We start from the raw sequence: 72,089 nt of genomic DNA on the forward strand, positions 1-72,089 counted from the left end.
TTTCAGGTGAATGAGAACACAGATATGACATAGTGAATTCTCAGGGACACTAAGAAAGCAGTTCTAAGAGAGAAGTTAATTGCATGGAGTTCATTCTTTTAAGATAAGAAAATGCCAACAAATAAATGACTTAACATTACATCTCAAAGGCCTAGAAAAAAAGTACAAATCAACACCAAAAAACAGTAGAAGACAGTAAATAATAATTAAAATCAGAGCTGAAATTAATAAAATTGAAACAAAAGAAACAATTTTAAAAAATTGACAAAACAAAAAGTTGGTTCTTCGAAAAAATAAATAAAATTGAAAGGCCCTTAGCCATGCTAACATAGAGAAGGAGAGAGAAAACTCAAATTATTAACATAAGTGATGAAAAAGGAAATACAGAATATAATTAGAAATTATTTTGAAAACTTGTAGTCCAATAAAATAGAAAATATTGAAGGCACTGACAAATTTCTAGAGTCATATAATTTGCCCAAATTGAATCAGGATGATTTGCATAATTTAAACAGAACAATTTCAAGAGACAAAATAGAAGATGCCATCAGAAGTCTTCCAACGAAGAAAAGCCCAGGACCAGATGGATACACAAATGAGTTCTATAATACCTTTAAAGAAGAACTAATACCAATACTCTTCAATTTATTTCAGGAAATATAAAAAGAGGCAGCACTTTCAAACTCATTCTATGAGGCCAATATCACCCTGATTCCAAAAACCAGAAAAAGGCATTAAAAAAAAATCTTCAGACCAATATCTCTAATGAACATAGATGCAAAAATTCTTAATAAAACTCTGACAAATTGAATACAAAAACATATCAAAAGGATTGTGTACCACAATCAAGTGGAATTCATCCCAGGGATTCAAGGTTGGTTTAACATATGGAAATCCATACATATAATTCATCACATTAATAGACATAAATATAAGAATCATATGATCCTCTCAATAGATGCAGAAAAAGCATTTGACAAAATATAGCACCCCTTTATGTTCAAAACAGTAGAAAAATAAGGAAAAATAGAAACATATCTTAACATCATGAAGGATATTTATCCTAAGTCTGAGGCTAACATCCTGGACCACTGCGTCTGGCAGCCTTTCAGTTTGGACTAGTCCCCTAGCAGCAACTATGTCCCGTAGCATTAGTGGGGCACAAAGGGTTATTAGCAGATGATGATTCAGGGAGGTGGTGGGGCCTCCTGAGGTTCTTTTCTCAGACATGGGCAAGCCTGGTGGCCAGTTTGGGAGCTCTGTGGTGGCCCAGGGCTGACTGCCTGCACTCCCCCAGGTACAGCCCCATGGTGTCAGCCTCTGGGAACTTGTGCCTTGGGGCCTCTCGATCCTGGCTGTCTTCCAAGGTGCTATCTCCTTGGGGACGGGGATCCTGTTGGCGATCACCAACATCTCCCAGTCCTTCGAGATCTTTGTCAAGGAGCTGAGCAAGGCGGGCAGCATGGGCACCCTGCTCTTCTGAGAGCCATGCCTACCTGAGGACCAGGAAAAACACCGGGCAGTGCCTCAGAAGGTAGTGGTGGTCGGGGGCAGCAGTGCTGTGGTGCATGGGGATGTCGTCGTCTGGTTGATGTCTGCTTCTCCTCTCCACCATGGGGTGGCCTCACTTGGTGGGGCTTCTCTCTTCCTTCTGGCTTTGGTAGCTGTAGCCATGACAGGGATGGGAAGCGCTGTCCACATTTTCTATCTGATTTTGTTTTGGCCTCCTCTGCCCCCCCTCAGTGATGTGTGAAGCCACCGTAGTGTCCCTGATTCTCACAAAGGTGGCTTTTTGACTCTTGGTGGGAGCACAAAATCTTTGTGTGTGGCCTTAGGGTGGTCGGGCATCAGGTCGCACCTCCTCTGGGGACATAGGCAGTGTTACCAGCATTTGCCCATATATCACCAACGGTAGCACTCTCAGGGTGCAGACTGTTTCTGTGGGGGGTATTGGGTCCTCTGGGCTCAAGATGACACAGCTCCCTGCCCAGCCATGGGCAGCTTCTCTCCCACCAAGTGTCCAGATGGGACTCATTCTGGATAAGAGCCAGGACTGCCATCCCTGCCACCTCGTGGCCACCTTGTGGCCAGGCAGCTTTGTCCTCATCTGGGGGAGGCCTGGGGTTGCCACCTCCACCTTCGCCTGGCAAAGCTCGGTGCCCTCAGGGGACCACCCTGCCATGTCCACTTGTCCAGATTCCAGTCAGCCGTGGTGTGTCCTCACTGTGCAGCTGCCCCCGCACGACTGGGAAGCGACAACTTCTGTCTCTCCCAGTTATTCTAGAATATTCTGACTGCACTTAGGGACCAAATGCAAGTAAGGAGAGAGCAAGACACCACCATCTCTCTCAGCCTCTACCACATTCAGCCTCCACCACATTTGGAAGCAGTGAGGGGAGGTTCAGGCTAAGGGCCTGAGTTCAGTGTCAGGGGCTTGGGGTACCTGGGAAGATGCTCTGGTGTCTGAGACAAAAAGACAATGATGTCTGTGGTGACAAGTGATGTAGACCATGAAGATGGGGACCTTTCCAGAATTCTCAGAGGTCCCTCTGAGGGTGCCCCTTTTCTGCATGGACCCTGTCATGGCTCAGTAGAGGTAGCACACTGTCCCCAGAGGCCTAGGACAAGAACCAGAGAGGACCTGGTCCAGCCTAGGGCCCAGGCCCAGCCTGGGGCCCAGCACCTTCTCCCATGTGGCCTTATCTAGACCTAGTCCCCAGCAGGGCAGCCCCACCACCAGCAGCCTCCCAGCCAACAGAGGCCTCCGCCACACCTCTTGCTCCTGTTAGAGGGCAGGGCCTCTCAGGCCACCACTGGGGACTCCATGGCTTCTGGCAGGCAGGCCCAGTCTCTGGCTTCCAGGCTGTGGCTGGAGAGTACCAGACTTCAGATGAGCTTGTGGTCCTGCTGGCCCCATGTGCCCTGGGATTCTAGCCCATGGGCAATGATCACAGTGGGTGGGTGAGCAGGGGCTGACTCAGCTTCCAGGGGAAGCCAAATAGGCATAACTCATATATGATGAATAAATGATAAATAAAGGCAACTTTTTACAAACAGCTTGTTCATGGTCTTGTTTCCACTCAGGCTCATCCCCAGATACTCACTGGCCTGCAGCCTGGCCTTCCTCCTGCTGGGAGCGATCCCTTGTCCACAAGCCTTCATACCAATGACTCAGAGGCTAAGGCAGTAGGATCATGAGTTTCAAGCAAAGCCTCAACAATTTAGTGAGGCCCTCAGCAACTCACGAGACCCTGAGTCTATATATAAAAACGGCCAGGGGTGGGCCTCTGTGGTCCAGCAGCCCTGAGGTTTAGTCCCTGATACAGGGAAAAACCGAAACCTCAAATTAGGAACCTCCTGCCCCGAAAAGCACTGTTTCTTTTTTCTCTGGCCTGGGGACTTGTGGATGTGCCTGGGGCCACTGAAAATCTGCCTCAGAGCAGAGAAGTTGGAACCCAGGGTCAGGTAGCATGTGTGTGGGTGGGGGTGGAGGGGTGGACTGGGTCTCAGGCCCTGCCTTCAGACCCCACCAGTGTTTGTCACTGACTTTGGTGGCCAGGTGGCTCCTGAAGCTTCGCTGTCAAATAAGGCCAAGCTTCAGCATGCACCACACCCACCAATGCGTCTCCTGGGGCAGACTCTGCTTACCACTTCCTCCATGAGGTCCCTGTTCAACCATGGAGCCCCTGAGGAAGGAGCTGGTCCACATTTTACAGGTGAAGAACATAAGGCCCAGGGCAGTAGGAGGCCAGGAGGCAGCTGGGAGGCCAAGTTCCAGGCTCTGCCTAAACCAGGCCCCTGCCTGCAGGGACCTGCTTGAGGTTGGAAATGAGGGGTCTTGGTGGCTTCAGCTGCCTCCCCTGGCTCCAATCCCCCTGGATTTCCTTCCCACCACTCCCTCCACAACTAACCCCCACATACACTCTGTCTTGGCCTGGTCCTCAGGAGCGTAACACCCATGAGCCTCCAGTCCCAGCCTCTGGGTTGGTGGCCCAGGGAAGTGCAGAGCTTCCTGACGAGGGCTAGTGTCTGAGCATGTAGCACTGAATTAGGGTCATCATCTGGGGGCCGTCAAATAAGGCCAAGCTTCAGCACGCACCACACCCACCAATGCGACTCCTTGAAAGCTCCCACGGGTGCCCTAACTATGGCAGCACCCACCTCACTCCTTGCCCCAAAACTTCTGGGGACACATCACCCATCTATCCATTCTAGATGCATTAAAGCCTGGATGAGAAGTAAATAGACCAGAATGAGGGAAGGTCTAGCAGTTTCTATGAGGCCAGAACATGTGCATGCCTGTAGGGCATGACTTGCTGCCCGCTTTGTGTCTTGGGGCCACACATGTGGCTGGGATGGGGCCTGGTGTCAGAAAGACACCTTGATCTGCTTTGGGGGTCTCCAGAGAGGAGGCCTGGGGAGCTTGTGGTCAGGGACCAGAGGCTGAGGGCAGGCACTGGGGGGCAACTTCACTGAGAACCCCTTCTGTTCCTTCCTGGGTTGTGGTCCCAGGAACTAAACCCAGGGGTGCCTTCCCGGCCGTCTGTCCCAGGCCTTTAGATACAGGGCTTCCCTGAGTTGCTGAGGCTGGCCTCCACCTGGCGAGCCACCTGCCTCAGCCTCCTTAGGCACTGGGATGACAGCCACACCCCACCGCACAAGGGTCCTCTGGACGTTTCAAGCTGTCTCCCTACCCTATGCCAGCGAACACCTACGGCTGGGTGTCGCCTTCCCAGACGGCACCCTCATGGGCACCTCCCAAAGCTCTGCTCCTCTTCTGATGGGGAGCAGGCGGCAAAGGAGCTGGGTGAGCATGGCCACCCTCCAGGGGCGGGGAGTGGGAGGTGCAGGAGTTGCAGGGGAAGTGGCCACAACCCAGGGGCGGGGAGTGGGCGGTGCAGGAACGAGGGCGTGGCTACACTCCAGGGGCGGAGCGTGGGAGGGGCGTGGGAGGAGGCAGGACCTCCCTGTGCAAGTGCATCTGCCCGGGGACCTGCCGCCTACCGGTTCCCGGCTATGTTTTGCTTTTAGGCGATGACGGAGCCCCCTGGGAACCAGGAGGAGGTGACAGCGGGTCTCCTGATGCCCAGACCACTGGCCAAGGTCCACACCTCATCCACACTGGCAGCTGGGCTCCTATAGGTAGGGCGCGGCTGTTTCCCACCTGGTGGCTGGCCCTAGAGGCTGAGTATTTTGCATGCATGGGTGGGGTCAGGAAGCCTGCATGGTTGCCATGGTGCTACCACCCCCATCCCTGCTTAAGTCTCTCTGGTCCTTGGGTGAGCCTGGTGTGAGAGCCAGCCCTAGGGGTCCTCCTTCACCTTCATATCCTCAGGCCCACATCCGCCCTGTGTCCCCTGTGTTCTGCACGGAGTTCTAGGACGTCCCTCACCACGGCTGCTGGTGTCCCCATTAATCACAGGAGGTTGACAGCGGAGACCTGCTGGCATGCACCCATCTACTCTGCCAACGGCCCACCATCCTCCAAGTGGGAGGTTGCAGTGTGGTGAATAGCCCTGGGGAGAGGACAAGGCACGGTGCTGACCTGCTGACCTATGGCTTCGCAGGGAGAGGAGTGGCCGATGCCCTCCATCCCTGGCTCTGCTTCTGCTAGGCCTCAGACAGAGGGAGGCCACTGCTCCCTCCTCTCAGTGCAGCCCTGGGGCAGCAGCCCACGGTCTTTTTCCCAGTGGGGACACTGGGTGGAGCCGGTGACTTCACCTGGTCTGATCATTTTGGCTCTGAGGCCCTCCAGAGGCCTTGGGTTCTTATCCATCCCCCAATTGGAGATATTTCTTCTAAGCCCAGCCTCTGGGAGGGGAGGGTGGAACCGGCCAGGGTGTCTCCTTGTTGACAGACTGCCAAGTCCTCTTCCTGGAGGGACCTGGATTTGGGGCTCCCCTCAATTCAGGCTTCTAGGGTGGCTGATCACACTTCACTTCCCAGATCCATGGAATATGATTACATACCTCCAGTGATAGGAGATGGAGGCCTATCTTATAGATGAGAAAACTGAGGCTCAAGAACTGAAAGGAGCCCCACTGGGTGGCAAATACCTGTCATCCCAGCATTTTGGGAGGCTGAGAGGGGAGGATTGAAAGTTGGAGGCCCAGCCTCAGCAACTTAGAGAGGTCCTGAGCAAATGAGTGAGACCCTGGCTCTAAATAAAATATATAAATCATTGGGGATGGAGGTCAGTGGGTAAGGGACCCTGGGTTCAGTCCGTGGTGCCAAAAAATAAAAAGCTCTTCCTGTCCTGGGTTCTCACTTCTATAGGGGCCCCTGAGAGCTGGCAGAAAACTGGGATTGATGGGCCACACAATCCTGCACTGGGAGGAACCCCAGAGCCTGGGCCCAGCTGTGACGAATTCAAACACTTCAGGGGACCAGCCTCCCCCACCCACCTTCACCTGAACATCACAACCATTTTTCAGGCTCCAGCTGAAATAGCCCCAAAAATGGAGGTGCTGTCATGGCCGCTAGGTGGCATCAGCGCAATGAGATGCGACAAATCGGGAGAGGGAAGATGGCAGCGAAGGGAATGCATCACCCCAGTGCGCCGCGTCACTGAGCTGGAGAAAGACGATATGAAACGGCTGAAGGCTATCTTGTTGGGAATTTCCAGTGAAATTGAGGTGCTCCAGAAACTAGTGGACAGATTTCCATTGTGCGAGGTTTGGCTGTGGGAGCTCAATTTCTCCGCACGGAGGGTCGCATAGCCTGATAGGCGATCGCCCTGCAGCTGGAGTCTGTGGCACACGCTGGGGAGCGGCAAGGTGCCAAAGCAGGGGAGCAGTGATACGGATTCGGGGGGCTCCCGCCAGTGGTACATTGGCAGCACTTAGTGCTGAGTTCCGGCTTTGAGACAGAGGAGAGAAGCGGTCCAGCTTGGTTCCAGTCACTGGTCGGACCACAGAGGAGGGTGACTGCTTCTCAGCCAGTGTCCTGCTGGGTGCTGTGGAGGCAGAGTGGAGCTTCCACCTGCGCCCAGAGCAGGCCAAGTGACCCGCCGGTGTGGTATCATGACACCCCAAATGCAGCTGGGGCTGAAGACAGAAGCCGCCCATGCTTAAAATAGGACCAGCGACCCCGCGGCGCTGTAGCCAAGTAACCTTGTTTGGAGTAGGGGCTGTGCAGAGCTGCCATCTGAGCAAGCAGGGCAGGCAGAACTGGGGCCCCCTGGCAAGAAAGGCTAGGTAGCTTGCCAACGTGGTGGACACGTAACACCGAGGCAGTCGCATCACACTTGTTGAAGTGGGGGTGGAGCGGGGTCGCTGCCCGGGTTCAGAGGGGGCTCAGCGACCCTTTGGAGAGGTAATCAGGTACTCCCATTGGGAGTGGGGGCTGTGCAGAACTGCGACCCACTGGCCTAGAGGCCTGCCAGCATGGTAGACACGTCACACCAATTGGAGTGGGGACCCAGCAGAGCCGCCACCCACATCCAGATCAGGACCAACGACCCCAGGGAGTGGTAGTTACGTTATCACAATTGGAGTGGGGTCAGAGCAGAACCGCCACCCATGCCCGCAGGGGGTGCAGACCTGCGACCGATTAGCATGGTAGACAGACCACCTTAATTAGAGGAGGAGCACAGCCACTACCCACCCTGCAAGGGAGATTTCCCAACTATACAAGAGCAATATAAATAAATAGGGGGTAAATTTCAAAAACACAACAGTTGCACCAAGCAGAAAGAAAGGCAAGCAGTATAAAAAGACAAGGAAAGAAAGAACCAAAAGCAATGCAGGTCAACTCAACTTTAGAAGAGGTAATAGCTGCAACAGATGGAATGTCAGATAAAGAGTATAGGATATATATGCTTCAGATGATCTGGAGTCTCAAGGAAGACATGAGACAGCAAAATCAGACAATGGAAGATCACATCGACAAACAAATCCAGGAAGTAAAAGATCAATTGCACAGGGAGATAGAGGTAGTAAAAAACAAACAAAAAGAAATCCTAGAAATGCAGGAAACAATAAACCAACTTAAAAACTCAATTGAGAATACTACCAGCAGAGTACATCACTTAGAAGAGAGAACACCAGACAATGAAGACAAAGTATTTTAACTGGAAAAGAACATAGACAGCTCAGCAAGTCTGCTAAGAAACCATGAGCAGAACATCCAAGAATTATGGGACAATATCAAAAGACCCAAATTTAAGAGTCATTGGGATACAGGAAGGCACAGAGCTCCATACCAAAGAAATAAATAGTCTATTCAGTGAAATTATATGAGAAAACTTCCCAGACTTGAAGAATGAGACAGCATCCCAAATCCTAGAAGCCTACAGGATGCCGAATGTGCAAAATCATAAGAGATCCACACCTAGACACATTATAATAAAGATGTCCAACATACAGAATAAGGAGAGAATTTTAAAAGCTGCAAGAGAAATAAAGCAGATTACATTTAGGGGCAAACCAATCAGGATAACAGCTGATCTCTCAACACCGACTCTGAAAGCTAGAAGATCCTGGAATAACATATTTCAAACACTGAAAGAAAATGGGTTCCAACCAAGAATTGTATTTGGCAAAATTAAGCTTCAGGATAGAAGATGAAATTAAAACCTTCCATGATAAACAAAAGTTAAAAGAATTCGCAGCTAGAAAACCATCTCTTCAAAAAATCCTTGGCAAAAAATTACAGGAAGAGGAAATGGAAAATAACATTGAAAACCAACAATGGGAGGTAGGACAGTAAAGGGGGGAAAGTAGTCAAAGAGGATAACAAATCAGGTTTAGTAACATCAATAAACAAATATGGCTAGAAGAACAAACCATATCTCAATAATAACCCTAAATGTTAATGGCTTAAACTCACCAATTAAGAGTCACAGGCTAGTAGAATGGATCACAAAACAAGACCCAACAATATGCTGCCTACAGGAGACGCATCTGATTGGAAAAGATATTCATAGACTGAAGGTGAAAGGTTGGGAAAAATCATACCACTCATATGGACTGCGGAAACAAGCAGGACTGTCCATACTCATATCTAATAAAATAGATTTCAAGCCAAAGTTAATCAAAAGGGATAAAGAAGAACACTTCATACTGCTCAAGGGAACCATACACCACCAAGACATGACAATCATAAATATATATGCCCCAAATAATGGTGCAGCTGTGTTCATCAAGCAAACTCTTCTCAAGTTCAAGAGTCTAATAGACCACCATACAATAATCCTGGGAGACTTCAACACACCTCTCTCACCACTGGACAGATCTTCCAAACAAAAGTTAAATAAGGAAACTATAGAACTCAATAACACAATTAACAACCTAGACATAATTGACATATATAGACTATACCACCCAACATCAAGTAGTTACACTTTTTTCTCAGCAGCACATGGAACCTTCTCAAAAATAGACCATATATTATGTCACAGGGCAACTCTTAGACAATATAAAGGGGTAGAGATAATACCATGCATCTTATCTGATCATAATGGAATAAAACTGAAAATCAATGATAAAAGAAGGAAGGAAAAATCAAGCATCACTTGGAGAATGAACAATAGGTTGCTGAACGATCAATGGGTTTTAGAAGACATCAAGGAGGAAATTAAAAACTTCCTAGAGTTAAATGAAAACACAGACACAACATATCGGAATCTATGGGACACAATGAAAGCAGTTCTAAGAGGAAAATTCATTGCTTGGAGTTCATTCCTAAAAAAAAAAAAAAAAAATCCAAATAAATGATCTCATACTTCATCTCAAAGTTTTTGAAAAAAAAGAGCAAAACAACAGCAAAAGAAGTAGAAGGCAAGAAATAATTGAAATTAGAGCTGAAATTAATGAAATTGAAACAGAAGAAACAATTGAAAAAATTGACAAAACTAAAAGTTGGTTCTTTGAAAAAATAAATAAAATTGACAGACCCTTAGCTATGCTAACGAAGAGAAGAAGAGAGAGAACTCAAATTACTAACATACAGGATGAAAAAGGTAATATTGCAACAGGCACTTAAGATATACAGAAGATAATCAGAAATTATTTTGAATCTTTATACTCCAATAAAATAGAAGATAGTAAAGGCATAGATAAATTCCTTAAGTCTTATGATCTGCCAAGATTGAGTAAGGAGGATATAGACAACCTAAACAGACCAATAACAACAGAGAAAATAGAAGAAACCATCAAAAGATTACCAAGTAAGAAAAGCCCAGGACCGGATGGGTATACAGCAGAGTTTTACAAAACCTTTAACGAGGAACTAACACCAATACTTTTCAAGCTATTTCAGGAAATAGAAAAAGAGGGAGAACTTCCAAATTCATTCTACGAGGCCAACATCACCCTGATTCTGAAACCAGACAAAGACACTTCAAAGAAATAAAACTATAGTCCAATATCTCTAATGAACCTTGACGCAAAAATCCTCAATAAAATTCTGGCGAATCAAATTCAAATACATATCAAAAAAATTATACACCATGATCAAGTAGGATTCATCCCTGGGATGCAAGGCTGGTTCAATATACGGAAATCAATAAATGTTATTCACCACATCAATAGACTTAAAAATAAGAACCATATCATCATCTCGATAGATGCAGAAAAAGCATTCAACAAAGCACAGCATTCCTTTATGTTCAAAACTCTGGAAAAATTAGGGATAACTGGAACATACCTCAACATTGTAAAAGAAATCTATGATAAGCCACAGGCCAGCATCATTCTAAATGGAGAAAAATTGAAGGCATTCCCTTTAAGATCTGGCACAAGACAGGGATGCCCTCTCTCACCACTTCTGTTCAACATAGTCCTCGAAACACTGGCCAGAGCAATTAGACAGACGAAAGAAATTAAAGGCATAAAAATAGGAAAAAAAAACTTAAATTATTACTATTTGCAGATGATATGATTCTATACCTAGCAGACCCAAAAGGGTCTACAAAGAAGATATTAGAGCTAATAAATGAATTCAGCAAGGTGGCAGGATATGAGATCAACACGCATAAATCAAAGGCATTCTTGTATATCAGCAACAAAGCCTATGAAACGGAAATGAGGACAACTACTCCATTCACAATATCCCCCCCAAAAATAAAATACTTGGGAATCAACCTAACAAAAGAGGTGAAAGATTTATACAATGAAAATTACAGAACCCTAAAGAAAGATATAGAAGAAGACCTTAGAAGATGGAAAAATATACCCTGCTCATGGATAGGCAGAATCATGTAATTCATATGGAATAATAAAAGACCCAGAATAGCAAAAACAATGCTAACCAGGAAGTGTGAATCAGACGGTATAGCGATACCAGACTTCAAACTATACTACAGAGCAATAGTAACAAAAACAGCATGGTACTGGTACCAAAACAGGCGGGTGGACCAATGGTACAGAATAAAGGACACAGTAACCAATCCACAAAACTACAATTATCTTATATTTGATAAAGGGGCTAATAGCATGCAATGGAGGAAGGATAGCATCTTCAACAAATGGTGCTGAAAAAACTGGAAATCTATTTGCATCAAAATGAATCTGAATCTCTATCTCTCGCCATGCACAAAAGTTAACTCAAAATGGATCAAGGAGCTTGATATTAAATCAGAGATACGGCATCTGATAGAAGAAAAAGTTGGTTATGATCTACATACTGTGGGATCGGGCCCCAAATTCCTCAATAGGACACCCATAGCGCAAGAATTAACAACTAGAATCAACAAATGGGACTTACTCAAACTAAAAAGTTTTTTCTCAGCAAAAAAAACAATAAGAGAGATAAACAGGGAGCCTACATCCTGGGAACAAATCTTTAATCCACACACTTCAGATAGAGCCCTAATAACCAGAATATACAAAGAACTCAAAACATTAGACAATAAGGTAACAAATAACACAATCAATAAATGGGCCAAGGACCTGAACAGACATTTCTCAGAGGAGGACATACAATCAATCAATAAGTACATGAAAAAATGCTCACCATTGCTAGCAGTCAGAGAAATGCAAATCAAAACTACCCTAAGATACCATCTCACTCCAGTAAGATTGGAAGCCATTAGGAAGTCAAACAACAATAAGTGCTGGAGAGGATGCGGGGAAAAGGACACTCTTGTTCATTGCTGGTGGGACTGCAAATTGGTGCAGCCAATTTGGAAAGCAGTATGGATATTTCTTGGAAAGCTGGAAATGGAACCACCATTTAACCCAGCCATCCCCCTTCTCGGTTTATTCCCTAAAGACCTAATAAGAGCATGCTACAGGGACACTGCTACATCGATGTTCATAGCAGCACAATTCACAATAGCAAGATTATGGAATCAGCCTAGATGCCCTACAATAGATGAATGGATAAAAAATGTGGCATTTATACACAATGGAGTATTACTCTGCATTAAAAAATGACAAAAATCATAGAATTTGGAGGGAAATGAATGGCATTAGAGCAGATTATGCTAAGTGAAGCTAGTCAATCTTTAAAAAACAAATACCAAATGACCCCTTTGATATAAGGGGAGTAAACAAGGACAGGGTAGGGACGAAGAGCTTGAGAAGAAGATTTACATTAAACAGGGATGAGAGGTGGGAGGGAAAGGAAGTGAGACGGGAAATCACATGGAAATGGAAGGCGATCCTCAGGGTTATACAAAATGATATATAAGAGGAAAGGAGGGGTAAGACAAGATAATACAAAAGGAAGAAATGATTTACAGTAGAAGGGGTAGAGAGAGAAAAGGGGAGGGGAGGAGAGGGAAGGGGGAATAGTAGAGAATAGGACAGACAGCAGAATACATCAGACGCTAGAAAGGCAATATGTCAATCAATGGAAGGGTAACTGATGTGATACAGCAATCTGTATACGGGGTAAAGTTGGGAGTTCATAACCCGCTTGAATAAAACTGTGAAATATGATGTATTAAGAACTATGTAATGTTTTGAACGACCAACAATAAAAAAAAATAACACTATAAGTCAAATAGACTTAATGGACATTCATAGGATATTTCACCCCAAAACAATTAAATTTGTCTTCTTAGCTGTGCATGGAACTTTTTCCAAAATAAACCATATTCTAGGCCACAAAGCAAATCATAGCAGCTAGAAAAAAATCAATATAATCCCATATGATGGTATCAGATCATAATGGAATGAAGTCAGAAATCAAAGAAGAAAAAGAATAGAAACTACATAAACACATGGAGATTGAACAATACTCTCTTAAATGAAGAATGAATCAAAAAAGAAATGAGAATAAATCAGGACTTTATAACACTTTTAATTGTTATTGTGTAATGGGTAATCTTTAAGATAAGAGATATAACATATAGTATCTATATATATATATTTGACCAGTGTGTTTTGTTGTTGTTGTTGTTGTTTTTTTTTTTTTTTTTTTTTTTTAAGCTGCAGCACGACTGTTTTTTTTCACTTTGGAAAATGTGGCCGAAGAACAGCCTTACTGAAGGTGCCCTTGCAACTTCTCACCCAGTTACATACCTTGATTATTATCCACTTAAATTTAATTCTCACCTGATTAAATGCTGTAGAAAACGTATCTACTTTAAATACCTTGCAATTAAAGGTGAGAGTTTGACCTTCGTTACAAAGTTAAGGGAATATTAAATAATTGTACTTGTCACTTAAAAATGTTTAAACATCTAGGTTTGGGTCACTGGACAAGAAAAATTCTGCATATAAGATTGTATTCTGTGAATTGGACATTATTACCCTATGTACATATATGATTATATGACCAGTGTGATTCTATATCATGTACAACCAGAAGAATAAGAAGTTATACTCCAAAAAAAAAAAAAAAGATGCGACAAATCCCCTGCTCTTACCCAGTCTGTGTCCCCCTCATAATGGAAGGAGACACTCTGCCCCCCTCCGTGGGCGAGGGGTCGTTCGAAAAAATTGCCTCTGGGAGATGAATGTGACCATCAGGCCAAGCGGCCAGGGAGTCAGAGGAGATCCAGGAAACCCAACCTGCTCAATCAGGGGCATCTCCACCCAGAGCCAGCTGGCCATCTCCCCGACACCTGAGGAGAAGTAAGGAGAAGACCACATACCCCTCTGGTTACCACGGCACCTCTGTCCCAACCCACAGCTGGGGCCTGCTGTCACTGGGGCCTCTGGTCTGTTCCTGGGAAATGTTGGGGCCTGGGTCAGAGGAGGGGCCAGGGCCAAACCAGCCCTTAGAAATCAGATCTGAAGATGCTCAGTGACCTCCAAATACCCAGGACACAAATGAGGCCAGTTCCACACACCAAGGGAGGGGCTGTGGCCTAGGGCACTCTGGGGTCTCACGGCCAGTTGGATTCCATTTTTTGGGGAGGGATCAGGGATGGAACCCATGGTCACTCAACCCTGAGCCCCATCCCCAACCCTATTTTATATTATATTAGTCACCACCTGCACTCACCACCTTCTGTTTTACTTGATGCCCATTTTTCTGTCATAAAATCCCACCAGGGACCTTGTTGTCCCATCTCTAGAGGCTTCTCTTGGCTGTGACCTTTTCTTCAAAGGCCCTTGTTCTTGTTGACCTCAACAGTTTGGGGGAGAACTGGTCAGGTGCTCTGCTTGTGTCCCTCAGCTGAGCTCATGGCCTGAGCGGGAACCTGGGTGTGGGGAGTCCACCATATCCTTGTGTTTGCTGAGGTGCTTGCTGTAGATGTGTCCAGTAGGCATTGACCACCACCTCCTGGCTGGGTCAAGAGGACGCTTCAGACCCACAAGGCCCCTCCTCTCCTGTCCACTTGTGGAGGGCAGCATCATGGGCTTCGTGTCCTGGGCTGCGCTTTTACCTCTTTGTCTTGGAGCCTGCAGATGGCAGAGCCCAGCCCCCTGTGTTGACCAAGTTCCTCTGATGTCAGTGTGACTCACTTCACTTTGCACTGGGTGACAATCCAGAATGACTCTCTCTGGTTGGTCAGGCTGGTCCAGCTGGGCTGTTGAGAGCCTTCTGTTGGATCCTGGTCCCTTCAGCATATCTCCATCACTGACCATCTCAGGGTTAGAGGGCCACTGAGTAAGTGGGAGGGGGCAGCCCCTGGCAGCTGGCCATTCCAGAAGGTTCCTCCCCAATAAGCTGAGCACCGTGTGCATGGGCTCCCAGTGTCTCTTGTGAAAGAGAGCTTGACTGAGGGCTTGACCTGAGAAAAATTCCAACAGCTCACAGTGAGAGACACGGAGGCACCCTTTTGAGGACAGTGCCCAGAACCCACACATTTGGCCTTGAGCCCAAGCCATGTTGGAAGAAATATATATATTATATATATCAATAGTAGATAATTAAGATATGGCTAGCTGGGTATGGTGGCACAAACCCGCCATCCCAGTGACTTGGGAGGCTGAGGCAGGAGGATCACAGGTTGGAGGCCAGCCTCTGCAACTCAGCAAGGCCCTGAGCAACTCAGTGAGACCCTGTCTCTGAAAAAAAATCTCTTTGGGTATAATCCCAGTTACTCCTTGCCCCTAAAAAAATGTTTAAAAGAGGAAGAGTGGGGGAGGGGGGAGATGGAGGGGGGATAGTTGTGTCATCCAAATATCATTTAAGATTTTATTTAAAAACACCTCAGGGGAGGGAAGATTCCACCAAAGCAATCCCAAAAATTATAATTTAAAACAAAAAAGCTCTTCAGACAGAATTAACCACACCACAGAGCTCACAGGAGAGGGGAGGCCTGGCCCAGGCTGTGCATGCTGCCTTCGTGGGGATGCAGTCTCCATGGAGTGCTGCCTGGGTCCTTTCATGGACTTGTCCTGCTGGTCATCCAGGATCTTGGCCGAGGATTTGGATTCATGAATAGCTCGCTGGTCTCCTCCATTAGCTCTTTCTCAATGCTGTCCTTCCTGGTGATCTTGTCCAGCAGCTTGGCTGGAGTCAGCAACTGCACCAAAAACCTGCAGTGGACAGTTGAGCCAGGAATCCAGCCAGCCCAGAGGGAGTCCCCCCAGGTTCATGGGTGGCAGGACTCTGCCAGCTGGGCCCCTCCAGGTTCTAGCTGGTTGTTGTGGAGCCAGCAAAGGACAGAGCTTCCATGACTGAGAACATCACAGTCACAGCACCATCAGGAAGGCCCACCAGAGTGACATAAGTTCTGGTCTTCACATCTTCATCGTACTCTAGGAAATTCCTCAAGCTAGGAATGGTGGCTTCCCAAGGGCTCTGAAGGCTGAGGTAGGACTATGGCAAGTTGGAGGCCAGCCTCAGCAACTTAGCGAGGTCCTGAGCAACTCAGCAAGATCCTATATCTAGATAAAATGCAAAAGAGGGCTGGGGACAGGGCTCAGTGGTAGGGTGCCTGCCTATCCCTTGCGAGACCATGATTTTGCTCCTCAGCCCCATGTCACAATAAATCAACAAAATCAAGACCCCATGAATCTTCAGCTCAGGAGAGGTTAAAAGTCAGTGAAGCCACCACCCAGCCAAGGTGGCTCCAACTGTAGGCTCAGCTGAACCCCAGGAACATGTGAGAGGTGAGGGAATAGGTCCCAATAAGTGAAGAAATAGAGTCTCTCAGACTGTCGGGAACACCCTTTCTGGTCTGAAGAGCCCATTGTCTTTGTGCATCCTGACAGGATCCAGGGGCCAGTGGAGGGCCTGTGCTGGCAAGGCCCCCATGGAGCCCAGGCACTGGTTCTGTCCATCTTCTATCCCAGAGGAAAGTGGCAGAGTTAGTGACCTCCTGCAGAGGGAGTGTCAGCTGCTGGACAAAAGAGACCTCTCTCATCAATCTAACTTTTACAGCCACCTCAGACACCACCATATCCCAAGACTTGTCACACCTGGAAGCCCAGAGACAGCCTCAGCCCTTGGCATCCTCCACCTGGGCCCAGGAGGCCACCACCTCACCTCAGAGTGGTCATGGTGCCGATCTCCCCCAGGTGGTTGAGTGCCTCCTCACTGATGTGGATCCCCTCCATCTAGGTTTGGATCTCAACGATCTTTCAGAGGAGAAAAAACATGATCCACAGTGATCAGGCTCCAGGCACAGTGGCACAAGCTTGTAATCTCAGCTGAAGAGGCTGAGGCAGAAGGATTGCAAGGTGACGACCAGCGTCTGCAACTTAGTCAGGCCCTGAGAATCTCAGTGAGAAGCTGTCCCTAAATAAAATAGAAAAATGGCTGGGGACAGGGCTCAGGAGTTAAGTGACGCTGGGTTCAATCTCTGGTACCAAAAAAAAAGTGACAGGGCCCAAATGTCCTCTTTTAAAATGACACTGTTCGGCATCTCATGCTTCTGGACTTGGGAGAAGAAGGCTGGCTGCACCCTCCAGAGGACCTGGGCCACCTGCATGGCCAGTGTTCTGCTCACTGACTAAAGAGTACATATTGTCCCCCGTTGTCCGTGCACCCCGGCCCCCGAGGCTCCAGCCTTCCTCCACAGCCTCGGACCAAGAGGAGCCATTTTTATTTGCAAGGTGAACGTGACAGTGCAATAAATCAGAAGGTGTCCCAAGAATCTGGCAGCCTGCATAAATCAGCAGGGCCATGCCATCTGTTACAGTGACACCTGTCACGGGTCCCACAGGCACTGAGTGATAAGGGTGGGAGGATGAAGTGGCGTGTGGTGCGGTCGAGATCACCAGGGCCTGGTTCCTTGTCCACCACAGGAATTGTTCACTCTGGAAGCTTCATTAACAAAGTCTCAAGGATCCCTCTCTGCAATTAAAGCCATCAAAACACTCCAGGGGTGGAGGTGAGGGACCAGGGTCACCTTCCATTCTGCAGCTTTCACTGGAGGTGCTGGGACAGCCATGTCCAAGCCCACCCACCAGCTGTCCAGAGGGACAGAGTCAGGGATCCAAGGAGGCCAGGCATGCTGGGGCCTGCACACAGAAGAGGCCCCATGAGGCCAGCAGGGTGGTGTCCAGGTGACTAGGCCAGCATGCACCCCAGGAATCAATCCCACATGCAGACCATCACTGCTGCAAGATGCCCCAGCAAAGCCCTTCAGCTGGGCTCAGAGAAAAGGCCTGTCACCCCAGCACTTGAGAGGCCAGGTCAGGAGGATCACTAGTTCAAAGCCAGCTCAGCAAAAGCAAGGTGCTAAATAATAAGCTCAGCAAGACTCTGTCTCTAAATGCAGTAGGTGGTGTGTGGGCCTTGAAGTCAGGTGTTGCTGGGGTGGACACTTGCTGGCTCTGACCTGGGCATGTTCCCAAGTCAGGACAGCCCCATGGGCTCTCAGCATGTTGAGACATCCTACTGCCCCTGAGGGCCCACGTGGAAAGCCAGGAGAAGAAGCCCTCAGCCAACACTGTCCCTTCTCCCCCTGTCCCTCATTAGCTCTGGAGTCAGACGTGGGTCTGTGGGGCAGGGAGCTGGAAGTTCTTCTTGGGAGCAGCCTGTGGGCAGCAGGTCAGGAGTCACTCACAGTGTGCCCATGTCCCAGATACTCTTCAGCTCCCACCCCAACCCCATCTTGCCCAGAGCCCCGGCTCCTGGCCCAGTCCAGCCCTGGTCACAGCCCAGCCTGTCTCTGGGTTGCATGCTCCCTAGACACCAGGTCACAGCCCATGCTCCTGGGCTTGGGGGGCAATGGCCACATCCCTCAGTACTGTTCAAACATGACCCCGAGTGTCGGCACCAGAGTTCTGTTCTGGAGACCACGTGGCTCCATCCCCACAGGCAGATTCTCGGGTCAGAGCCACTTTCCCATGGAGCTTTCTCTGCGGCTCAGGGTGCACAGAGCAGCACCCTCTGAAGACACATGCTGGCCATGCCAGGGAACCTGGGGGGGGGACTGTGAGCTGAGCTTCCAAGCAGGGAGTGCCACGTATCCATGTGGAGCCCTCGGCCAGCCAGGAGAAACTCAGATAGGAGACCCAGTAAGGGGACCCAGTGATGGGAACCTAGTGAGGGGATCCAGTAAAGGGATCCATCGAGGGGACTCCTACAGTATTATTTGGTGGCTGCAGGGCCCCCAGCACCCAATGCCACCCAGGGTGCCCTGAGCTCCCCCAGCACCTGGACAAGCTGACACCAGCTGCCCCCAAGGCTTCAGGAGGCACCTTCTCCCTGATCTTTTTAAGTCATGTCAGGGGACTTGAGGGAACCACACAATGCTGCCCATGAGCCTGGATCATTCACTCAGATCCCAAGGGCAAGCGAGCAGCCTATGGCAGGGACCCAAGGATGTCTGGTGCTGTGGTCCTCTAGCTCCTGAGATGGGGCTTCTCCATCAAATGCCACTGAATTTCCCACTGTCTGTCACTAAGCAGGCAGTATGGAAAAATGGGTGGTCACTTCTGGATCTAGCCATCCTGAGACACTTGGACCACAGGGTTCTTTTCTAATTCCTACCCCAGCATGCATTCTCAGGGACTTGTCCCCTCGACCCTCAGCTCCTGAGGTAGAAGAGGCCCTTCTGCCACCTGTTCTGAGCAGGCCCAGGCCCAGGCCCAGCTCCTATTGAACCAAGAAGACAGAAAACCCCAAGAGTGCGACCTGCCCACTGTAGCCACTGGGCCTGAGGGGAGGCAGGGAGGCCTCCAGCTCAGGGGCCCAGGGAGAAATGTCCCCCAGCTGTGGCACAGATAGCAGGGCCACTGTGCTAGGGCCACTGTCCAAGCCATTCTGCACCAGACCCCTGTCCCCATGGCCTGGAGCATCTATACTCAAAGGCATGCTGAGGCCATGCAGGGGCCAGAGGCCCCACTGTATCTTCAGGAAGGTCTTAGTGTACTTACTGGTTTTGTTCCTGGAGAGACCTGCGTTCTTCTCAGTGTTTAGAGCAGCTCAACTCACAGTAGCCAAGCTACAAAACCAGCCTAGGTGCTCCTCAGAAGATGGACAGATAAATAAACTGGTCCCTATACACAGTGGAATATTACTCAGCCATAAAAAAGAATGTCCTCTCTGACATGCCAAAGCTGACTCACAATGGGGAGAAGAGAATAGAATTCCATTGGAAGAGACAAAGAGAAGGGAGGGGAGGGATTGAGAAAGACAAGGGAAAGAGTGGACGTCACTTTCCCATGTTCACATAGGAACACAAGCAGGGACAACCAACAGCAGGGCCCCACAGAAATGTCGAGCCTCAGAGGAGATCCTGCCCATCAGGAACAGGGCAGCTGTGGCCTTCAGTCCCCGTGCTTTCTCCTCCCAGGGGCAAAATGCATTCCCTTCATCCCATCCTGACTTGTGATGTCATGGGTGGGGTCAGACCTGGGGAGCAGGGACAGTTGGCATCACCTACCTGATAACACAGTTGCCTAGGTTGGAGGCAAAAATAATGATGGGGGCAATGAAACATTCCAGAGCTCGGTGTAGGGAGATGAAGCCCTCAATGTCAAGCATGTGCACCTTGTCCATGAATAGCACGCTAGAAACCAGCTCAGACATGCCGTGGTTGATGTACTTGTTCACCACCTTGTTGATCTCTCCTCAGACAGGGTCCCAGCCATACGAGAAATGTCACCTGCTCTCTTCTCCCCACCTCAATTTCCTCCAGACCTAACCCTGCAGCCTGGTTCTCCTACTCTCTCTCTGACCCCAGGCTGGGTACTGGACCCATTCCAGATTTGTTGTCATCATTTGAAAACAAGAATCATGCCAGGTGTGGTGGCACATGCATATAACCCCAGCAGCCTGGAAGTTTAAGGCAGAAGGATCACAAATTGCAGGCCAGCCTCAGCAACTTAGTAAGGCCCTGAGCAACTCAGTTGAGACCCTATCTCTAAATAAAATACAGAATAGGGCTGGGGATGGGGCTCAGGGGTCAAGAGACCCTGAGTTGAATTTCTGTACTCTCATCTAAAAAAGAAAAAGAAAGAAGAAAACAGGCATCCTCATCCTCAAATGCCACAAAAACCTTCTGTGGACCTGAGTGGGGTGCACTGTACAGGAGCTGTCCCATCTAGCCCGAAGGCTGATACCAAGACACCCCACTTGGGAGCCCCAGGAAGATGTGTTTTCTTCTGAGAATTCTCCTCTGCTGCACTCAGTAAAGAAGGCCTTTTTGGAGACCTGCATGACAATGCTCAGGCTAATTTACTTTCCATCAAGTGCAGTTAGAATCCTCACCCCAGGAAACCTAAGCAAGGATGATCAGAGGAGGCCTAGCCTTGGCCCCAGAACCATAATCCCCTGCAGAACTGCAGACGCACCTCAGGTTTCAGCCCTCATCTTCCAAACCAGTGCCCTCTGTCATCAGAATGGAGTTTTCCCAAACAACTGGGATCTGAGGCCTGTCCTTGCCCAGAGCAATGACATGGGACTGTCAAAACTGAGTTCAGAGACAGATCTGCTCTTCGCCAATCATGGAGGAGCTTAGGCTGCTGGAAAGCCTCAAGGCAAAAGTGGATTTATGTTGAAATTACATTTTCAGGGAGTAAAGTGGTAATGGGACGAGTAGGACATAAAATTGAGGAAGAGCTGGGGGCAGTGGTACATGCCTATCATCCCCAGCAACTGGGGAGGCTGAGGCAGGAGGATCAAAAGTTGGAGGCCAGCCTCAGCAAGCTACCAGAGGCCTAAGAAACTCAGCCAGGCCCTGTCTGTAAATAAAAAATAAAAGTGCTGGGACGGGGCTCAGTGTTCAAGGGCCCCCAAGTTCAATCACTGACATAAAAATAAAATAAGTCCACAAAGAAGCAAGGGAGACCCATTTATTGGTGTCAATATCGGCACCTTTCTGGGACCTCAAAGGAAGCAGATGCTGACTACAGCAGGGCCAGAGCACACAGTAAGGCCAAGACTTCTAAAGGGAATGAAGACTCAGAGCCACACAGTGGGGGGCACTCAGAGTAGGGAGCACATCAGAGGCAGCACCTCAACTCAGCTCCAGGCTCAGGCTTTGCCACGCATCCTCCCTGTAATTTCTGTCTTCTTTGGCTTCATCAACTGACCCATCATGGACAGGATGTCTTGTCCCTCCAGTAGGAAAGAGGACATTCTAAAGCAACTACCAAATCCCATCCTACTGCCTCCTGAGGGTCCCCGATGTCACTCAACTTGGAAGCCTGAGGTGGACAGGCTCAGCAAAGCTCCCCTGGGAAGGACGAGGGGCTTCTGAACTCAGAGGGATTTCTCGAGGTTTCCCCTGACCTGCAAAAATCAAGAAGAGTCATGTGTGGTGGCACGTGTCTTTAAAAATCTTGGCAATTTGGGAGGCTAAGACAGGAGGACCTCAAATTGAAAGCCAGCCTCAGAAACTTAGTGAGGTCTTGAGAAACTCAGCAAGATCTTCTCTCTAAATGAAATATAAAAAGGGCTGGGAATGGGGCTCCATGGGTAAGCACCCCCGGGGTTTAAGCTTGAGTACAAAAAAACAAACAAACAAACAAACAAAAAACAAACAAACAAAAAAAAAAACTTTGACCAGGCAGGAAGAAACTCCAATCCCAAGAGTCTCTGACCTCTTCTGGGCAAAGCTCCAAGGGACAAAAATCAAAACCAGATTCCCAGCAGAAAGCCTGTTCCTTTTAGGGAGGAGGAGGCCCCTTCAGGATAAAGAGCAAACCTGACTCTGTCAACGGGGCCCAGAGCAGCCCCAGCTGGGAGCTTGAGGACTTAGGGCTCTGGCTCTTCAGAGGCTGGAGCCTTCGTGAGGCTGTCTTAAGCCCTGTGAAGGCTCCTGCCAGGAACTCCCAGCCCGGGGTGGAGAGCAGCCCCAAGCAGGCTGGCAGGCGGCCAGGGGCAGACAATGCCCAGAGATCAGCTGTGAAAGAATCTGGACATTAAGACAAAGAGACCAAAGCTCATGTCATGCTCATTGCTGAGCCTCCCAGAGGGCCTTCAGGAGGACAGCACAGCCCTGACCACCGGTTACCAGGGTCTTGAGTATGCGCTGGACAAGAATGGACTCTCCCTGGTGCCTGGCGTGGGCCAAATCCAGGTCATGCAATGCTGCGTCCTAGATGAACTCCTTCTCTTGTGCACATAGCCCTTGGGCAGGGCATGTCCTCCTCGGCCTTCAGGTTGAACTTCGTGGCCTCTGCCTCTACCAACAGACCACAGGGCAATGGAACCACAGACAGCTGAGTGACAAAGATCCCGCTGCCCACTTAGGGCCCCCAATGGTGCCCTCCACCTGTGCCCTACAGCCTGGTGCCACACTGGGCTCTCAGACATGCCTGGCCAACACCTGAAAATTCTGGAAAATTCTCTCTCCTTTCCTTTCACTCCTGATAAAGAAGCATCCAGGGGACTCACTGGAGCTGGGGGTCCGGGCTCCTCTAGGTGGTGATTTATGGGTGACATGAGCTCTGAGGCTCATCTATGAACTAGGGAGATGTAGCCATTGTTGAGCGCAGCAGCAGATAGAGGAGGAGCCACCTGGTGCAGTCCCCAGGCTCAGGATTCAGGGAGGGACACCAGGGAGTTAAAGGAAGATGAAAGACGTCACTTTGTGCAGCAAGAAGGGATAAAGGCTGTCTGGTTCCTGTCCCCCACAGGGTTGGGGTCTTGAACACTCTGCCTGCTGAAGTCACCAGGAGGGGAATACAGAGAAAAGCCAGGGTGACTTAGGTAAAGGGACAGCTGATGACCTTCCCCCACCCACCCCATTGAACAGTGATGCCTTGGTCACCAGGGTCTCCCTCTGGCAGACACTCAGGCGTGGTGCTGTCCCTGGGGAGCATACCATCACAGCCCCGCTGTTGGCCTCTATGTAGATGACATCTCTGGCCTCCACTCGCTTCTTCTGCAGACTTTCAAAAATGCTGGGATTCAGCTAAAACTAAACCAAACCTGACAAAAGGGGACTCAGATAACCGTGAGGCACATTCCAGTTTTTTCTAACCCTGAGGGAAGGCACCTTTCCATAAGAGTCCTGAGGGGCCAGGTACAGCGGTGCACACCTCTTTCCCAGGGACTCGGGAGGCTGAGCCTCAGCAACTTAGCAAGGGGAGACTCTCTCTCCAAACAATACAAAGCAAAATAAAAGGGCAGGCTTCTAGCTCCCTGCTTAAGCTCTATGGGTTCAGTTCACAGGACTAAACATGAGAGAGAGACAGAAAGACCAACAGACACCTGAGGTAGCCAGCGACCCTAGAATTGGGTGGGTATGAGGGTATGTGGCAGGGCACAAGAGCCTGGGCTGAGAGCTTAGCACAGCAGAATGTGAACCTGAGGGTGACCGTGTCTGTCTGCAGGGGACAAGAGAAACTCACCATTACTCTTCCTTGCCTTGCCTTCAGGTGTTGTAAAGTCCAGAACATTCTCTGATATGAAAGGTTTTTACGAAGAGGTCAATACTTTAGAGGGATTTGAAAAGATGGACAAGAAAATTCAACACAGGGAGAAGGGCAGGACAATGGCATGAGTTTACCAGCTCCCAGGGCACAGAGTGAAAGGGCACACACCTCGCCTGTGCCAGGATCTGTTCTATGCACTTTCCAGGCATCTCCTCAATCCTGGCAACAATTCTTTGATGCAGGCCCTAATGCTATTTTCATTTCACAGATGTGAAAACTTAAGAACCACTTCTAGGACCACACATCTCTTGATACAGGTCCAGAGAATGCAGAAGATACCCCAAATTCCCAGTGTCCCCAGATACCCCAACCACAACTAAGTGCTCAATAATATTTAATGAATAACCAATAGGTAAATGAGTGCAAACAATTAAACTTGGAATTTTGAAGCAAAACGTTCAAGGAGTCTGAAGAAGGGAGAGGACAAAAAGGGTCCTGCTGAAAATTCAGTGGAGGAGGTCATGGAAGGCTGGGGGTGGGTGGGGGGCAGCTTCACTGCCAGGAACCTATCCTGTGACCCTTCTGGCTAGGAAGACATGATCACTGTATAGAAATTCCCCTTCACAGCAAAGTGAGGAACACTGCCAAGTCAAGAATGAAGACAAGGGGCCAGGGATGTAGTGGCACATGCCTGTAATCCCAGTAGCTCAGGAGACTGAGACAGGAGGATTGCAAATTCTAATCCAGCCTCAGCAATTTAGCAAGGCCCTAAGCAACTCAGTGAAACCCTGTCTCTAAATAGGGCTGTGGATGTGGCTCACTGATTAAGCACCTTTAGATCCAATCCCTGGTGTCAAAGGAAAAAAATAATGAAACCAAAGGGCTGACCATGTATCTCAGTGATAGGGTGCTTGACTAGATGTGCAAGGCTGTGGGTTCAATCCCTAAAATAGAGAAAGAGAGGGGAATGCAAACAGGAACCTCAATTATGGGACTACTATAATAACTCAGGCGAGAAACTCAGAGCACAAAGTGAGTGATAGAGAAGATGGAGAGTTGATAGACCTTACAAAGCACTTGCATATCCAAATATCCCTGAGCCTGCACTCAGCTTGGCAATGAATGGGAGAACCACATCTGCAGGTGGACAGAGCTGGGTCAACTAGGGGGAGTATTTTATCATCTGATCTTTTTTTCTGGAAAGCTCTTTGGCACAGGTCAGAGTGAAACCAAGAGTGTTTCTTTCACCACTGATTCACAATCATCGGTATGCAGCTACCAAAGATTCTGAATCGGATCTCATTAAAAGTAATGTTTGTTTTTGAAGAAATACACAAACTTAAAAAATTTTAGGAATTATCATATGTGTTTAAAAGAAATACTACCAGTATAGCTTCTACACAGCAAATGTTCTGCAGATGTCCCTCACTGTTTGTCTGAAAGGATCAGGAAAAGAGATGAAAATTATAGGTCGATTGACTCCACTCAGTCAAATAAAGATTTGAGTCCCCATACACCAAAACTAAACTATTCCAAAAAATACCACCAACAGAACACTGAAGGTCAGGCGAAAATAGATCTTTAGATCCACTGGAGAGGATAAGAAAATAACATAAATAAATATACTGTAATGTAAGGAACAATATCACAGGAGAGTAAGAACATTCTAGGACTCTAAGGAAAACACAGGCCTGTTTCATTTTGAGGGTCAGAAAAAGTTGTACAAAGTAAGTAGCATTTTTAGATTGACTTTGAGAGATTTTGTGCATGATGAAGGAAATACAAAGACAAAATGTTTAAAGCTGTTCTTTTTTATAAAAATGTAAGTTTATCCATATGCCCATCAACCCCTTGGGGGCTCTCTACCCAATTCTCAAACACGATGCATAAGTTTTTAAACATTTTCCCTATAAAGAATAAAGATTCCGGGGCCAGGGTTGTGGCTCAGTGATAGAGCACTTGCCTAGCATGTGTGAGGCACTGGGTTCGATCCCCAGCACCACATAAGAACAAATAAGATAAAGGTATTGTGTCCATTTACAACTAAAAAACAATCAAAGAATGAAAATTCTAATGTTTTTCTATATATTCTTTTGCTGATGATCACATTTCCCTGCCATTCATTGCCACAGGAGGGATCATCAAGGTGTTGTAGTGAAAATAGTCTAGGCTTTGTAGCCATAATGAATATGAGAATATGAAGGCAGACTTCAACACTCATATTTTAACCACACAGCCTACCTGTGTGGCAAACACCATTATTCACACTCCTAAATGGGGGAGCAGAGACATAGAGGTATTATATAACTTTCTAAAATTTCTAAAGTTAGTTAACACGACAGCCAGATGTAAGTTGTTTAACCTCTATTTATTCACTGGTAAAAAGAGGGTCAGATTTTGTTTTTTCCTCTTAAAGTCCCATCATCTATGTTTGTTATAAAAATTAAACCAGATGACATGTAGCAAGTGTCAGCTGAGCAGACACTGACAGGCATTGAATCCGCCCCTAGTAGCTGTGATCATAATAGAAGCATCAGAGTTTAGCAACCAAGTGACTTCTCACCCATAAAACCTCCAATAAAACTTCTCAGCACATGGCCCTCCTCATTACCAGAGCTTGCTGGCCCAGGGCTCCTAAGTGCATCCAGCTGAAGCCACCTGGAACATACACCGCTTAGGGAAACTGAGAATCTAGATTTTGCTCTCAGACATCATATAGTGACACCAACAGCCATTCAGGTGAAACTGTCGCAGCACACAGCATCCCCAAAATGGTGGCTCCATCCTCTGCTGGAACTCTCCCAGTAACAGGGAACTCATTATCTTCAGGGTTTTTATTTCAGTGTTGTTTAGTTTTCTGCTCACAATGAAAAGCATTAGGAAAATCATCTCATCATAGAACCAAAGCTCCCACCCTGGGCTTGTATTTAGTGGTTGTTGTCTTTCTTCCAGACAATTCTTCCTCTCAGCAACTGTCTGGTCACTTTAACTCAATTAGAGGGTAAAAAAGCCTCAGTTTCACTATCTATTTTGCCTGCAATATTGTTCCCAGAGTTTTCATGACCCTGGTTTCCTTCCCCTGGCCATTCTCTTCTTTGTAATCGTTGGCTTTTAAAGATGGCATCTAGAACTAACTGAAGTGCCTTGATGGAAGGTGCAGAGCCTGGAGAGGTCCTGGGGAGAGGCCCTCTTCCCTTATCCAGGTCTTTCTTTCCTTGTAAGAGGACAGTTGCTTCTTTGACAGTCTCATGATACTGTTCCCTTACATGTTTTATACATATTGTATAAAACACCCAATGTCTTTTTCCCAGTAACTGAACTGTGGAACTTAGAATTTATGTCTTTTAATTTCACATTCTCATTCCCCATCTTATGAAAAATATTTGTTGCTTTATCACATTTACAGCTATTGCATCCAGCTGCCTTCTACAATTTCACACAGGTCACTGCAGAGAGAGACAAAGGCATGCAGACAGCCTGGCCCAAGGCCTGTAAAACTCTCTAGAGTCCTCTCTTCAAATCCTACTCCCAGTCCATCTTTAGTACCTCTCTTTTAGGAATAGCTAACTGATTTGCTTACTGTTCTGAGAACATGCTGGGCTTTTCTCCCCATTTTTCATATCCATTTTTTTCTTCTTTTCTTGAATATCCAATCCTATCCTTTTTGCTACTCAAAAATCTACCTTTTCAGGGCTGGGTTGTGGCTCAATGGTAGAGTGCTCGCCTAGCATAGGTGAGGCACTGAGTTTCATCCTCAGCACCACATAAAAATAAATAAGTAAAATGTTGTGTCCATTTACAACTTAAAAAAGTATATATTTTTGAAAAAATCTACCTTTCCTTCAACTCCTGCCATTTTCACAAAGGGTTACCAGTTCCCAAATAACCGCAGCATTCCAAGTTTAAAAGGCCAGGAAAGGATCTGGGGAAAGGCTGGGTGGTTAGTTAGTTTCTGGCTATGAGGTCAGCAACCTACCTCATCCTTACTCTTCCCATCCCTCTTTTCTCCCAGCATGCCCTAAGTTTCATGTCTCAATTCAAATTTTACCTGCTCCATAAAATTTTCAGGACTCCCCTACATAGAATGAATTAGTCTGATCTACTTTGCTCCTATATCTAAGAGATATCATATTGTGAGTATTGGTATTCAAATCTGATATCCCCAGGAGAGTGATCTTTTCCAGGGAAGAGCTGTGTCTAAAGAACTGGACCATCTCAGAGTGATATTCACTCCATGCAATAAAAAAACACAGAATAAATAAATGAATGGTAAATGCAAGAGACATCATAAAACAAGCATAAACCAAGATAGAAAGTACATGGCATTTGTTTGTAAACATATATATGTTAATCGTGTTTTGTTTTAAGAGGGTCTCACTGTGTTAACCAGGTGGCTAATGAAAAAGAGTGTGCTTAAGTGATCCTCCCACCATAACCTGGAGCAGCTGGGAGTGCAGTCACATTCCCCTTCACGACAGCTAAGTAACTTCTTGGTATTAGCCTTTGTACAATCAGTTGCAAACAAATTCTCAGAATTTGCATGATAAGTAGTAGGAAAATTTTCTCACACTCATGCTTGACCAAAGCACATTATTTTGATCTATGCAAAACAATAAAAATGTCAACCCCCTTCATTTATCCTTTTGTTATTATTTATTTGGGAAAATTAGCTGCAAAACTTAATAAACTTAATAAACCATGATATTCATAGGTAGGCTTTTAGCTATTCCATCTAAGACTATGTTATAAAGTACGATACCTATTAAAATATAGTTTCATAGTATAAAAAATAGTCATAAATTTTCATTTTAAAAATTGACTTTAGGAGAATGCTTTTAAAAACTCAGCCAGGCATGGTGGCAAAGGCTTGTAATCTCAGCTACTTGGGACGTTGAGGCAATAGAATTGCAAGTCCAAGGCCAGAAAGGGCAATTTAGTGAGAACGAATAATAAAATAAAAAATTAAAATGGCTAGGGATGTAGTTCAGTGTTGCAAGCCATTCGTGAGCTGTGTGTGTGAGCTATGCACATCTAAGTATATGAGGGGACTGGTCTAGCATTGGGAGTTGATTGAGCTATGTGATGCATGAGTCCCTTTCCTCTTGCTCCACCTGTGATCCCACACAGCACCTGAGATGAGTGTGACTAGCCAAGATGTCAGTCAATCTGCTGACCACAGACATCACAAAGCAAGACTCCACTATTGAAACCCTATTTCTTGCCTTATTTGGTGAGAACATTCCATAGAACCTCCCTTGTGTGTGTACCTCCTATAAAATAAAAAGAATCCAGGTGTCTAGCATGGAGCTGACCTTTGGGGACGCAGAGAAGTCCCACCCTCCATCATAGAAACTCATGTTTGTGTGCTTCGTGGTTTCTTTGCAATTTTCTTCGTTATTCAGATAGCCAGCTCCTTTGAACCCAGTTCATCTCGCCAGCCCAGCCATCTGGAGTTAGTTCAGTGATGAGAATTGTCCAAGAGTTCAATCCCTTGCACTGCAAAAATTAAAATTAAAAAAGTATACCAATTTTCTTTTCTTTGTTTGTTTTCTTTTTATCTTTTCAACATAGCAATCATCTGTTTCTTCTTAATCAAGATACTGGCAAAATTATATTTTTCCAGCTAAGTCCAGAGAAGTGTCATCAAAGCACCACTGAGAGAGGAACTGTCACACATGAGCTTCCTATCATTTAAATAATCCTAAGAAAACTGAGTTTCAGAGCACATCCAAGCAATTTGGGGCAATCATTCACTTTTACTCTGATTTTCAAGTGCATAAAGATAAACAGTTGCCTAATTGAGAAAATATTTGCCTATTTACTTACAGCATTTATTGCTACAAATATTTCAATCAAGACAACATTTCATTCACATTTCTTTGTAAAAGGCATACACTGGTTTCCATGAAAAATATCAAGAAAACTAAATTTTACAATAAATAAAATCACCTTGAAATTTGGAATAACTGAAACAGCATTGCTCTTGACATTAATTCTTAGGTTCTATTTTCATATGTAACTCAGTACCTATGTGTTCTGAGGCTCATACTAATATTATCATTCCCAACTGTAGAAGTCTGACTCCTTAATTTATGAGACACAAATACAATAATGCTTCATAAACTATGATGTGCCAGAGAAATAATGACTTCAAAAACCAAATAAATAATGAAAAGACCAAAACCACAAAAATCGTAAAATATGTATTAGCAACAATAAAACCTGTATGAATTGACAAAAGGTAATAGTGGGGCGGGACTTACTATTTAGTAAGGGGTATCATTATGGAAAGGTGGTATTCAAATTGGATCCTGAAAAGCATTTTAACTATGAAGAAGGAAAAGGCATCCTAATTTAAAAAAAATAGCACAGACAAAGGCAGAAAGATAGCAGCAGAAATATTTTTAATTGGATTACTTCGAAACCAAACTAACCAACAGAAGGGATTGTTTAGAGGGAGATATAATGATCAAATTTGGACAGATAAGAGTTAAGGTCTCTTGGGCTGGGGATGTGGCTCAAGCGGTAGCGAGCTCGCCTGGCATGCGTGCGGCCCGGGTTCGATCCTCAGCACCACATACTAACAAAGATGTTGTGTCTGCCGAGAACTAAAAAAATAAATATTAAAAATTCTCTCTCTCTCTCTCTCTCTCTCTCTCTCTCTCTCTCTCTCTCTCTCTCTCTCTCTCTCTCTCACTCTATCTTAAAAAAAAAGAGTTAAGGTCTGTGTGTGTGTGTGTGTGTGTGTGTGTTTTCTGAACCCAGGGGCACTTAACTACTGAGCCACATCCCCAGCCCTTCTTAATTTTAATTTTGAGACAGGTTCACACTAAGTTACCTAGGGCCTTACTGAGTTGTTGAGGCTAGCATTAAACTTTTGATCCTCCTGCCTCAGCCTCCTGAGCCACTGGGATTACGAGCATGCGCTACTGCACCCAGCTGTTAAGGCTTTTTTATAAAAGTTCTAGAATGCCAAATTGAAAAATCAGGATACTTGAGAAGCAAGAAAGTGAGGCCTGTGACAAAAACAGGTCCCCTTATCAAGAGGTTCTACATTTGTGGATTTAACCAACTGCAAATTGAAAATATTTTTTTAAAAATTGTATTTGTACCGAATAGGTATAGACTTATTTCTTTTCATAATTCCCTAAACAATATGGTATAATAACAATTTACATAACATTTATATTAGGTTTTAGAAATAATATAGAGATTATTTAAAGAATATGGGAGGATTTATAGATTAAAGAACTTGAGTATCTGTGGATTTTGGTATCCACAAAAGGCTCTACAACCAATGCCCCCTGGATACATAGAGACTCTTCTATACTATTTCTTTTTCCTATAGGCTCTGCAGTGTTGCTACATAGTTCCTTAGAGTTAAATCTGTCCTTGCATGTTTTGTGCACTGGTGCTTTATTTGCATCACTATTACTATGCATTAGAGCCATTAATGTTACTGAAAAGCAAGTGCTTGCAATACCATGACAGTCTAAAAGTAACTAATGTGAAGGTAGCATATACAACATGGATACATTGGCCAAAGAGATGACTTACACCCCTGGACAGGATGGAGTGAAATAGGTTGGAGCTGTTTATTTCTAGAATTTCCAGTTAATATTTCCTGGCAACAGTTGATAGCAGTTAGCTAAAACCTTGGAAAATGAAGACATGAGTAAGGGGGGAACTACAGGAAGATTAAGCTGGGCATATTTGAGGGAGGGATAGAACTCTGCTCATTCTTTCATTGTCATATCTCCTCTGATGAAGGGAGATCATTAACAGAACATGAAGTGGAGGTACAGGGGAAAGGGGTAAATATAGAGACATTCAGAAATGGAAATCAACAGGACATTGAGATTGGATTCATAGGGGAAGAAAGATAAGTAGACAAAGATGACAGCAAGCCCTGCAATATAACCTGAGAATGTGAATTACAGAAGTGGGGTAGGGAGACAAAGAGGTTGAGTGTCTTATTAGAGAAAGTGAAGGGTTCATTTTTGCACATATTGAGTCAGAGACAAAAGTGACATGTTCAATGTTCTTTAAAAAATAAGGGATTCATTTCATCAATTAACCCAAGGGAAATAGATAGGGAGGGAATTTCAAAAGAGCAACATTGATCAACCAAGGCAAATGTCAGGAATACAAAATGAGATCAAAATTGGTAGAGTTAAGAAATGTGGTTAAAAGATGATCACAGGAAAAACCCAGATGGCTCTCTTCCAAAGGCTAATAAGTTCAGGAATCTAGGCTGGGAAATGGCTACAAGAGGGCAAGGAAGCTTGGGAGATAATTTACACAGAAGCTACAGGAGGCAATGAGAATCCAGACGGGTCTTCTGCATCCTTTTCAACAAGAAACACCTGCCTAGAGCTGGTAGCATGACCAGAAAAAAAGTAAGAGTACCCTTTTTTTCTTTAATGAGTTCTGTGGATTCCACCAACAGACTCAATTCTTTTATTGCGGAAATTACAGCAATCACAGATCAAGATCTATTACTGCAAAAAATAAAGACATCTGAGCCTCTAACAGTACCAAACTTTAATTATACCTTTGGACCCGATAGATGAGATGAAAACAAAACAAAATTATTAAGGACATTAAAAGAAAACAAGCAGCTTCACATAAATCAGTTTCTTGCATTTCAGATCTTCCTTGGTACACATGTGTTCATGTTCACAAATTGGCACTTAGAAAATAACCCTCCGTAGCTCATCATAACAAAGACCTCTGGAAAATACATCAGTGCCCTGTGGGAATCCTCAAAAGACTTAAAAATATTAATTTCTATAACATCCTTATTTCCCAAAGTAGCTTACTTCCTTTCCCACATCAAAAGTACTTCCCGCTAATCATGCTTGGCTTTTGCTTCACACAAATACATGGAAAATAAATTGACTTTTTCTTCTTAGTTGTATCAAAACTTTAACAATATCTTTTCCACTACCAGAATTTTTTTCTTGCTATCAAAAAGTATTACTAGGTCTTAATATCTGGACTTAATATCTGCTTATAAATGCAATCTCTTGGATGATTTTATTTCTTTTTTGGCTTCCTTTTGTTAGTCTTTTTCTTTCTTTATTTTTTAAAGAGAGAGAGAATTTTAATATTTATTTTATTTTTTAGTTTTCGGTGGACACAACATCTTTGTTTGTATGTGGTGCTGGGGACCGAACCTGGGCCACGTGCATGCCAGGCGAGCGTGCTACCACTTGAGCCATATCCCCAGCCCCTTGTTAGTATTTTTCTAATCTCATTTTGTCTCTGCATCTCTCACCACTTGTTCTATTATTGATATTATCTATTCTGTTAAACACATAGCATTTATGGATCAGACTTAAGTTTATAACCCTTTATTAGACCTCTAATTTCTTTCCAATATATGATAATTATTTCCAGGGTTTTTCTCAACAAAGGTTTTTTTTTAAGAAAATATTTCCTTACCTTAAAATATTGAGCACTAGTCACACTAAGTCATTCAAATGACAGTAATTGAACACATACTAAGTGTTCAGCATTTGTCTAGGGGCTGAGTAAAGAGCAATTAAATATGAGTCACTTCCCTAATGAGTTCACTTTCTAGTGGAGAAAGCAGACACAAACAAAATGATTAAGATAATGAGTATGTCAGCAAGTGCTACAGAGAAATTAAAGCAGGAAAGATGGTTGGGAGTGTTGGACTAAAGGTGGAATGATTATAACCTGGAACACAGAGATCAGGGAGCCAACTTTAGCAAAGACCTAAAGGAAGCAAAGGAGTTGGACATAAAGGTACCCAGGAGAAGAGCAGTCTCAAACACAAAGCAATAGTGCAAAGGCCCTGAGGCATGTAGAGCATCAGCAAAGAGGATGTAGTGATTAGAAGAAAGTAAGGGGAAGAATTGCAGAAAATGAGGTCAGAAAGGAAATGAGTAAAGGTGCAGATCATACAGTCTCACAGACTATCGGAAGGACTCTGGCTTTTGTGCTGATGGAAATGAGAAATACAACCAGCCCTGAGTATCTATCTGAGGATTCTGCATCTACAGATTCAACTAAGCACAGATGAAAAATATTTTTAAGAATCCTCACATCTGGACCGAACACATATGGATTTCTTTTCCCTGTCATCATTCCATAAACAATACAGTGCAATGACTATTTACATAGCACTTTTGTTAGGTATTAAAAGTCATCTATCAATGACTTGAAGTACACAGGAGGGTGTGCCTAGGTTATGTACAAATGTTGAACCACTTTACCCAAGATTTGAGTGTCTGTGGATATGGGTGTCTGCAGGAAGTGCTGGAACCAATTCTCTGCAGACAACAAGAAGCCACAGATAGTTTAGAGCATACTAAAATGGCCTAACATGTTCTAAAAGAAACACTCAGGCTACTGGATTAACCTGTGGCTACAGAGACGCCAGAGAAGAGGAAAGAGATTGCGGGTTCCAGGGAAGCCACAAGACTAGGGTAACAGCAGTAGACAAAAGTGGCAAAAAGTGGTTAAAGTCTGGATTTTTTTTAAAGACAGAACTAGAAGGATTTTTCTGCTATTAGATGCAAGATGTGAGAAAAAAGATTTAAGTTTTTTATTGCCTGGGTAAGATCAGGGGCAATTAAGGGAGCAATCGGGAGTTCTGTGTTGGCCATAAGTCCGAACTGCATACTGGACATCCGGAGGGACAGACAGGCAGACAAGATGGAATCTCAGGGTGATCACCAAGGGAGTCAGTGTCAGTAGGGAAGAGAAGGGGTGCAGGGAATGATTCCTGGGGAATCAGGAGGAGGTCAGGAGGAGATCATAAGAGTATGGCATTCTGGAAGGGAGTGTCCCAATGAGATGTGGATTGAATATTTCTTTAGGTCAAGCAAACCAGGACTAAGAAGCCAATCACTGAATTTAGCAATATGAAACTCTTTGGTGACTTTGGCAAAGGCATTTTTGAAGGAATGATGGAATGAAAGCCAGTAGGGCTGGATTCAAAAGACAATGGGAAGACAGTAATGTGAATTTATGGGTTTTCAGTCCAACCCTTTTCTTTATTCTTGGGGTATGATAAGGGAATTCTGCTTTCTTATGTAATCTCCTTTATCTTCATTGTACCTGAGGATACCATCCATCTGGGTTAGTCCATCTGGGTTATCACCACAAGAACTAATCATGACAGTAATAATCTCTGTGCTTCCCTTAATGAGAAAGCATTTCAAGTTTCTCTCACCTATACTGAGACAGACTTCAGAGCGAGAGCAGGTATATGTTCTCTCTCAAGTTAGGAGAAAAACTTTTGATTCCCATTTTTTTCCTATAACATTGGAGGCTCAGCTCCCACACCACAGGACTGGTGTGCAGGTTACTGATAACATTTATAAATTCCTATTACATGGGAGTTGCATATTGGTTATTCTCTCCTTTTTCCTAATGAGCAGTGGAAGAACAAGAAACCAGATTTCACTGCACCAAGGAGCCAATTTTAACTCTCCCCTGCACAGTACATTTTAGAAAAAACAGGGTTGGGAGGTATTCTTCTTTTCAAAGATTCATGAATCTGGAGAATTAGAGTAAACCATGAGAAGAGAAAATCAAAAAATCCCTAAGCACATTCAACTACAGAAAAAGCCTGTACTTTCCCTCTGTTGCATTTCTGGCCACTGTGGCCCATCAGCAAGGTCTCTCTCTACTGGTGGTCTTCCAATTACACCATAAACACATTTCAGTTCTCAACTCATTTTCTTTTCTTCTGTCATCTCAGAGTTCTCAAAAGCAGTCACACCATTTAAAGTACAGGAATCAAGTTTCTAGGGACACACTGGAGAACATTATTTATCTCAATTCTTGACTGACATGCATATGAATTCCCTGTCATCCACCTCCCTGTATTTCTCAAGCCTACCTACAAATTAGAATCACCTGGGGAGCTTTTAAAAAAAATTATTCTTCTCATTCTTAGGTACAAGTTAAAAAAATCCAATCTCATAGATGTAGAGAGCAGGACAATATTAGAAGCTGGGAGGAGGAGAGGAGAGAGGATAGGGAGAGGCATGTTAATGGGTACAAAATTATGATTAGATAGGAGCAATAAGTTTGGGTGTCCTATAGCATAGTAAGGTATTTAGAGTTATCAATTATTTATTGCATGTTTCAAAACAGCTAGAAGAGATTATTTCAAATGTTCCCATCACAAAAAAAGGGATACATGTTTAAGGTGATGGGTATGACAATTACCTTGATTCATCATTACATATTGTATCAAAATATCACCCTATGCCCCATAAATGTATGCTGTTATTTGTACTAAATTTTTATTTCAAATACCAATTACCCCTTGCCTCTCCATTATGATATTGTAATGAAAATGGTCTGGGGTGACCAGGCATATATCCCTCACTGAGTTAGTACTTCCCACATTTGTTGGACTTAATGGGTTGACCTCTCTCCATCTCCACTGTGCCCAGCAGAGCCATTCAACTCTCTTGCTAACCCTCCCCATTAAATGACTCCTCTGAATCAAGGCTCAGTTCTGTGATTTCCTTGCTCAAACACCTTACCTAGCCCCTCACAGTCTACTAAATTAATTCTAAATTCCTACTTTTGGCTTTCAAGGCCATCCAGCTTCTGGCCCAGAATGCTTTGATCACCCCAATCCCATTCTGCACACCTACCATCCACCAATCTGCAGTCAGACCATTTCAATCACAGTTCTACCAAAGCAAAACCTGGGGATGAGACACCCTTTCCAACAATTCCCATCAAAAGTAATAATCTACTCAAAAGTCACAGGCTTTCATTCTGTGTTACCAGAAAGATATATAAAAGAGAATATGTCAAGCCTGTAATTCCATTGGCTACGGAGCTGAGGCAGGAGAAACACAAGTTCAAAGCCAGCCTCAGCAACTTAACAAGGCCCTAAGCAACTTGTGAGACCCTGTCCCAAAATAAAATATAAAAAGGGCTGGGGATGTGCTCATTGGTTAAGTGCCACTAGGTTCAATCCCCAGTATACGTATACACACACACACACACACACATACACAAAGAGAATCTGTCAAGCTCAGGTAAATAAGTAGGTGCTTAGGTAAATAAGCACACTGGCTTCACATAGTACCAACAGTACAGGCCTCACTAGGTCAGCAGGTGGGTAAAGTGAGCTGAGCACCCCCAGGGTGTATTGACTCTGACCTCCTGACATGAGGTCTGGGTAAGCTAGTGGATGGCATCAATTGTATCCCCATTGCACAAGAGGATGATGATTTGATACTGATATTTTTTACATTACTTACTCCGAAGTCAAAAAATGATTACCTTTGGATGAAGAAAACATGAGTTTATAGCTACTAGTGTGAGAACTCAACTGCAAAATTTTTTTATGTATTTTTCCCAAACTAGTATCCCAGCCCAATCTTTGTAGGAGGTTGGTGGGGCTGAGAACTGCAAAGTGAAATATCAGGCTTTATTTGTAAATTGGTTCCATCAGAGACACAGAACCATGGAAATAGATTAAGGGTATAGTTATTGTTGTTGGGATAATTAATTCCATTTTGTCAAAAGACAGTTAATCCTTATAGTATTTCTTCCTATAAATAGGAATAGCTCTCATTTGAAGTTGTGAGGCTTGGGGTTTTCTATTCACATCTGAGTTTGTCTTGGGGTGGAAGTTTGATGACTAAACGGTATCTGGACTTCACACTGCCTTACATGAAGTTTAGGGGCTATGGTTCTAAGGAACAGATCTTAACCTGACTAGAAACAACTGTTTCTCAAATGCACACATCAAGTTAATAAACAAAACCACTTTGCACGTTAGTTTTTCTACAGTGTGGGTGACTGGTTTCCCCTCTTGCTATTTTCCCATATATTCAGAACTGTTATACAAATCATAAAAATAGTATAAACAATCAAGGGGAAGAAATATTTAAGGGCCTGTGGACAGAATTTTTTTAGGAAACAAATCTGATCTCAATAGAGACTATTCTTACATCAACGTCATCATATTATGCTAAAATGTAATTATGTAGATGAAATCAAGACTAAACACTCATCCCTCTGAGCAGAGAATGGGTTCTTGCCCTATGATTAATACTCCAAAAATCAGAATTAAGAAAGAACCCCATTTAGTTCATGGTTCATTCGCTACAAAAGAAAAGTCAATTCATTCTGCAAGCAGCTTCCTGATGTATACATATTCAGACTAGGAAACAAAGAACCCAGGCAAGTCAGCCAGTAATGCTGAGGTAGGGTGATCCAATGAGAGCAATCTTGGAACTTGGGAAGAAAGAAGGCAGGTCTGCGGACCCTGAGAGCAGGACCTCCTTGTTCCTGCACAAGCTAGGCTATGTTTATGTTTCATGCAGTTTCTAGGATTCCTCGCTTGTGCTCACCTTTAGTAAACAGGAACAACTTTTTAAGGTTATAACCTGTCCCAAGTTAGGAAAAGCAAGGAGAAGGCTTCTCTGTATGCTGTGTGGACTGCTAGAGAAGCCTGTGTGAGGAGGCCAGGGAGGTGGGGAAGCAGTAAGCAAGGAGAGGGATCCAAGGAGAAACTCAGCCACACAGATTCAGGAAATCTTGGCCTGGCAAATTCTTTCCAGAGAAGACCCCCATTCAGTGCCAACTGTGGTGGTCTCAGACCTGCTTATTATTGAAAGAACCAGTGTCCCCTCACAGTTGGTTCCTCATTACCTAGAGAAGACGTCAGAATTCTCAAGAATGGAACTTTTCTCAAGCTGGACTGAACTTACTTGGTCTCCTTCCAATACCCCCAAACACAGGACTTTTTATGTCCAGTCATGAAGACTATTTCAGCAGCCCAGGGTGCCAAGCTCTACCATAACAATGTCACACTGCACATGCTGCTAGGGAACAGGCAATTCTCCTTCCAATTTAGCACATTCCTCCTCACCCTTGCTGGGTCAGCTCATGGTCAGCTCTCCCTCACTCCTAGTCTTGGGGACTCCTATAATGCTCCCATGTCCCCTTGCTTATGACTCAAATATTGCTCTTGCCACACTGCATCATGGTTATCTGTGCATTTTTTTTCTTCCAGCAAATAATGCACTTACTATGGATAAAACCAAGCCTGACTCCTCTTGGCATCCCCAGTGCCTAACAATGAGCTGTAATTGTCTCCTAGGCTGCTATAACAAAATATCACAAACTGAGGACCTAAATGCAAACTTATTTCCTCACATTTCTGAAGGTTAGATGTTCAAGATCAAGGTGTCAACAGATTTGGTTTCTGCTGAGACCTCCTTCCTTCTCTTGCAAATGGCCACCGTGTGTGTGTGTGTATGTGTGTGTGTGTGTGTGTGTGTGTGTGTGTGTGTGTGTGTGTGTGTCTGTCCTCCCAAGGGCTTGCTTCTCTGAGCCTCTGGTGTTTCTCTGTGTCTCCAAAACTCTTCTTTGAAGAATCTAGTCACACTGGATTAGGGTTCAGTGGAAGAGCCTCAATTTAACTTAATCACCCCTTTAAAAGCTCTATCTACAAATTCAGTTCTATTCTTAAGTACTGGCAGTTAGGACTTCAACAAATGAATCCTGGGGAGAGAATGACAATTCAGACCTTAGGCACAATGTGTTGAATCAATTGATATTTGCCTGGATGACTCAGGTCATGACTGAAAGAGATTGTTTTCAGATTCATTCAAACTCAGCTTTGTTTGCTTTTGCTTTGTTTGCCAGTTTGTTTGTTTTCATGAGTACCTGTTATTTACCAAGCACCATGTTCAAGCCAAAAAAAGCCCACATAGGAAGTAAACTCACAATCCCTGTTCAATGGGAACTGTTCACTGGGAATTTACCATTGAGATAAGTGGTTTTACTAACTGCTTTTGTTAAAGCACAAATATAAAGAAAGTGGGTTGTGCCTGGAAGAATCCAAGGTGGGCAACCCACAGTCATAAAATTCTGCTCCCCCTGGCCCCATGTAAGAGTCCCTGGAGCTCCAGGGAGAACCATGTGAAGGAGCTAAGAGACTTGTAATCCCAGTGACTCAGAATGCTGAGACAGGAGGAATAGTTCCAAACCAGCATCAATAACTTATCGAGGACCTGAGCAACTAAGTGACATCCTGTCTCAAAATAAAAAACAAAAAGGGTCTGGAGATGTAGCTTAGGCGTAAAGCACCCTAGGTTCAATATCTAGTACCAAAAAATGAAAAAAAGAAAGAGCTGAGACACTATGTGCCAAGCCAAATCACATAGCAAATATGTAAATTCTTAGTGTAAACAATAAGGCACCAAATTAACTTTGGTGATTATTACACAGAATATAGAGTTGTTTTTTCACTGTCTTAAAGTCAATTAGCACATTAAAAAGAGTACCATGAAAAGGACTACATTGACAGAATAGAAATACAGAAAGAGACTTGGAAACATAGAAAAGCATAGAGGAAAATATACAGAGAAAATTATATCTATTGACCATTCAAACTTGACTCTTTCTAACTGTAGTATAAGAGGAAATAACAGGAACTGCTTAAGGTCCTTCTTAGGAGCCAGGCCCTGGGCTGAGGACACAGTATGTGGTACTGCAATCTGAGAAATGGTATTTCCCCTTTTTACAGACAAAGAGAAAAGAGGCCTGAGAAGTTTAGGAATGTCTTATGTTACACAATAAACTGGAGACAGGACTCAAATTCTAGAAAAATCTGAGGTCAACACCTAGACGTCTGTCTAGATTTTGACAAAAGTCAAAATCTTATATTTACAACAAGACTCATAGCTGAAACAATTTATCTTAATATGCCTATAATGTGAATAACCACGTCTTCTGGTATGCCACGAACAATCCCTGTTTGAATCTGTTTCCAGTATAATTAGTGACAACCCTCCCTTTCTCTCTCAGAAGTGTAAAGCAGACAAAACATTAAATAGTTATCCTGCTTCAATGCCAGTGGCCCATGATGAAACTTGTCTACACAATTTTCCACTAAAAAATAAAAATTGGAGGACCCCTTGTTCAAAAAGCAGGGGGGGAAATACTAGTAAAGGTTTGGAAAGACAAAGCTTTTTTTTTTTTCATATATCTGCTCTGTTGGTGCCCCACTGTCCCTCCTGATCTCACTTGCAAAATAAAAGATAAAATCAGTAAGAATTTCAAGATGGCAGTAGCTGACTATTGAACCCTGAGCTCAAAGCCCTGTACCACTACGCAGAATGCACACTCATGAAGAGCCCTGAGTCTGCCCTTTCTCCGTCCACTCAAATGGGTCTGTGATCTTGGCATGTTGTGTCACTGGACTGCAAACAGGAATCAGGTCACAACCTTCTATTGTCCACACTCCAGACAATAAATACTGGATATTAGGCCTATGAAATCATTTGTCTAGAAGAACTGTTTTATGGTATTTCTAATGCAACACAAAAATTCATTTCCCAAACAGAACAAGATATAAAAGTAAATTAAGTAAATACAACAATAAATTAAATCACTCTCTAGCATTTTATCGATGATCTCAAAAACAATTCATCTAGATTATGTAACCTACCCATGATCTCAAGTGAAAATTCAAAACACCTGAGATGAAACAATAGTGCATTACAAAGTCTTTAATATCTCAATGCCTCATTGAAGACATGATCCCGGTTTAAAGGCAGGTATATATCTCATTTGAAACTTGATGTGGCATGAATTCAAATGTGTATGAGCAAAGCTTAAGAAACTTAAGACCAATTGGGGGCAAGGGGAATTTGAATGTTCAGGATGATTGAGGAACTATCCTTAAAAATAGGGTTAGGAGGATGCAGGATGCATCAATTCATTGATTCATTCCATCACTCAATAAGCATTTATTGATCAGCCACAGTGTTACAAGAACTGCACATAATTCTGGGGAATCACAGACAAGCAAAATATATATCCTGGTCCTCAAGGAGTGTATAGTAGAATGAGACAAAGGGAAACAAATAAATGCATCAACTAATTTGGCTTCCAGAAGAAGTAAATATGAAGTCCTGTGGGTATAAAAAAGGGAGTAGTAAATGGGGTAGAGAAGTAGATACAAAGCAGGGAACAATGCAGAAGGAGAAAACTGAGCCTTGAAATCACCAGGTACAAAAAAAGAACAAACGTTGAGGCCTGAGAAAACATGGCACATCATGGGAAGGGTAAGTCATTCTGAATGAGGACAGCCACCTTAAAGCACAGAGCTTTGGCCAAACAATAAGTGTGTGCCTGGGTGCCTGGGCAGCAACTAAAAAAAAAGATGCATATGGAATGATACTATGGTACAGAGATAAGAGAGCTGAACATAGGTCCTCTGGGGGATGAGGTAGGAGAAAAAGCACTATATTCATTTATTTATTTTTGTGGTGCTGGGCATTAAACCTAGGGCCTTGTGTATGTGAGGCAAGTGCTCTACCAATGAGCTATATCCCTGGCTCCAAAAGCCCTTTTTAAAAAGGCCAAAAAAGGTAGAATTGAGGAAACAGGACTCAAGGATATTTAAGATCTTAGTAACAAATTTTCCCCTCTGGTTCTATAATCTGTTTTTCTTTTTTGAGGGGTTAGAGGATGGAGCGGGTACCAGGGACTGAACTCAAGGGCATTTAACCTCTGAGCCACATCCCCAGCCCTATTTTATATTTTATTTAGAAACAGGATCTCACTGAGTTGCTTAGCCCCTTACTGTTGCTGAGGCTGGCTTTGAACTCGCAACCCTTCTGTCTTAGCCTCCAGAACCCAGGTGCGCACCACCAGCCAGGTAGTTCTATGATCATTTTTTAATTTTTTTCAAGATTTTTTTTGGTGGAGTGCTGGGGATTGACCCCAGGGCTTTGTGCATGTGAGGAAAGGACTCTATCAACTGAGCTATGTCCCCGGCCCACTATGAGATATATATATATATATATTTTAAATGCCTTTATTTACTTATATTTTATGTGGTGCTGAGAATCGACCCTGGGTCCCATCCGTGCTATGTGAGCACTCTACCGCTGAGCCACAATCCCAGCCCATCACTATGATCTTTTAATCAAAGGGAATAATATCATTTGTGTTGCTCATTCATGGATCTATAAGTAAAAATTTGTTGTTAGAACTAAAAATGTGTTTTCCACCTCTTCTTCGTCTTCCTAATAAAGTCACGCTTTATTCACATCAGTATGGCTTAAGGCGATCACAGAAATCTAAACCAATGATTAATCAAATATTGAGATTTGACTTAGGAATGCACTATCAATTCATTGCAACATATGTGTTGCTCAATTTGTTTAACAGTATGGGTGATTTTTTAAAATAATTTTAATTGTCTCTATTTCTGCTCATTCCCTTAGAATAGGCTTCTATAAGAGAAATTATCAAGCCAAAGAGTGTGAATATTTTTAAGCTCTTGGTACATGTCAGTTGTAGTCTAATATGAAAACTAGATTGATTACATCAACTACAGGTGACCAAGTAAATTCATAAGGGGATTAAAGTTGCTATAATAACTCCTAAAAGAGAAAACTGAATATAATAATTTAAAATAGATTTTTGGCTTCGAATAACCAGTCATGACCAAAAATAAGACAGAGTAACCGTTTGTTTAAGGTGACATTCAGGTCAATAAGTGCATTTGTGTATGTAAACATACACAAGCACAAATACTGGGTGAAGTGGAAGAGTTCATAATTTCTAAATAAGATTAAAAACAGTGAAATCATAATATAATCTCCTACATGTAAAAAGGAAAATGCAATTTATTTTAGACTTCCCATACTATTTCATCTTGCTGTCTATATAGGAATAATAAGTTTTCAATTATAATAATCATATGTTCAGATGAGAGGAAAAACTGATAAAGATCAACAAATCATTTTTTACAGTAGATTATGTTAGTAGTATATTTCTCCAGCTTAGCATTCTGCAGGGTACTTTTTCCAGCTATTTTCAAAAAACAATTCCTCTTTAAAAAATGACTCAAATTCTTCAAAAGTCAACAGACTTTATCACCCACAAAGTACTATGAAAGCCAAATCTGAAGCTACTAAAAGTTAAATCTCCTTAAAAATACTCTTTTCACAGTCCCTATGGGAAAGAAATGTAAAATCATCCATGTATCACCAATTGCCAGGATATTCTCAAATACCTGAGCCATTGCAAATAACAGGACTGAACTATACTGATTTTGAGAAATCAAGCAGTAGCCAACCTGTGCATTTTACATCATTTGAGACATCCTTCTTTCCTTCTTGACTCAGCCAAGAAGTGAATTTCCTCTATGGGGACTGTAAGCAGAAACTTTACAGATTTTATACAACTGGGCAGGAAGTTTGGCACTTGAAATATTTCCCTTCAGACAGGAACAGAATGAAGGAAGTGGAAGGTTAGAGGATTTGAGTTGAGATTGCAAAGCTTCTTTAAATGATGCTGTCGCTGGCATCTGGGTGGACAGGAGCCAATCATCAAATTCTTTATCTTGTCAGCAGTGAACAGGAAAAATGTACTGTTTGAGTGATGTCTCAGAAGTTACTTTCACTAAATTTTGTCCCAATATTTCATTCATTGCCCTAAAATGAATGAAATATTTCCAAAGCACACTTTCAGTGAGTCAAATTGAAAATTGCAAACCAAGTTCGTGCCCAGTTCTTGGAAATCCTGAAGTTGTTAGATGCGAGTTTTATTAAACCACTCTCATGGGCTCATGTGCATAGCAACAGAGCAGAAGATAAATTTAAACCAGGAGGAAGGAGATTGTAGGACCAAGGAAGTGGAAGCGCACATGTGGCTTTAATATCCAACAGCTGCGATAGAATGGTAACCCCCCCAACCCCCCTGCTGCTCCTTCTGCACCCGCCCCGCCAAGATGTTGCAAAGATTATAACTAAGGGGACTTCACTGCCAGGTTATCTGAGTAACTCCAGCTCCAGTAGATTTGAAGAATTTTTCAAAACTACATGTACCTAAATGCAGCAGATTAGATTTTAATCACCAAGGCTTTATAACAAAATCTCCAAAGTTAGGAGACCTAGGGAGGGGGTGGGGGTGGGGGGTCACTCTGCAAACTGATCAAACTGCGATGGAGGAAATAAAAAGTGAGGGGAGATCAGGCAGCCAGGATTTCCCACACAGGATGCCTTTCTTTGAAGCTTAACTTTTCAGATTCCCAGCTCTCCAAGGCCCTGGTCACTCAGTGGGACTCTAACCATTGACAAATCCCTGCAGTGGATCACCGCGACCGCGAACTCCCTGTCCCAGCGCAGATCGGATGCCCCCACCGGTCCCTTAATGCCCATACAGACAATGCCCCAGAGGCTTCCCGCGGAAGCTCCAGCACGCACTCCCCCTCGCCGCCCGTGGTCCCCCTGCGTCGCAGCGCTGGGGCACTCACCGACACTAGGAACTCCAGGGTGCCCACATAGTCCCGCTCAGTCTTCTGCAGCTCGCTGAGAACTCACACGCGAAGCCAAAGCTGTTTCTCCAAGTCCTTGGCGCTCTCAGCCCGGCCATCCCATCAGCTCTCCTCGCTCATGGTGGGCAGCGGGACGCTTGCAGGCATTGCTGCGCGCTGCCCCTTGTGCTTCTGCTGCTCTGCTCCCAGAGGCTAGAGAGTAAAGTTGCCGCCTCCGCAAAGTCCGAGGAGGGACGGAGGACTTTACATGCTGTGATGAGAACAGGGAGGTGGGAGAGGAGGGCATTCAGACTGGAACTCCAGCGCGACTGGAGCGGGGCTCTGCACAGGAAACTCCTGGGAGAGCAAGCTCCCGCTGGGGCTCTGAGCGCCCAGCCCCGCTGCTCCAGCCTCACGCGGCCTGAGCCCGAGTGTAGGCGGTTCCAGCAGCCACAGTGGTGTCTTGGACATTGCTCCAGAGACTCCCGCCTGTTGTTAAGCTTTAATGGGTTTTGCACAAATCCTGAAAGTAAAGAAACAAGTCCCGGCGGTTACATAACTTGGTGGGAACAAAAGTAACCCCGGTATTGACCCTCCCATGTTTGAAAGGAAACACATTGATTTCTGGTTTTATTCAGGCACAAAACAGGTTTGCATTAAAAAAAAAAAAAAAAAACTGAGAATATTTCACTGAACAGATACCCTCCTGTCTTCACTTGGAAAATCAATTAGCATAATAAATGAGGATGCTATAGGAAAGTGACAGCCCCTGCGGACTCCAGATACAATAAGCACCACCCATGCTCCGAGGTGTTTAGACATCTTTGCGTGTCTATAACTTTTCTTCAACGTCCACATAATATGTAAATTCAAGGAGAGGCAGAATCTTTGTGCTAGTTTTGTTTCTAAGAGCTGCTGTGATTTAAAAAGGTAAAACTTATTGAATGCTCATGGAAAAGAGACAAAAAGGAGAGAGAGAGAGAGAGAGAGAGAGAGAGAGAGAGAGAGAGAGAGAGAGAGATTACATTTGAAGATAGAAACAGAGCATTCTGATTTTAAGGTTTAAATTCATTGCCTTTTCTCACTCCAGGAGCTGATTTCTTCTAATGAATGTAGCAAACAAAATAACCCATACATATTTTCATCTAGATGTTAACCACATATTTTCCAGAATCATTTTTTTCTATTTAAAACAACTTTAAACAGTCCACACACAACTAATGGCATCTTAATAAGTTTATTTAGACTAGTGAATGGTTTTGATGCAAGAAAGGGGCATATTAGTTTGTTCCCAGAGTTGAAAACACTTGTGAAACTCTAAAAGATTCTTTCCTCAGTATTTACATTAAAATCAACATCAGTTTGATGATGATGTCTTTTCAGAGCATGATTTTAGGCTCTAATAAATAATGAGACAAAGAGGAATTGTACTTTCTTGAAGAAGCAGTTTTGTGTGGAGCTGATGAAAAGGATGCAGATTTCCCCCTTTCTTTTGCATATGGCTAAAGAGATAGCAGAGATCAGAGAACAAATAATGTAAATAGCTTTACACCCTAAGGCAGAAGAATAAAGGGCAAGGCACTTTAAAGAGCAGACCTCACAGCACCTGGTCAACAATAAACAAAAGAAAAAGAAGAGCTAGGAATCACACATCCAGTGGTGAATGTAAAACTCAAACCTTACCTGCCTCTCCATGCACTACAGACAGCAAGGAATGAATGCATCTTTTCCTGTTTAGATGTCCACCCTTCCACAATGAAAAAAATTAAGTTATCTAGAGCTTTTAATTAGAAACTTTAGATAATCTAGAGTAAATTTATCTAGAGCAAATTTATCCAGAGCTTTCCTCCAGGAACTCTAGATAGAAAAGAATCCTCTTAAAAGTATCCCCAAACAGAAAAGTACTTATGCAATTTCCTTTTATCAACAACTTTAATCCTTAGGCAATCCACTCAAAATGGTGTCTCCCCTTTGCAAACTATATACTTGATTATGAATCACCCCTGAAGTTTAACCCATCCAAAACATTTGCCTTGGCTTCACCAACATGCCTCCAAGACCTTGTGAAGAATATAGTGTTAAGGCACCAGGAGTAGAGGTGCACTTATTTGTAGGCAAAATTTCTCAAAGTGGACCATAGACCATTGCATTACAACACCTATGCTCTGCTTAAAGTCGAATATTCCTGGGCTCTGCCCCCAAAATGTATTAAATAAGTATCTCAGACATTACACTTTAATGTCTTTTAACAAAGCTCTCAGATTATTCTTAGGCTCACTAACATATGAGAACCACCCCATGTGAGGACTTAACAATAGACTCAGGTCATAAGTAAGTAACTATATTAAAGCAAGGGGCAATGAATGCTTTGCCAAAAAAATGCAATGGAAGATTAAAAAATTAATTAATTAATTTAAAAATTTTTTAAAAATGCAATGGAAGTTCAAAGATACTCATTTATTTGTGCAGATTCAAATTTGTCTCAGAAGTGCCTGTGTATAAAATATTATATTTACAGTTTCTGACCATTTTTATGCTCCTCAGTCTGCTCCTCAATATCATTTGTAATTAATGAACAACTCCAGGACACCATGGAAAATGAGGTCTTTCATAAACTCTGAATGTGTTGTATCCCTTCCCACTTCCCCTATTGAAATTTCAGGCTCTGCGTGCCAGGAAAAGGAAAGCAACAACCAAAATGATGGATAAGATCCAGTTTTTTCCTGAAATACTAATGAGGTTGAAGCCTCCAATAAAAAGAACATCAAGAGAAGAAAAGAACATCAAGAGAAGTAGCTGACTACTAAACTAGCTTAGCCATTAAATTTATTTCCTATGCATGAACTTGTTGTGGTTAGAATCCATTCTCATAAAGTTCAAAGAGCCAAAGCTCAGGAGCACAGTGGGCTTCCTTTGGTTAAGTCCAGAGAAGAAAAACTCCCGGACTAAGATACTGAAAAATCCACGGCTGGTTCTTTGCCAGAAGACAGCTCTCCAAACCTATTCAGAAAGAGGTCATTTTAGCCTCTTCATCATTTTTATATTACTATTTGCCTGGGCAAAGAACTAAATCAAATTAGATACTGAAGATCAGTAAACTATATAGCTAAAAAAAGCAAGATTACTTTAATGCATAATCATCTTATTAAATTGAGGAATCTAAATATTCTTTATCCACAGGTAAAATTGATTCTGTAATTTTCTTTACTGCTCTCATCTATGATAGATGTCCCTATAGTATATTAATGTAGAAAAATATTACAGACACCTTTCATTTATGTTAATGTGTATTTTAAGTGTCTTCATCAAGAAGTAATTCTGATAATATTTATTAATTTAGTTAATAATTCCTGCCTAATCCCTCAGTTACTTGAACTTCACTTTGTTGATCATTTAACATAACAAGTACAGTATGTTCTGGAGCACATAATTAATTCTATCATACTGATACGAGTATTTAGAATGTGTCTTGATTTAAAGAAAACAAAATGTAGTTTACATAAACCATATTTTAATTTCCAGGACAATATTTTCTGACACAGCAAACTAAATAAATGTTTAGATGATGTTACTTTGGCTAGACTCTAAAGGTCTTAAAGATGTGATCATTTATAGATTAGGTGGATTAAGAACAAATCATCCTCATAGCCATAATCTAACATGTAATGGTTCTCTCAGTATGAGGACTTAAATCATAACCATCCCAGCAAAACCAACACGCAGTTTGGGTCTGTTATTAGTCTCAGAAGAAGATCATCCTTGCAGTGTTCATCTACCTGCCAAACTCCCTCCCTGAAACTTCCTTAAAAACTTCCTCTGACTCATATATTTTTAAACTACACCCGTTTTCTCTAGTCCCTAGAAAAAGTATTCTAAAGAGTTCTACTAGTTTCTTGTGATAGGCAGAATAATGCTCACAAATATACAAAGACACCTTCATCCTAATCCCCAGAACTACAAATATGTTGCTTTAAATACCCAAAAGGTCATCACATACAGGTGTGTTTGAATTAAGGATCTTGAGATGGAGGGATTCTCCTGGACAACTAGAGAGATTGGGCTTAGGGTGGGAGGACCTAATCACGTGAATCCTTAAAAGCAGAGAATCTTTCCAGGTGTGATTACAGAGGGAGATGTGACTATGAAGGATGGCCAGAGATGTAGCACTGCATTAAAGATAGAAGGAGCAAGGCACAAGCCAAGGATCACATGCAGACTGTAGAAGCAGAAAATAGTTCCCTAGAGACCCCAGAAGGAATGCACCCGTTAACACCTTGATTTTAACCCAGTAGCACCAAACTTGAACTTTTTTTTTTTTAATTTTTTTTTAGTTGTAGTTGAACACAATGTCTTTATTTAATTTATTTTTATGTAGTGCTGAGAATCGAAGCCAGTGCCTCACATGTGCTAGAGGAGCACTTTACTGCTGAGTTACAACCCCAGCCTCCCAAACTTGGACTTCTCATCCTCAGAACTATATGGTAATAAATGTGTGTTGTTTTAAGCTACTGAATTATTATTCAGTAATAAAATCTAATACATTGTATTACCTCCCAATCTTTTCCCAAATTCCTGTAATATGATTACTCTCTGATTAGTGGAATAGCACTGATCCTGTAAGGGTCACCAGGGTCTTTATGCTGCATCTGATGGATGCTTTTCCTTCCTTGTCCTATTTTATCTTCCTGTAGCATTTAACAGTGGTGGCTGTCTCTCTCATCCAGGTAAAGCTCTTTGCTCTGCTTTCTATGATATTGTTGTTCTGGTTTCTCTTTAATCCTGAAATAGCTGCAACAATGTTTTACATTGCAGGCTTCAAAGTGTCACTAAATGCACTTTGAAACACAAGTTTGGGACTGGTAGGTTGAATTGTTTGCCCACAGGAAAATTTTGAATTTTCTATATTCACTTTGTTTTGCACTATAGAGATGGGAATACATAGATTTACGTATCAAACAAGACTTGTGCTAGAAGCTTGAATCTTCAAACAAAAAATTCATTCTAAGATTTCACTGTTTGTTTTGTTCCTTGTGAAAGTAAATTTAAGCATGGGGGGCTGGGGATGTGGCTCAAGCGGTAGCGCGCTCGCCTGGCATGCTTGCGTCCCGGGTTTGATCCTCACCACCACATACAAACAAAGATGTTGTGCCGCCGAGAACTAAAAATAAAAAAAAAAAAGAAAGTAAATCTAAGCAGAGGCACTCAGGTACAGTTTACTCTAACAGGAAATTAGGAGCTAGCAGGAAAATGCTCATATACTGAAAGAGCTTCAATTTTTTTCTCCTTTGGATTTCTTTGATACTTGGTAAAATTCATATGCTCATTAAACACACTCTTTTCTTCGAGTTTTGTTCTCCAAGTTCAAAGGTTGTCAGACAGGAACAGTTTAAATTTTCATGTTTCAGTTTGTTTTGCTCTATAGAGATGGGTGGAAATAGAGTTACAAAAACAAACAAACAAAAAAAAAAAACACATTTGTCCCAGTTGTTTCAACTTCAAATATACAATCCTATCTAAGTGTTCACTATGTGATTTATTCTTAGTCATATTATCTATAAGAATATGCACTCAAGAACAGCATTCTCTATCAGCATTTCAGGAGCTACCAAAAAAATTCCCATGTACTCAAAGAGTTTCAAAATTCTTTTTCATTAGATTTCTTTGATACTCGGTAAAAGTCATACATTCATTAAATAACTCTGTTCTCCAAGTTTAGTTCTCTTATCTTCAAGGGTTTGCAGACAGGAACAGTTTGTATTTTCATGTTTCACTTTGTTTTGTACTATAGAGAAGATGGAAATAGAACTACAAATCTAACACAGATTGTGCTAGAGGCGTGTACCTTTAAATACGCAATCCTATCTAAATGCTCATTCTTTGTTTTGTTCCTTGTTAAGAGGCTCTAAGAATATGAAAGAACAGCTTTCTTTATTTGCTCATCAGGAGCTGGCAGAAAAATTTTCATGTACTTAAAAGGCTCCCAAAAATTTTAAATTGGATTTATTTAATACTCGGCAATTTTTTTTACGTTTATTAAACACAATCTATTTTCTAGTTTGGTTCTCTTATGTTCAATCATTGACAGACAAGAAGAGTTTGAATTTTCAGGGTTCACCTTGTTTTGCACTACAGAGATGAATAAAAATAGAGCCACAAAAGACATAGTTTTTTCTAGTTGCTTAAAACTAAATATAGAAAATCAGATGTCAGTGCTCACTCTGTGGTTTGTTCCTGGTGGCCGTACTTCCCTGCAGAAGCACACAGAAACAGTTTTTACTCACTTGATCTAAGAGTTAGAAGGAGAAAAACAATACACAGAAAGAGGTGCAACAGTTTTTTGTAGGATTTCTTTGATATTCAGCAGAGTTCATTCTTTAAATAAACACTCTTTTTGTCAAAGTTTGAGACTTCTAGTTTCAATGTTTTTTCCTCCAGAACAGTTTGAATTTTCATGTTTCTCTTTGTTTTGTACCAAGAAGATGTTTATATAGAGGAACAAATCTAACACTGTTCATGGTAGATGCTTGAAACATGTCATACACAATAATTTCTCAGTTCTCACTCAGGGAATTGTTCCTGGTGGACATACTTTAAAGCAGAAACATGCAATAACAGCTTTAACATACATATATTAAGATTACTAGGAGAATATTAATACTGAAAGAGCATCAAAATTTTTTTTCTGGAATTTTCTGATACACAACAAGCTTTACCTTTTCACAAAACCCATTTTAACCATAAATTTGGGACTCCTAATTTCAATAGTTTGCACACAGGAACAGTCTAAATTTTCATGTTTCAGTTTGTTTTGTTCTATAGAGATGAATGGAAATAGAGCTACAAATAAAAACTGTTTGTCCTAGTTGCTTGAACTTCAAATATACAATCCTATCTAAGTATTCATTATGTGATTTATTCTTAGTCAAAGTATCTCAAAGAAGATGCACTCAAGAACAGCATTCTCTATCAGTGTTTTAGGAACTAGAAAAAAATTCCCATGTACTCAAAGCGCGTCAAATTCTTTTTCATTAGATTTCTTTGATACTGAGCAAAAGTCATACATTCACTAAACAACTCTGTTCTCCAAGTTTAGTTCTCCTACGTTCAAGGGCTGGCAGACAGGAAGAGTTTTTATTTTCATGTTTCACTTTCTTTAGTACTATAGAGAAGATGGAAATAGAGCTACAAATCAAACATGGATTGGGCTAGAGGAATGAACCTTTAAATACACAATCTGATCTAAGTGTTCTTTCTTTTGTTCCTTGTTAAGGAGCTCTAAGAAGATGAACTAAGAACAGCTTTCTCCATCAGCTCATCAGGAACTGCCAGAAAAAATTCCATTTACTGAAAAGGCAATAAATTTTTTTTCATTGGATTTCTTTAATACTTAGCAAATTTTCTACGTTTATTAACCATATCTCATTTTCAAGTTTGGTTCTCTTATGTTCAATCTTTGGCAGACAAGAAAATAAAATTTGAATATTCATGTTTCACATTCCTTGGTACTATAGTGATGCAGGAAATAGAGCTACAAATCAAACGTGCTTGGTGCTAGGTGCTTGACACTTGAAACACACAATCCAATTTAATTGTTCACACATTCTTTTTTTCCAGTTCAAAATAGCTCAAAAAGACACACTCACAAAAAGCTTACTGTATCAGTTATTTAGAAAGTATCAGGAAAATAACATGTCCTGAAGGAGCTTAATTTTTTTCATTAAATTTTCTTGATACTTGGCAAAACTCCTATATTCATTAAGCACACGCTGTTCTCCAAGTTTGGTTTTCCTAGGTTCTAGGGTTGTCAGAGAAGAGCAGTGAGTATTTTCATGTTTTATATTGTTCTGCACTCTAGAGATGGATGGAAATACAGCTACAAATCAAACATAGTTTGTGATAGCTTCTTGAAACTTGACAGCCATTATCAGTTCTCAGTGCTCACACTTTCCTTTTTTTTTCTGGTGGACATAGTTCTAAGCAGAATCACGCAGAAAAAAAATTTACTAACTTGGATTTGGAGTTACCAGTTAATGCAAAATGTACTGAAAGAGCTGCAACAACTTATTCATGGACTTCTTGATATTCTGAAGGGTTCATCTTTTCAATAAATCTACTTTGTATCCCAAGTTTGGGACTCATAGTTTCAAAGATTTTCACACAGGAACAGTTTGAATTTTCAGGTTTCACTTTGTTTTGCACTATAGATATGAACGGAAATTGAGCTAAAAATCAAACATGGTATGTGCTAAATGATTTAAACTTAACATACACAATCAGTTCTATGTGTTCACTTTATGTTTTTTTTAGTCAAAGTAGCTCTAAGCAGAGACAAGCATCATCAGCTTTCTCAATCAGCGATTTACGAGCAGAAAGAAAAATTCTCACCTATGGAATGAGCTGCAACAAATTCTTCTTTAGAGTTTTTGATACCAAGTGTGATTCATTCTTTCACTAAACAAACATTTTTCTCCAAGTTTTGATTTTCTATTTTCATAGGTTTGCTGACAGAAACAGTTTTATTTTTCAGGTTCCACTTAATTCTGCACTATGCAGGTGGAAAAAAAATAGAGCTTCAAATAAAACATGGTTTGTGCTAGCTACTTGAAACCTCTCATACACAATCATTTTCCAGTGTTCACTTTGTGAATTGTTCCTGGTGAAAATAATACTAAAAAGAGACACACAAGAAGAGCTTTCACTTAGATGTATTAGCAGCAAGCAGGAGAATCCAAATGTACTGAAAATGCTGCAACAATTTTTTCATTGTATATCTTTGATAGAACACAGGCTTCACCTTTTTCACTAAACACACTTATAACCACATTTTGGACTGCTAGGTTCAATGGTTTGAACACAGGAGCTCTTTGAATTTTCAGGATTCACTTAGTTTTGCACTATAGAGATGGATCAAAATTCAGCTACAGATCAAGCTTATTTTGTGCTAGAATATTTAAACTTCACAAAACAATAAATTCTAAGTGCTCACTCTGTAGTTTTTTCCTGGTCAGATTAGCTATAAGCAGAGACAAGTACCTTCAGCTTTCTCTATCTGCAACATAGGAGCTACCAGAAATATTCTGATTTACCGAACAAGCTGCAACAAATTTTTCATCAGATTTTTTTTTTTTTTTTTTGATACGTGGCATGATTCAACCTTCTCCTAAAGAAGGTTTTTCAAGTTTGGTTTTCCTAGATTCAAGGGTTTGCAGTCAGGAACAGTTTGAATTTTCAGGTTTCACTTCATTCTGCACTATACAGGTAGATGAAAATAAATATTCAAATTAAATACGATTTGTGCTAGCTACTTGAACTTGTCATACATTATCATTTTATTGAAACTTGTCATACCAATCATTTTAATTTCAATCAGTTTTTTTTCATTGGATTTCATTTATACAAGACAGAATTCACCTTTTCACTAAACCCAATTTGAACCACACTTTTGGACTCCTGTTTCAATGATTTGCACACAGTAACAGTTTGAATTTTCAGGTTTCACTTTATTTGCACTAGAGAGATAAATAGGAAAAGAGATTCAAATCAAACACTGTTTGTGCTACATGCTTCAAAATGCACAAACACAATCATTTCTAAGTATTGACCTGTGTTTTCTGTCTAGTCACAGTAGCTCTAAGCAGAGACAATGATAGCAGCTTTCAATATCAGTGCTTTAGAAGCTGCAACAATTTTTTCATTGGATTTCTTTGATACTCAGCAGGATTAATTCTTTCAGTAAACACACTTTTTTTCTCCAAGCTTGGTTCTCCTACGTTCAACAGATTGGAGACAGGAACAGTTTGAATACTCCAGTTTAACTTCATTTTCCACACTAAGGTGGTTGAAAATAGAGCTGAAAATCATGTTTATTTTGCTAGATGCTTCAATCTTATCATAAACAATCACTTCTCATTGCTCACTTTTTTGTTTGTTCCTGGTGGACGTACTTCTAAGAAAAAGCATGAAAGAGGAGATATACACAATCACTTTTGGAGTTACCAAGAAAACACCAATATACAAAGAGAGTTGCAACAATTTTTTCATATGATTTCTTTCATGTTTGGCTTTTTCCACCCTTTCAAAAGCACACCTGAGGCAAAGTTTGAGAATTCTAGGTTCAATCATTTGGAAAAATTAAAGTTTGTGTTTTCATATTGCACTTTGTTTAGCACTATAGAGATGGATGGAAATAGATCTACAAATCAAAGACACTTTGTGCTAGGTGCTTGAAACTTCAAGGACACAATCCATTCTAAGTGTTTACACTTTCTTTTGTTCTTGTTCACAGTAGTTCTAAGCAGAAGCACTAAGGATCCGCTTTCTCTATCAGTCATTTAGGAGCTATCAGGGAAATTACATGTACTCAAAGAGCTTCAAAATTTTTTTCATTAAATTTATTTTATACTTGGGAAAATTCATATATTCATTGAGTGCACTGTGTTGTCCAAGTTTGGTTTTCATAGGTTCAAGGGTTTCCAGAGAGGAAAAGTTTAAATTTTCATGTTTCACATTGTTCTGCACTCTAGAGATGAAAAGAAAAGGGCAACAAATCAAATACTGTTTGTGCTAGCTTCTTGAAACTTGATAGTCACTATCATTTTCAGGGCTCACACTTTTTATTTTTCTGTTCACATACTTCTAAACAGAATCATGCAGGAACAACTTTTACTAACTTGCATTAAAAGGTAGCAGGAAGAATCAAATATACTCAACAAGCTGCAACAATTTATTCTGGTACTCTTCAGGTTTAATTCCTTCAAGAAATACACTTTTTACCCCAAGTTTGGAATTCCTAGGTTCAAAGATTTGCACACAGGCACAGTTTGAATTTTCAGGTTTCACTTTGTTTTGCACTGTAGAGATTGATGGAAATAGAGCTACAAATCAAAAATGGTTTTGCTAGGCAATTTAAACTTAACATACACAATCAGTTCTTAGTGTTCACTTTGTGTTTTTTCTGGTCAAAGTAGCTCTAAGCAGATACAAGCATCATCAGCTTTCTCTATCAGTAATTTTGAAAATACCAGAAAATTTACCACCTACGGAATTAGCTGCAACAAATTCTTCATTGGAGTTTTTATAATCTTGGGTGATTCATCCTTTTACTAAACAAAATTGTTTCACCAAATTTGGTTTTGCTATGTTCAAGAGTTTGCAGACATGAACAGTTTGATTTTTAAGGTTATTCTGCATTCTTCAATATAAAGGTGGATATAAATAAAGCTTCAAATCAAACATGGTTTGTGCTCACTAATTATAACTTGTCATAAACAATCATTTCTCAGTGATCATTCTCTGAATTGGTCCTAGTGAAAATACTTCTAAAAAGAGACATGCAAAAAACTTTCACTTGCATGTATTAGCAGCTAGTAGGAGAATCAAAATGTACTGAAAGAGCTGCAACATTTTTTTTTTCATTTGATTTCTTAAATACGAGGCAGGCTTCACATTTTCACTAAACACACTAAGAACCACAAGTTTTAACTCCTAGGTGCAATGGTTTCAACACTGGAATAGTTTGAATTTTCAGGTTTCACTTTGTTTTTCACTATAAAGATGAATGGAAATTCAGCTACAAATCGAACATATTTTGTGCTAGATAATTTAATCTTCACAAAAGCAATCAATTATAAGTGTTCACTGTGTAGTTTTTCCTGGTCAGAGTTTCTATAAGCCGAGACAAGTATCTTCAGCTTTCTCTATCAGCGAATCAGGATCTAGCAGAAAAATTCTGAGCTACTGAACAAGGTGCAACAGATTTTTCTTAAGAATTTTTATACAAGGCATGATTCATCATTCCCCTAAACAAATTCGGTTCTGCAAGTTTGGTTTTCCTAGGTTCAAGAGTTTGCAGTCAGGAACAGTTTGAATTTTCAGGTTTCACTTCATTTTGCACTATACAGGTGGATAAAAATAGAGCTTCAAAACAAATACAGTTTGTGCTAACTACTTGAAACTTAGGTAGACAGTCATTTCTCAGTTCTCAGTCTATGACTTGTTCCTGGTGGACATACTTCTAAGGAGAAACATGAAAAATCAGCTTTCACTTATGTATATTAGCAGCTTGCAGGACAATCCCAATGTACTAAAATAGCCACAATAATTTTTTTGTTGGATATCTTTGATACAAGGCAGCCTTCTCCTTTTCACTATACCCACTTTGAACCACAAGTTTTCACTCCTAGCTTCAATGATTTGCACAAAGTAACAGTTTGAATTTTAAGGTTTCCCTTTGTTTTGCCCTGTAGACACGATTGGAAAAAAGATTCAAATCAAACACTGTTTGTGTTAGATGTTTTAAAATTCAAAAATACACACAATCAGTTATTAAGTGTTGACTCTGTGGTTTGTGTCTGGTCACAGTAGATCTAAGCAGAGACAATAAGAGCATCTTTCTATATCCATGCTTTAGGAGTTAGCAGGAAAATTACTATGTACTGAACAAGCTGCAACATTTTTTTCATTGGATATTTTGGATAATGGCAGGATTCATTCTTTCACTAAGCACACTTTGGTTTTGAAGCTTAGTTCTCTTAGATTCAAAGGATTGAAGACAGGAACAGTTTGAATTCTCAAGTTTCACTTCATTTTGCTCTCTAGAGATGGTTGAAAATATAGCTGCAAATCAAATATTCTCGGTGTTAGCAGCTTGAAACTAGTCATACACAATCAGTTCTCAGTGCTCACTCTGTAGTTTTTACCTGGTTGGTGTACTTCTAAGCAGAAGCATGCAGGAGGAGATATACACAATCACTTTTGGAGCTAGCAGGAGAAAAGTAATATACAGAAAGAGGAGAAACATTTCCTTCATAGAATTACTTTGATGTTAAGCAATTTTCACACTTCAATAGAACAAGTTAGAAAAATATTGAGACTTCTAGGTTCAATGGTCTCCACAAAAATACAATTTAAATATTGTTGTTTCACCTTCTTTTGTACTATAGAGATTGAGGAAATAGACTTACAAATCAAATTCTCTTTGAGTTCAATCTTGACACTTGAAACACACAATCCATTTTAAGTGCTCACGCATTCTTTTTTTCCAGTTCAAAATAGCTCGAAGCAGACACACTCACCAAAAACTTACTCTATCAGTGATTTTGGAGCCAGCAGGAAAATAACATGTACTGAAAGAGCTTAATTTTTTTCATTAAATTTCTTTGATACTTGGCAAAATTCATATATTCATTAAGCACACTCTGTTCTCTAAGTTTGATTTTCCTAGGCTGTAGGGTTTCCAGAGAGGAGCAGTGAGAATTTTCATGTTTCATATTGTTCTGCACTCTAGAGATGGATGGAAATAGAGCTACAAATTAAAAATGATTTGTGATAGCTTCTTGAAACTTGACAGGCACTATCAAGTCTCAGTGCTCACACTGTAGTTTTTTCCTGGTGGATGTACTTCTAAGCAGAAGCATGCAGAAAAAAACTTATACTAACTTGCATTAGGATTTATCAGGAAAGTCCAAATGTACTCAAAGAGCTGCAACAGTTTTTTCATTGACTTCTTCAGACTCTGCAGGGTTCATCTTTTCAATAAATCCACTTTGTACCCCACTTTGGGGACTCATAGTTTCAAAGATTTGCACACAGGAACAGTTTAAATTTTAAGGTTGCACTTTATTTTGAACTACAGAGATGAATAGAAATTGAGCTTCAAATCAAAACATGGTTTGTGTTAAATGATTTATATGTAACCTACACAATCAGTTCTAAGTGTTCCCTTATGTTTTCTTCTAGTCAAAGTAGCTCTAAGCAGAGACAAGCATCATCAACTTTCTTTTTCACAGATTTAGTTGCTAGCAGAAAAAAAAAATGACGTACTAAACAAGCTGCAACAAATTTTTTCTCAGATTTTTTTAAACACGTGGTATGATTCATTTTTCCCCTAATCAAACCTGGTTTTGCAAGTTTGGTTTTCCTAGGATCAAGAGTTTGCAGTCAGGCAAAGTTTGAATTTTCAGGTTTCACTTCATAATGCACTCTACAGGTGGTTGAAAATAGAGCTTCAAACCAAATATAGTTTGTGCTAGTTACTTGAAACTTGTCATACATAATCATTTCTCAGTCTGCACTTGGTGACTTTTTTGTGGTGGACATACTTATAATGAGAAACATGCAAAGACAGCTTTCACTTACGTGTATTAGCAGCTTGCAGGAGAATCCCAGTGCACTGAAAGAGCAGCAACAATTTTTGAAGGAATTTCTTTGATACAAGGCAGGCTTCAACTTTTCACTAAACCCATATTGAACCACAAGTTTGGACTCCTGGATTCAATGAATTACACACAGTAACCATTTGAGTTTTCAGTTTTTACTTTGTTTTGCACTATCGAGATGGATATGAAAAGAGATTCAAATCAAACACTTTTTGTCCTTGATGCTTCAAAATGCACACTCACAATCAGTTCTAAGTGTTGACTCTTTGGTTTTTATCTATTCACAGTAGCTCAAAGCAGAGAAAATAGGAGAATCTATCTATATCAGTGCTTTAGAAGCTAGCAAAAACATTCTATCTACTGAACAAGCTGCAACAATTTTTTCATTGGATTTCTTTGATACTCGGCAGGAATTATTCTTTCTCTAAGCACACTTTGTTCTCCAAGCTTGGTCCTCTTAAGTTCAATGGAATGGAGACATGAATAGTTTGAATTTTCAGGTTTCACTTTATTTTGCACTCTACAGATGGTTGAAAATAGAGCTTCACATCAAACATTTTCAGTGTTAGCTTCTTCAAATTTGACATACTCAATCATTTCTCAGTGCTCACTTTGTGGTTTGTTCCTGGTGGATGTAGTTCTGAGCAGAAGGATGCAGGATGAGATGTACACAATGGCTTTTGGAAGTAGCAGGAGAATACTAATATACAGAGAGAGATGCAACAATTTATTCATAGAATTTCTTTCATGTTCGGCATTTTTTAAACTTTAAAAAGCACAGTTGAGTCAATGTTTGAGACTTATATGTTCAATGGTTTACACCAAGTAATAGTTTTAATATTTATATTTCACTTTGTTTTGCCCTATAGGCTTAAGAAACTAGAGCTACAAATAAAACATGCATTGTGCTAGTTTCTTGAAACTTCAAACACACAATCCATTCTGAGTTTTCATTCTTTTTTTTGTTCCTGTTGAAATTAGCTCTAAGCAGAGGAACTCAGGAACTGCTTTCTCTGTCAGTGATTTATGAAGTAGCAAAAAATTACATGCACTTAAAGAGGTTAAAATTTTTTGCATTAAATTTCATTGATACTCAGCAAAATTCATATATTCATTTTTGCACACTCTGTTCTCCAAATTTAGTTTTTCTAACTTCAAGGGTTTTCAGAGAGGAACAGTGTGAATTTTTAAGTTTTACATTGTTCTGCACTATAGAGATTAATGGGGATAGAACTACAAATCAAACATGTTTTGTGATAGCTGCTTGAAACTTGACAGACACCATCCATTCCAGGGCTCACACTGTCAGTTTTTTTCCTGATGGACGTACTTCTAAGCAGATGTTGGCAGGAACAACTTTAACTGACTTGCATTAGGAGCTCAAAAGAAAATTTAAATGTACTCAAAGGAATGCAACAATTTATTGATGGACTTCCTAGTACTCTTCTGGGTTCATCTTTTCAATAAATCCACTTTGTACATCAAGTTTGGGACTCATAATACCATAGATTTGCACACAGGAACAATTTGAATTTTCAGGTTTCACTTTGTTTTGCAATATAGATATGAATGGAAATTGAGCTATAATTCAAACTTGGTTAGTGCTAGATGATTTAAACTTCATATACACAATCAGTTCTAAGTTTTCACTTTATGATTTTTTTTTTCTGGTCAAAGTATCTCAAAGCAGAGACAAGCATCATTAGCTTTCTATCAGCAATTTAAGAGATAGCAGAAAAATTTTCAACTATGAAATGAGCTGAAACAAATTCTTTGTTGAAGTTTCTGATACCTTTTGTGATTCATCCTTTTACTAAGCACACTTGGTTCTCTAAGTTTGGTTTTTCTAGGTTCAAGTATTCGCAGAAAGGAATAGTTTTAAATTTCAGGTTTCACTTCATTCTGCACTATGCAAGTAGAAGAAAATAGAGCTTAAAAAACATGGTTTGTGCTAGCTACTTGAAACTCGTCATACAAAATCATTTCTCAGTGATCACTCTGTGAAATATTCCTGGTGGAAATACTTCTAAAAAGAAACACAGAAAAACAGATTTTGTTTATGTGTATTGACAGTTTGCAGGAGAAAACAAACGTATTGAAAGAACTGCAGCATTTTTTTCATTAAATTACTTTGATTTAAGGCAGGCTTCACCTTTTCACTAAACACACTTGGAATTACAAGTTTAGATTACTAGGTTCAATGGTTTGAATTCAGGAAGAGTTTGAATTTCCAGGTTTCACTTTTTTTGTACTATAGAGATCTATGGATATAGAGCTACAAATCAAAAATGCTTTGAAACTTTAAACACATATTCCATTCTAAATTTTCACTCTTTGTTTGTTCCTGGTCAAAGTAGCTCTATCCAGAGGCACTCAGGAACAGCTTTCTCTAGATAGCAGTAAACTTACATGTACTGAAAGAGATTCAATTTTTTTTATACTAAGGCAAAACTCATATAATCATTAAGCACACTCTGTTCTTCAAGTTTGGTACTCTTAGGTTCAAAGTTTGCCAGGCAGTAATAGTGTGAATTTTCATGTTTTACTTTGTTCTGCATTCTAGATTTGGATGGAAATAGAGGTACAAATCAATGACTTTTTTTTTCAAGCTGCTTGATATTTGAGGAATCACTATCAGTTCTCAGTTTTCACACTGTCAGTTGTTCTTGGTGCATGTATTTCTAAATAGAAGCACGGAGGACCAACTTTTACTCACTTGAATTAGAAGTGATCAGAAAATTTCAAATTTACTCAAAGAGCAGTAACATTTTTTTATGTAATTCTTCATATTCTGCAGAGTTCATCCTTTAAATAAACTCACTTTATACCACTAGTTTGAGACTCCTGGGTTCAATGATTTGCAAACAGTCACAGTTTGAATTTTAAGGTTTCACTTTTTTTTCACTATAGTTATTGATGAAACTTGAGCTACAAATCAAACATGGTTTTTGCTAAATGATTTAAACATCACACACACACACACACACACACACACACACACACACACACAATCAGTTCTAAAGCTTCACTCTGTGGTTTCTTCCTGGTCAGAGTAGCTCTAAGCAGAGACAAGTATCATCAGCATTCTCTATCAGCAATTTAGGAGCCAGTAGAAAAATACCCAATTATTTATATAGCTGCCACAAATTTTTCATTGGCTTTTTTGGTATATGGCATGATTCATTTTTTTCCTAAACAAACTTTGTTCTTCATTTATTTTACATTCAAGTTTTTTCAGACAGTAACACTTTGAATTTTCAGGTTTTTATTTTATTCTGCACTATACAGGTGGATATAAATAGAGCTTCAAATCAAACATGGTTTGTGCAAGCTACTTGAAACTTTTCATTTACAATAATTTCTGAGTCCTCACTCTGGGAATTTTTCCTGTTTGGGGTACTTCTAAGGAGAAACATGCAAAAAGGGCTTTTAGTTATGTGAATTAGCAGCTAGCAGGTGGAACCCAATGTATTGAAAGAACTGAAATAATTTTTTTCATTGGAATTCTTTGGTACAAAGCAGGCTTTACCTTTTCACTAAACTCACTTTGAACCACAAGTTTGGACTCCTAGGTTCAATGGTTTGCATATAAAAACAGGTGGAATTTTCCACTTTCTAATTTTTCTCACAATAGAGATGGATTGGGAAAGAGAGTCAAATCAAACACGGTTTGTGCTAAACGCTTTACACTTCAAAAAAAAATCAGTTGTAAGTATTGACTCTCTGTTTTTTTTCTGTTTAAAGTAGCTCTAAGCAGATAAAATAGGACCAACTTTTTCTAAATGCTTTAAAAGATAGCATAAAAATACCACCTAATGAATGAGCTGCAAAAATTCTTTTTCATTGGATTTCCTTAGTACTCTACAAGATTCATCTTTTCACTAAACACACTTTGTTCTCCTATTTAGTTCTTCTAGATTCACTGGATTGCAGACAGGAACAGTTTGAATTCCCAGATTTCACTTCATTTGGCACTATACAGATGGTCGAAAATAGAGCTGCAAATCAAAGACGGTCTTTGCTAGCTGCTTGAAACTTGTCATACAGAATCAGTTTTCAATGTTCACTCAGTGGTTTGTTCCTGTTGGGTCTATTTCTGAGTAGAAGTATGCAGGAGCAGATTTACTTACTCACTTTTGGAGCTACCAGGAGAGCAACAATATACAGAAATTAGTGCAACAATTTTTAAGAGGATTTCTTTGATGTTTTGAAGATTCCACCCTTTCAATGAACACATCTGAGGCAAAGTTTGAGACTTCTAGGTTCAAAGGTTTGAACACAGGAACAGTTTGAATTTTCATGTTTCACTTTGTTTTGCACTATGGATGGATAGGAATAGAGCTACAAATAAAATACTTTTTGTGCTAGATGTTTGAAACTTCAAACACATAATCCATTATAAGTTTTCACTGTGTGTTTTGTTCCTGGTAAAATTATCTTTAAAAACAGGCACTCAAAAACAGATTTTTCATCAGTGCTTTAGTAGTTATCAGGAAAATTACATATATTGAAAGAGCTTCAAAATTTTTTCAATAAATTCCTTTGATACTTGGTGAAATTCATATATTCATTCAGCACACTCTGTTCCTCATGTTTGGTTCTCCTAGGTTCAAAGTTTGCCAGAGAGGAAAAGTGTAAATTTTTACATTTTACATAGTTCAGCACTAAGTAATGTATGGAAATACAGATACAAATCAAACATGGTTTGTGCTAGGTGCTTGAAATTTGAAAGTCACTATCAGTTCTCAGTGCTCACCCTGTTTTTTTATTCCTGGTGGACATAATTATAAGTAGAAGAATGAAGAAACAACTTTTAGTAACTTGCATTAGGAGCTAACAGGAAAACACAAATGTAGTCAAAGAGCTGCAACAATTTTTACATGGACTTCTTGATGTCTGCTGGGTTCCCATTTTCAATACACACACTTTTTACCACAAGTTTGATACTCCTAGGTTCAAAGACAGGCACAAAGAAAAAGTTTAAATTTTCAGGTTTCACTTTGTTTTGCACTATAGAAATGGATGAAAATTGTGCTACAAATCAAACACGGTTTGTGCTAGATTATTTAAACTTCACACACACAATTATCTTAAGTAGTCAAATTCCTACAACAGAAAGGATTGTAGCAGCCATGGGTTGGAGCAGAAGGCAAATGGAGTACTGTTGAATGAATGTGGGTTTCAGTTTTGCAAGGGGAAGAGGTTCTAGAGATATGTTCCACAACATATGAATATAGTTAACACTACTGAACTGGTCACTTTAAAGATGGCTACATTGAGAAATTTGATGTGGTTTTTTTAAATCACAATTAAAAATAATGAAAATATTTTTTTATCTTTCAGATTGAGAAAAATCAAAATGCCTTGCAACTGGGATAATTGATTATATTGAAGAGAAATGGGAATAATCCTATTCTGTGTATAGCAGTGAAGTCAATGTGACTATTTAAAGGGGAAATTGGCAATTAGATACACAGATCCTAAAACCTAGTTATTTCTCTTCTCATTATTTATCCTAGGGAAGGTACAAAGATTTTCATTGTTATAAGAGCAAAAGTTGGAAACAATCTAAATGACTATTAATAGGTAATAGGTAAAAGGATAAAGAAAAATGGCATATACTCACAAATTCACAAATTAATGAAGGAATAAGATCTATACCAGTGCAGATCTCAAAAGCATATCATTGTGTGAAGAAAAAGCAGGTTATACAATAATACAGACAGCATGCCACTCAAAAGATGCTAATAAGCATTTTCTGTGTATAGAAATATAAATGAGGCAACAGACAAAATAGTTAATCAGAAGATAAAACTTATGAATTTTTAGTGTACCAGTCTTGAATTACTCCCAATGATCCCTGATACTTATGCCTTTGTGGAAACTCTTCTACAATGAATAGGGCTCAGCTGTATCCTATTCATTCCTCAGAGTCCTAATAGGGCTCTATGAAAGTGGCTTCCAAGGCTAAATATAAGAAATGCTACTTCCTCCTTGCTCTCTGATTTTCCCCATTGCTCATTCTGAAGGAAGTCAGCCACAAAGCTGTGAAGATACTCAGGAAGTCTGTGCAGAGGCCTGGAAGATAAGGAACTGAGGGCTCCTGCCAACTGCCAGCACCACCTTGAGCCACCTTAGAGGTGGATGCATAAGTACCAGTCAAGCCTTCAGATGACTGCAACCTCATGAGACAGCATGAATCAGAAGCACCCACCTAAGTCACAGTTTCTGACACAAGAAACTGTCACATAATAAAGATGTAATTTTTAGAACTTAGAGGTTGAGGGTGATATTTTACACAGCAATAGGTAACCAATACAAACATGGTTGCCTTCTAAAGCTCTGTGCCTGTGGCCTGCTTTCCATTTGTACCAGTAAGTGTCAAAAAGATGTTAAAGACACACTAGTAACAAGCTGAATACTTCCTTATTCAAGTACTCAGAAGAATTAACTGTTCTCCAAGTTCTATATCTGTTTTGACATGAAGTCATCTTCACCAGTAGCAGCAGACCGTGCTTTAGGCAATGCTTACCTGGTCTGTTATGGTCTAAATTGTGTACCCTCAACATTCACATGTCAAAGTCATGACCACAGTATTTCATAATTTGGAGATAGGGTATTTAAAGAGATAAATAAAGTAAAATAAGGTCATCAGGGTGGGCTCAATATGAATGGTGTCTATATAAGAAAATATTAGGAGACTGGTTATGGCTCAGTGATAAAGTGCTTGTTTCACACATGCAAGACCCTGGTTTCAATCCTCAGCACTACATAAATAAATAAATAAGTAGATAGATAGATAGATAGATAGATAGATAGATAGATAGATAGATAGATAAACAAGCAAATAAATAGATAAATAAATTCTTAAAAAAGAAAACAAAAAATGAGTACACAGGTACACTACAAGAAAAAACTATGTGAAGACAGAGGAGATGCTTACAGCACCTGGAAGCCAAGGTGAGAGGACTCAGGAGAAACCAACACTGCTGACCTCTTGATCTTAGAATTCTGGCTTCCAGAACAGTGAAAAAATACATTTTCTTTGTTTAGGCTACCCAGTCTGTAGTCCTTAGTTATGACAGCCCAGACAATGAATGCACAATCCAACATCCTTTTTTCACACGTGATGACCTTAGGTCCAGAGGTAGAAGTGACTTAGCTAAATACAGAGAAAACAGAAAGTAGGAGAACAGGAAAGAATATTTCCTAGCTCAGGGGTGATTCCTCTACTACATGAGCCCAAGGCCCCTAAGGTGGAGAAGATATCTAAGAAAATACTGTCAGCAAAAATTGAGCTCCTCAATTCCTAATCTTGATGGCAATAGGTTTCCTTTGCCTGTAGCCTCCACTGTCTCTTTTGTCTCACATGCTAGTTTTTCAAGAACCAGTCTTTGTTGGACTTTTTCTTTCCAGATGATCTCCCAGAATAACAGCAACCAGTTCATGGAATTATACTATTTTTCAGGAAGCAATGACAAGCATACATCATGGAAAGTGGTGGCCAGAAGCCCATGAACTTTCAGAACTTACAAAGGTACATAAAAAGTGGAGAAAAAAGTGTCACTTCTGTGTAAAAAGACTCTCTTCATGGACGATATTTACCCCCAATATAGAAATCTCCAGTCCTTACCCACATGTCCAACTGCCTCTGGATCTCCATCTGAATGTTTTCTCAACACTTAAAACTGACAAGCACAAAATACTAAGTTTCCCTTAAACATCTCTGCCTACCATAATCCTGATGTCATTGCTATAATAGTAACAATCACAATTTATCATCTATTGAGTGCCAGCAATATGACAGGTGCTCTACATGAATCAACAATCAAACAAATTCAACCATACAAAGTGGGGATTATCATTATGCCTCTGTACATGAGGACACTCAGGTTCCCAATCATGTCATGGTTTCAGATCTTGTAAGTGGCAGAGCTGGGAATCTATCCCAAGCATGCCCGAGTCCAAGGCAAACTGGTAGCACACTGGCTAACTCTGTTATGCAGATGGGTTTTGTTTGGTCTCAATAGTGAGATTTTTTTCTGTTGCTTTTAAAAACCCCTAATTAGTTGCTAACATTAAAAAATAAGAATACATCTCATAAAGAGTCAGGTTTCTGGAGTCTCCAGGAAAGAGAGAAAGAGAGAGAGAGAGAGAGAGAGAGAGAGAGAGAGAGAGAGAGAGAGAGAGAGAGAGAGATATGATCTAGCAGTGTAACCTTAAAAGACAATCAACATCTCAGGACTGAGTAGGAATAATAAAAGGGGGCAGTTATTACTAAATTCTAAGTACTGTTTTGGGATGTGGCAGGGGCTGAGCCAGAATATCAGATGATGGTAATAATCCTAGTCTGTTTTATTCTGCTATAACAGAATACTTGAGACTGGATAACCTATAAAGGACAGAAATTTATTTGACTTATAGTTCTGGAGGCTAGGATGTCCAAGATTGAGGGGCCACTTCTTCCAAGGGCCTTCTTACTGCCTTATCTCATGGCAGAAGGGCAGAAGGACAAAAGAGTGTGAGTAGCCAGAGAGAGAGAAGGGACCAAACTCATTATTTTACTAGGATCCCACTCACTTGATCACTAACCCACTCCCATTTTAATGGTACTGATCCATCCATGAGGGCAGAGATCTCAGAACCTAATCCCCTCCACAGGTTCTTCCTCTCAATACTGTTGTGTTGGGGACTAACTCGCCAACACATGAGTTTTGGGAATATATTAAAACATCAATAATGGCTAGCATTTACTGTAAAATCATCATGGGTCAAAAAAATATGTAGTAGAGCTGGGAGGCTTTCCCAGGTCAGATGCAGAAACTCAAGGACTATAAACCTTGGATGCTTATACACTAAGGTGGCCCAGGTACCAACTTCCTGGTGCCTAGATAGTTCCTTAGGAAACAGATTGTGAGAATAGCATTCAAAGCTCACTCATTTCTTTGGATTCCCCCAGGAGCCATTTGTTAAGTCACATTGAATAGGAATTTGCTGGGCAAGACTAGTTTAAAGCTTGGTTTCTTTTCCACTTGCTAATGAGAGAAGCAAAAAATTATGGTTAAAAATAAAATCATAACACATACATTCTTAGTCCACTTTCTGCTGTGAGAACAGAATATCATAAAATGAGTAATTTATAAATGGAAATGTATTGGCTCAGAGATCTAGAGGCCAGAAAGTCCAATACTAAGACACTGGTAGCTTTGATGTTTCTGATTCTAGGGTGCCTTGAAAACTACTTCCACCAGAGGAGCCAAATTGCTCCTTTTTTATACTGTGCATTCTTTTATAATGGCAACAAGCTGTCATGGCCCAATCACTTCTTGAAAATCATACCCCTTAATGCTGTTATCATGACAATTAAATTGCACTGTGAGTTTTGGAGGGAAAACATATTCAAATAATAGCACACACATATGCCCTTTGACCCAGCAATTCCATTCTGAGATACTATCCAAAGATAAATAGGCATGTATGCAGGACTCACTCACAGACAAGAAAATTCACTCTGGCATAGTAAGAACAGAAGATTGGATGATGGTCAAAGACGTTTAGGCCTCTCTGTAGAGCAGACACTCTTACACGGGAGACAGAGTAGCATGGTTGATAGAGAGAGCACAGACTCTTAGGCCTGTTCCAGTTTTGCCTGTTGTTCATTGTATGGCTTTGAGCAAGTCACCTTGGAGCCTAAGTTTTCTCATCAGGAAGAGAAAAAAATGATATTATGTACCTATTTGGAAAGTATTTGCCACACATTTTAGTAAGCAGTATTTGGGCTTTATTATCAGTTGTGGTAATACTACTACTACTCTTTTGATATACAAAGGCAAGAAACGGCTTTCCATTTTGGTCATATAAATTGCCTGTTCACTAATTTCCAAGAGGAAAATCACAAGGGGAGCTTGGAGCAGACCAGTTGGAATAAAAGTAGATTTGGGGTCAGAAGATTTCTACCTGGCTAATCTGCCACCTGCCAGTTTTGTCCCCTGGTTATCACTTTTGTACTTCTGTGCCTGGTTGATGGGAATGGGATTATCACAAGAGCTAGAAGGAGATGACACTCAAATGCACTCTCTGTGGGATCCTTCAGTGCAAGTGAAAGTGCTGCTGTTGTCAGGATAATGGAGCAACTTTGAGGACTTCAATTTGTCCAAAGATTGGAGAATATCTTGGAGTAAAGCCATCCCAGAAGGGAAATCATCGAATTCCATGTACTTTAGGACTGTATTTCTGTCTTAGCTTAGAGGAAGACATGCTCTCTCTGGAGCTAAAGGCAGGGCAGCAGAGAAACTGCTGAGTCTCAAGTGTATATATCCAAGTGTGTATAGCCAAGCTTCTGAAATCTGGACCTGGAAGTAACTGTCAAGTCTTCTCTGTGTTCTTGGCATTAAACTGATAAAGAATTCTTCATTGTATATTAATAGTAGTATCTGTGTATTCAGCTGTCTATTCACTCTAGAAAAGAAGTGGCCCCTGCCCTTGTAAACTACAGTCTAATGAAGAAAGCATGAAATCCATGTTGTCCCTTGCTGTGCTGATAACAAAAATTGCGTATGAATTCTGACATCCTTTATTGCCAAGTACTGACAAGTAACCATCACATCACAACCAAGGTTGCTACTTTAGGTAAAAATTGTGTTCACATTGGAGTAAAGGATCCTGGAAATCATGCAAGCTTAAGAAATTATTTAGTCACAGAATAGTATGGTTCATGTTTGGGTGGTCAGACTCTCACCTGTCTTTCAGGCTTGATTTTTGTCCTTTAATTTAATTCTATGTTTTGAACATGGTCATTGTTTATGTGGCTCAAATATAAATCCATGTTAAAATACACTTAAGTCTCACCTCTACCATATCCCTAATTATCTCCTCCCACTGCCCCTCATAAACACCTGTTTTAATTTGTTTCTAGTATATATTCTTACTGTTTCTAGTTCTGGTAGGAGGCAAGAATAATAATATGTTATTATGTAAATTTCTTTCATACCAAAAAGGGAGTGCTCCTGAATATTCTTTCTGCACCTTATTTTTTACTCAATGAAACAACCTGGAAAACACTACACATATGCAATGATCTTAACCTTCCATGGTGAAAATAGATCAAACTTGGAACTAATCAAATGATGGACATTTGGGCTATTTCTGAAGTTCATTTCTGGACAACATTTCTGTACTGAATAGCTCTGGGCATCTATTTTATATTCTTGCAAATGCATCATAAGCATTCCATACTACAATAAATATTGGTTTATTATTGGCTAATTTTTCTATAATAACAAATGATAAAGCCCAATTAGCTGGAGGGTTGCAACATTTTTCTTTCTCTCAGCAGGTATATGAGTTCATGCATTCTGTAGATTCCCCAGTAGGCAGAGGCCACATTTTGACTATTCTGTGCACTACCACAGTGTGTTTCTAATTTCTTCTTTTTCTGAGGGAACCATTTCCTATGTATGTTATTTTTTTTTCCTTTTTACATATGAATGATACCATGTCATGACCCCACCCTTAATAAACTGATGGCTTGGTGAAGATGCAATACTGAAACCAATAATTTTTTACCATTATGATGATCATCAAGGACACAATGCATTTTGATAGTTTGTGTTTTCCAACAGGTTGATCTATGTAATCTAAGTCCTCATACCTATGGGCTGAGAGTTGTAAATATTTCTTATTTATTTTAATGTTCAGGTATTAATAGTGATAACATCAGTTATTTTTTAGTGAGAGGTTTATCTATTTATTGACCTTTAGACAGAACTGAGGACATGAGCCCTAGAAAAAAAGACTTCCTGGAATACTCCCAATATAAAAAATAAATGCCTTAGAAAGTAACACATTGGTACAACTGTTCAGGATACAGTAATAAATATAAGATCATGGGAGGTCACATTGATGATGGCAGTAGAAGAGAATGAGAAGCAAGCATTCAAGAACATGGAATCAAAGGCTCATAGGAAACAAGGAATCAAAGGCTCTGATGTGGGAATTTATGATTAAACTTTGCCAAGCAGGAGCTTCTGGGGCTGATGGTGGTATCATAGAGAACACTCAGCAGGCAGGTGGTACAAATGGAGAAGCCCCCAAAAAACCTGTGAAAGTAGATTATTAATTTTCCTTTGATGTCATCTCTAGAATTCTGAAACAAAAAACATCTATAGCTATAAACTCCATCATTATCAGCACCCCTAGGTGTATTAGGGCCAAGATACCAATGGTAATGTTCATGGGCTAGATCTTGTGCTACAAAAGAAATGTGAAGTTGTAGAAGAAAATGATGGTGTTAGCTGAGACTTCAAGATGAACTTCAGAGAAAAATGTTTCTTATACTAATAAAATAATATAGTTTGTTGGTACTTTTCATATTCCATATAAATAGTATATATTTTAGAAAAAATGAAGCAAAAGTTTTTATTTCAAATAGTATCATCATCATCATCAATCTCAGCCTATCCTATTACCAAGGATAGATATGGATTCATCCAACATGCCCTTTTCCCATTGCAGTTATCA

The 72,089-nt window shown here is 41.2% G+C and overlaps 1 pseudogene; it reads right to left on the bottom strand.

Annotated features, from left to right (window-relative positions):
• Positions 1–17,213: 17,213 nt before the first annotated feature.
• On the bottom strand, positions 17,214–45,319 carry LOC144368114 (uncharacterized; annotated as a pseudogene).
• Between the last annotated feature and the right edge of the window lie 26,770 nt (positions 45,320–72,089).

This window comes from Ictidomys tridecemlineatus, chromosome 2, assembly GCF_052094955.1.
Source record: "Ictidomys tridecemlineatus isolate mIctTri1 chromosome 2, mIctTri1.hap1, whole genome shotgun sequence".
Classification (NCBI taxonomy): Eukaryota; Metazoa; Chordata; class Mammalia; order Rodentia; family Sciuridae; genus Ictidomys; species Ictidomys tridecemlineatus.